The sequence below is a fragment of the Ornithorhynchus anatinus genome, chromosome 10 (genome assembly GCF_004115215.2).
Source record: "Ornithorhynchus anatinus isolate Pmale09 chromosome 10, mOrnAna1.pri.v4, whole genome shotgun sequence".
Taxonomy (NCBI): Eukaryota; Metazoa; Chordata; class Mammalia; order Monotremata; family Ornithorhynchidae; genus Ornithorhynchus; species Ornithorhynchus anatinus.
Genome location: NC_041737.1, coordinates 58,254,171 through 58,323,857, shown reverse-complemented (window position 1 = coordinate 58,323,857; position 69,687 = coordinate 58,254,171). Strand labels below are relative to the sequence as shown.

Genomic DNA, 69,687 nt, shown 5'->3' with positions numbered 1-69,687 from the left:
TAGGGGAGACAAGTGTTTTTTCAGAAATAGTGGGGTAGAAGCCATTGGAGAATCAACAGTTGAAGATGACAGGGAAGGAAGAAGGGAAGGGCAAGAGTTTTGATAAGGTGAGAAGGAATGGATTCAGATGTGCAGGTGGGTGGGTGGATTTTGAAAGAGGTAGAAAATCTTCTCTAGAGATACTGGTGGCAACACTGAGAGAGTTGAAGAAGGGTCAGGAGAGGGGAGGTCCTGGGGAGGAGCAGGGGAGATTTTAGGGAGATCACACCTGAGAGCAAAATAATAGGTGCCAGGTCATTAGGAGCAAGAGATGGGGGAGACAGGGGGACCGAGGGTTTGAGGAGGGAGTTAAACATCTGGACCAACTGGCCAGGGTAATGGACATGGTGTCAATAACGATGAAGATTTACCTGTAAAATTACATATCTGTAATTTATGTATTTGTATTGATGTCTGTTTCCCCCCTCTAGAGTGTAAGCTCATTGTGGGCAGGGAATATGTCTGTTTATTATTGAATTGTACTTTCCCAAGAGCTTAATACAGAGCTCTGCACACAGTAAGAGCTCAATAAATGTCAGTGCATGAATTAATGAATAAATGGAGGAATAATTTTGCCGGACAGAGGAGAGGGCAGAGTTAAAACAGTAAGAAAAAAACAGAGATGTGACACTTTCTTAGTGGAAAAGAACATGGGGCTGTGAGTCAGAGAACCTGGGTTCTAATCCCAGCGCTGCTACTTGCCTGCTATGTGACCTTGGGTAAGTGGCTTAACTTCTCTGTGACTAAATTTCCTCACTTCTAAAATGAGAATTCGGTACCTGCTCTTTTCCTACTTGTGTACTAAGAGAAGCAGCGTGGCTCAGTCGAAAGAGTCCGGGCGTGGGAGTCAGAGGTCATGGGTTCGAATCCTGGCTCCGCCACCTGTCAGCTGTGTGACTGTGGGCAAGTCACTTTACTTCTCTGGGCCTCAGTTACCTCATCTGTAAAATGGGGATTAACTGTGAGCCTCATGTGTCCCACTTAACAAATACCGCTTAACAAATACCAACATTATTATTATTATTAGATTGTGATCTCCATCTGGGGTCAGAGAAAGTAACGGACTTGATTTTCTCGGGGCCACTTATCAGGTGTAGAGAGCTCCTGCTGCCACCAGGTGGCATCGTCTTCCTACGTTGCCGTTTCAAACCAGGGGAGGGTCGCCGGCTGGAATTGGAAGCCGGGCAAAGGGAACAGAGTTTGGGGGAGAGAGAAGCTCTCTAAGCTTCTGACCCCTTACCCCCATACTCCAAGACCGAGCCTTATCTTCTCTTCTTAATAAGCGGTCTTTCCCAGGATGGAAAGACCTCCGTGCTGGACAACGTCATGACCTTGTATCTACCCAAGATGCAGAACTGTGTTTGGCACAGAGTAAGCACTTAACAAGTACCATTATTATTATTCGGTGCTTAAAACAGTGCTTGGCACATAGTAAGAGCTTAAAAATACCATTATTATTATTATTGCTCCGCAGAGAGACTCCCAGAAGCCTCCATGGCCTCAGGGGCTTGGGTCACACCGGCTTTCCCAGCTGTGCCCTTGTTTCTTCCGCGGGTAGAGCAGCATCCGGGGGGGTGTCCCTTGTCAGGGCCGGCGGGGCCGTATAGCCCTCGAGTGTCAGAAGCTGGGCTAAGCCATTGACGCCCGGGCCCCATTCGTGCTTCCTAGTGCTCTGAGCTCTTCTCAGGCCCTCCTGTGCCCTCCTCTTGCTCCCCATAATGCTTTCAGTCTAACCTATACGTGCCCTCCCTCATGCTTCCACTCTCCTCTTCCGTGCTTTTCTTGTGGTTCGTAAATGTCTCCCTCGTGTGACCCCTCGTACTCTCCTTGTGTTCTTCTCGTGGCCCGCACATTCTTGCCTCCTCTCCTCCAAGAGGCCTTCCCAGACTAAGCCCCACTTTTCCTCATCTCCTCCTCCCTTCCGCGTCACCCTGACTCGTTTCCTTTGCTCTTCCCCCCTCCCCGCCCCACCGCACTTATGTATATAACTGTAATTTCATTTATTTATATTGCTTGCCCAAGGTCACACAGCAAAGTGGCCGCTCGGGGATTAGAACCCACGTCCTCTGACTCCCAAACCCGTGCTCTTTCCACTAAGCCACGCTAAGGACATTTCTGGCTGTCTTTGTCTCCTCACCGCTGGCCTCCCTGAGTGGGTGGGATTCAGGCCAGCACCCGAGTCCGAACGGTTGTCATGCTGGGTCCAGCGCCAATAAGGAGCCCGAGTTCGGCCGCAGAGTCCCGCCCCAACTCTGACGACTCCAGCGGTTCTGCAGACGCTGTGATCGGGCCACACTGTCCTCCCTAACCCAGGCCACGCACCCTTCCTGGGCATCCCTCCTCCCCAACCCCCCCCCCCCCCCCAATCCTCCACAAACTGTTGCAGCGGCGAAGCCATCTGTCGCCCCGTCCCCGATCCCCTCCCTTTCCTCCCCGCCGGCGGGGAAAGATCCCCTGCAAGCTGAGCCCTGGGCGGGGGCGGAGCTCTTGCTTTTCGCCGCGCAGCCGGGAAGGGGTGTTTCCCATTCTCCCTTTGCGACCCCCACCTCACCAGGCGCGGGAGGTGGGGTGTGTGCTGCTGAAGGAAATAAAATTTCCCAAGGGTCTTGGGGGGGATGGCTTTAGCGGGAAGGACAGGGGATGGGGGAGTCGGGGGCGGGGGTGTCTCTTCATCCTCGGGAGTCCGAAGCGGGTGGGGGCAGCGGAAGGGAAAAACAGCCGGTCCAGGGCCTGGTGGTCCTCTCCCCACTCGGGGCGAGCGCTCGGCCCCAGGCTCAGGCCCCTCGGACTGGGCGCTGGACTCTGGCCGGAGTCTGCAGAGTCCTCCGGCCGGCCCTGGCCTTCCTTCTCTGCCCCAGGCAGCTCTCTAAACGGTGCTTCTGGAGGCAGATAGCGGGGGATGGGAGGAGAGGGTGGGGCTGCCGGGGGGAGGGGAGACAGCGTCGCCTTCAGGACCCTATTTCCATAGGACACAAGTGTGAGAGGGAGGGGGCAGCTCGAGGGATTCCCTCTCTCGCAAACCCTGCGCTTGGGGAGGACCTGACAGATGGGGGGTGAATGAGAAAATCCTTTCCAGGCCATCCGGGGGTTGGGGGCGGAGGGGCAGGAGGTAGACCTGAGGTTGCCCCGGGAAAGTGGGGCGGTGCTGTGAGCTCCCAGTTGTCCCTCCGAGAACCTTGGTTGGCAGAGAGAGTAGAGGTTTCCAAAGCAGTGGGAGGGACAGAGGCCAGACAGCCTGCAGGCCCACGCTGAGTGCAAAACCTTCCCGAATCGCCATTTCAGGAAAATCTCAGCGGGTCCAGGAAGATGGTGAATGGGTCAGATCCTGGTGGCCCCAAAGCCTGCGGCTTTAGGCTCTAATCCTCGGCTGGGGAAGTAGGAGCTCAACTAGCGTGTAATCCCCACCATGTCGCCCCTGGGTCCAGTCCAGCGCCACAGATGCTCCGGGTAAAACAGAGCTGGGTTGGGGAAAGGGGGCACCACGCCCTCGTTCCCCATACCTTTGACCTTGCCCTTTTACCTCCTGTCTCTGGGAAAGCACGTTTCAGTTCCCAGTCACTTTGCACCCCATCATGGTCGAGTCTTTGACGTCTGGGCTCGAAGAGACCTAAAAAGATCAATCAGTCGATCAGTGTTACTTAATGAGCACTTACTATATGCAGTGCACTGTACTAAGAGCTTGGGAGAGTACAATTCAACAAAATTAGCAGACACGCTCCCTGCCCCTACAGAGCTTACAGTCTAGAGGGGGAGACAGACATTAACATAGATAAACAATTTATAATACATAATTTAAAGATATGTACCTAAGTACTCTGGGGTTGGGATGAATATCAAATGCCCAAAGATCACAGATCCAAGTGCAAAGATGACACAGAAGGGAAAGCGAACAGGGGAAAAGAAGGCTTAATCGAGGAAGGCCTTTTGCAGGAAGTGTGACCTTAAATCACCTAATCCACTTTAGGTCAACTAGTCCATCCCCCTGCATCTCTTCAGGAGGACCTGTAACAAAAAGAGCTCTCCAGCCCTTTCCTCGGCTGACTCTGGAGCGAATCTCTGCATTAGTACCATAACACATTACATAAGGATCCGAGCCAGGCAGGGCATCCCGGTCCCCGCCCTCTAGACCCCGGCTCTAGACCCCCTCTCCAGTCCCCAGCCCAGCCAGAGAGAAGAAAGGGGATGGGGAGGGCAGGACTAGAAAACGTTGGACACCAATCCTCCCTTGTAATGCTCCCCAGGGGCTGGCCAGCCCTAGAGGCCCAGGTGGACCCTTTCAGCGAGACGGCCTGCCAATCCTCTCTAATTGAAGCGTCACTTTCATAGTTCATTAGCGCTCCCTCGTAGATGGGATTAGACTGGAGCGGCGGCTACACCCCACAAGGCCTCTTTCGCAGAGGCGAGAGGACACAGGGACAAGCTAGAAATAGGGTGCAGCTTCCAACTCCAGACCTCCGGCCCTTCCACGGATCTTTGCTCAGGCCCGGCAAACAATGTAGGGAGAGGAGAGAGGGTTTCTGTTTCTGGTTTGAAGTTTGGAGGAAAGATGCTGGGAAAGCCCTTTTCTTGCAGTGGGGTCTGCAGATTAGACCCTGGTATGGAAACTGTTGCTGAGAGGAAGGCTGGGCCGGCTGGAGAAATCTCCTTCCCTCTCCACATCTCCCCCGGCCCTGCCCCCGCCACCGGCTGCCCTCTGTCCAGGGTGGTTTCGAGGCAGACCTGTCTGAAGACCTCTAAGATGGAGGAATGATCTCGAGGCTACAGGTGGCAATGAGTCACTGAGTGCGGGGGCCAAAGAGAGAACGAAGCATTAGGATGAGGAGACTGAGGGGATCTGATGAAACAGAAAGTGCTATTTCAGTTCTTTCTGCTTGGAAGTTCTCAGGTCCGATCTGAGACTGAGAAGGGGAGTGAAATTGAGCCCAGACATCTTGTGGGAGAAAATGACTTCACTTCCACAGCAGATAATACCGGCTCCATTGCCCCCACTGAACTGGCTTCTGTTCTGCAGGGATTTCAATTCTCAATTAATGATTGATTATAGTACTTTTAATGCTTACTATGTGCCCAGCACTGTACTAAGGGCTGGGTAGATACAAGCAAATCGGATTGGGCACAGTCCCCATCCCACATGGGACTCACAGTCTTAATTCCCATTTTACAGAGGAGAGAATGAAGGCACAGAGAAGTGAATTGACTTCCCCAAGGTCACATAGCAGACAAGTGGCAGAGTCAGGATTAGCACCCAGAATCTTCTGACTCCTAGATCCGTGTTCTGTTCAACAGGCTAAACTGCTTCTCTGAGTAGAAACAATATAATCAGGTTGGCCTCAGTCCCTGACCCACCTGGGAGTCACAGTCTAAGTGGGAGGGAGAATGAGTATTGCATTCCCATTTTACAGGTGGAGAAACTGAGATGCAGAGAAGTTGAGTGACGTGCCCAAGGTCACACAGACGATAAGTGAGGGGAAGGGAATTAGAACCCAAGTCCTCTGACTATTTCTACTAGCCCTTGCTGCTTCCCCGAAGAACTCAGGGTCAGCCCTCCGGCCCTCTTAAAAGCCCCTCCCTCTTTCCTCCTCCTTACTCTTTTTTCCCTCAAGCGCCATTGCCCCCACCCTCCGCTTTAGCAATTTTCGGAGGGATTGGACGAGGGACGAGTTTAAAGACCGGATCATTCCTGTACATGCTCTGATTAAAGCGTAGAAGGGATTCGGCCGATAAAACTAAACCACTGCGCCTCTAATCTCGCCGCTGCGCCGGGGCCATCGGCCGCCGCTCGGGGACGGTCTCGAATCCCTACTTCCCCTACCCTCAACCCGACTCTTTTCCTCTGCCAAATTACTTGATCCTTTAAATACTTCAGAGGAGCCTCAGACTCATTTTGTCCCACCTCCTGTCTTCTGACGAGGAGTCTCGGCTTCAACAAGCCTTTAAAGTAGAAGATCTAATGTGTGCTGGGAACGCTCCACTCCATTTAAATCTTAGAATTTACCCTTAAACCCTCCAGCTGCGAACTCAACCCCGACCACAGATACCACATGGAGGCTTTTTTGGAGCGGCGGGCAGAGGGTCCGATCATATAATAATGATGACAGTAGGAATAATAATAATAGTGATAAAGCAATAACAATAATAATAATAATAACCTAGTGGAAATAACATGGGACTAGGAGTCAGGAGACTCAGGTTCGAATTTCAGCTCCTTCACTGAACTGCCAAGTGATCTTGGACAAATCATTTACTCTGTCAGGACTTCAGTTTCTTCATCTGTAAATGGAGGTAAAATACGTTGGAAGCCCTGAGTGGGACTAAACTGTGTCTGATCTCATAACCTTTTATCTACCTCAGTGCTCAACACAGAGTAATCAGTTAATCAATGTCATGACGATAAGCATCATAATCACCGTAATAACGACGCGTGCCGCGGGCTGGATCCCGCCTGATAAGCAGGGGGGAGATGGGGGTCCGCTCGCTAAACAGCGCAGGCTCCCGCGCTCGCTGCCGGCCGAGCCCCGCGGACAATGCTGCAACACGTCCCCTCTCCCGCCCTCCCCGCCCCCTCCTCCCGCCATCTGCTCTGCTAACTGACACCAGCTGACTGGCTCGGAGGGGAACCCCGCCACCCCACCCCCTCCTCAGACTGGTCCAGACGGGGGTGGGGGCGGCACAGAGACGGGGAGGGCGGATCAGGTTCGGGGTCACCGCGTCCCGGGAGTTTCAGCTCCTCGGGGAACAGGACTCCGCGCTCCCCTCTGTCAGGTCGGGGGAGACGATCCCCGGTGGGAGCTCTAAATCCCGGCTCTGCCATTTGTCTGCTGGGCAAGCCACTACATTTCTCTGTGCCTCAGTTACCTCATCTGTAAAATGGGGATTAGACTACGTGCCCCACGTGGGACAACCTGATTGCCTTGTATCTCCCCCAGCGCTTAGAACAGTGCTTGGCACAAAGTAAGTACTTTATAAATCCCATCATCATTATTGTTATAATTAATATTAGGAGGAGACCGAGAGGAGAGTGTGGAAACTGAGCTGGTGGGTTTGACTCGGGGGCCAATCTTCGAAGTGAGAAAGAAATGCCCACTTCCTCCTTTTCTACCCTAAAGTGATCCCAAGGGTTTCTGGGGGCAAAAACATGACTCTCAACTTCTCTTCTCTGCTGATATGGGCTGGGTACCCTCTTCGGGCTGGAAAAGGCCCTAGGTTCGAATTCGGACTCTGCCACTTGTCTGCTGTGTGACCTTGGGCAAATCGCTTAATTTCTCTGTACTTAAGCTACCTCATCTGTAAATGGGGATTGAGACTGTGAACCCCATGTGGGTGATGGACTGTGTCCAACATAATTAGCTTGTATCTACCCCAGCGCTTAGTGCAGTGTCTGGCACATAGTAAGCTCTTAACAAAAGGCTGCCTTGATGGGGCAGGGCAGTTCTCTTATGTCCAGCCTCCTTCCTCCTCTTTCCCATGCCTAGGTGCTCGTGGGACTGGCCGGGAAACTTCACTTTCCAGGGCATTGGCAGGCTAGATACCCAGGAATTAGGGTTTCTGGGGATTCCTTCAAAAGGGAGGGTGAGGGTCACCTGCCAGGGAAACATGGCGGAAGCCCAAAGTGTGGCTGGCCTAGACCCAGAATGGGCACAGTGAGGAGCTGGCGTTGGCGGATTGTTCTCCTGTTCCCAATCCAGTTTCCTGGGAAACCGGCTAGGGAAGTCTCCAGGTGATGGGGAAGGTCCGGGGCGAGGGAGATGACTCCATGAGAGAGCCGGAGGGAGAACTCTGGCTGAGCTGTGTCCAGGCCATGGTGTCCACAAGCAGAGAAAAGGGGCAGATCTTGATCACCCCAGTGGAGACCCCACTCACCTCCATGGCCCTACTCCCAGCCCCATCACCCTCCCTGGCCCCCTCCACACCCTAAGGCCCTCCCCCAGTCCATCCCCGCAGAACTCCCTGGGAAAGGTGACTCAGGAAAATCCCCCAGGCGACAAACGGGTCGCCCTGCCCAGCTAAGGGAGGCAGGGGCAGCGTCCAAGTTCACCAAGCCAGATTTTCTGTAGGGACGGGGTGTCACCTGCAAGAACAAACAGGGGGGCAATGGTGGGGTGGAATGAGCCACGATTGTGTGTGCCCTGCCACATCTTCCCCCCGCCCAATCTCCTTTGCCTACTGACCTCGAGCACTGCTGAACAGGCTGTGACTTCTCACTGCCTCTGGGACATATCGGTCTGGCACCCCCGGCCCCATCCATTCCCTCCAGTCCAGAGGAAGGCCTCCCTCCTCATCCTTTCTCCTCTCTCTATTCCTTTCCCCTTCCCACCTCTGCCCTTCCCTTTCCTCTCCTGTCTTTGCAAACTGCCTCAAGATCTCTAGAGGAAGGAGACGGTGGAGACCCCAGGAAATGGGCTCAGATCTATTAATAGTATTGCTTACTAATTTATTACTGTATTTGTTCAGCACTCACTATGTGCCAGGCCCTGTGATAAACGTTGGGATAGATATGAGATTAACAGGTGGGACATAGTTCTTGTCCCACTAGGAAGTCAATCTAAGAGGGAGAAGTGTCCCCATTTTATAGAGGAGGGAACTGAGGTCCACAAATTTGAAGTGACTTAGCATAATGAAACTATTTAAGTGCTTGCTAGTACCAGGCTCTGCACTAAGCACTGAGGTCAGTGCAAAATGATCAGCAGTGGATGAAAGTGTTGGTAGTCTCTTGCCCCAGAGCCAGAGCCCCCAGACCCTCAGGTATACCAGTTAGTTCTCCCCTCCCTCCCCCTTCTTCCTACACCTTCCTCACTCCATTATTCAGTTCCATTGTTGAACTGTGTTAGCTCACTAGGCTTTTCCAGAGTCCTTCCTCAATCAATCTATCAATGGTATTTAGTAAGGGCTTTCTGTGTGCAGAGTACTGAACTAACCACTTGGGAGAGTACACTATAACAGAGTTGGTAGACACGTTCCTTTCCCATAACAAGCTTACAGTTATGCCCTTGGCCCTTGGTCCCTGGACCTTTCCCTACCCTGCTCGGACAAGATTGGCTCCAGCAGGATCTGATCCTCACAGGCCATTCAATAGCCCAATCAGAAATGGAGCAAGTCCCTCACCCAGGTCACAACCCTGGGCTTCGGGGACTCGAGGGAAAGAATGATAATTGTGATATTTATTAAGCGCTTGCTCTGTGCCAGGCACTGTACTAAATGCTGGAGTGGTTACAAACCAATCGTGTTGGATACAGTCCCTGTCACGCATGGGGCTCAAAGTCTTAATCCCCATATTACAGACGAGGTAACTGAAGCACAGAGAAGTGAAGTGATTGGTCCAAGGCCACACAGCAAACAGGTGGAGGATCCTGGATTAGAACTCATGACCTTCTGACACCCAGGTTCAGGCTCTATCCACTATGGCAGGGAGAGTAGGACTGGAGAAAGCCCTATCTCAAGCAGTTAGTACAGTGTTTTGCATATGGTAAGAGGGGGGAAGAGGATAAAGAACTCTGTCTAGGGTCCTAGAACCCCATCCTGGAAGAGGGGGAGTGGAGGAAGGTGGGGAAGGGAGTGCAAGGGACACTAAAGGTCACTGCAAAAACCAGAAACTCGGCAGTCCCCCAGTGGAGTGCAACAGGTTCATTAGATTCCCCTGCCCCCCAGCCCCAGTGGTCACAGGGTCACTGGACATTGGTGGACGCTGCTGAGAGGAACCCAAAGGAGGAGACTGGCCTCAGGGGACAGCCGGGCTAGATGACCTGAAGCCAGGGGACAGCTGGTGATCCCCACCCCCAACCAGCTTCATTTTTTAAGCAGCTGCCTCCTCCCTGCTATCCGGAGGTTATCCTTTCCATCCTCCTGCCTCCAGCCGAAACAGAGGATTGTGGGGGATTATGGGGCTCTGAATGCCATTGGGGCAGGAACCTCATTCCATCACTCATTTCGTTGAACAAATCCAGATCACCAGGAAGTTCTTCCTGCTGTCTATCTTCTGTTCCTCTTACCGGAACCGAAGCTGATACCCCAGTAGAGATAGAGGAGGCATTTGTCACCAAACTCTTGGCCCATCATTTCTTTTCTTCTTTCTGCCTCTTTTCTTGAAACTAGGCCTTTGAAAACTAGTCCCCACACCTTACTCTCCTCTGTGCCATCACCCAAAAGCGCACCCCCCGGCCAGGACCCTCTCTGAGGCCTCCATGCCTCTAATAGCCTCAAACTCTACTCAGCCATGTGTAAACTTCAATTCTTTCAATCGTGTTTATTGAACACTTACTGTGTGCACAGAACTGCACTAAGTGCTTAGGATAGTACAATAGGGGAAGCAGGGTGGCCCAGTGGAAAGACCCTGAACCTGGGAGTCAGAAGCCCTGGGTTCTAATCCCCAATCTGCCAGTTGCCTGCTGTGTGACCTTGGGCAAGTCACTCATCTTCTCTGTGGCTCGGTTCCCTCCTCCGCAAAATAGGGATTCAGTACCTATTCTCCCTCCTACTTTGTGAACTCCATGTGCACCTGACTATCCTGATACAACCCAGTACTTAGTACAGTGCTTAGCATATCGTAAGTGCTTAACAAATACCACAATTATGATATAACAGAGTTGGTAGGTACATTTGCTGCCCACAAGAGCTTACAGTCTAGCAGGGAAGACAAACATTAATAAATATAAATATAAATAAATTATGGACTTTGTGTCTTTGTGTCTTGTGTCTGCTGCCTGAGATCTGGTAACCTGGGGGGTTTAACCCAGCACTGTGGTCATTGAGGGACAGAGAGGTTATGTGATGGTGCCACGGAAATACAGCAAGCGCTGGGGCCTAGTTGAGTGGACCAACACCTGGACAATGGTTGTCTGCATCCCTGGGGAGTCAGAAGGACTTTCTGGGTCCCCGCTCTGTCCTGGGGCTCCTGATCCTCATTCATCTGTTGCCCTGAGTGCCCAGCCCATCTGACCCAGACAGACTCTGCCGGTTTTGATCCGTCCCTAAGAACTTGGGGAATCCCTCCTATTGTCTAACCTGGAGCCGCTCCTTTTTCTGAAAACTCCCCAAGGTCTCCACCACCCTAAATCCAGCTCTACACCACCTCCTGCACCCTGAGCTGAAGGGGACCGGGTCTGAGGTACTGGGGAGGGGTTCCGTCCCGGAGGAGAGATGCAGAGTTAGGCATCTGCCTGGACAAAGAGCCTGCTCCTCCCCTCTGTGCTGCTGTCTGACCCCGTTACGTCCTCACCGACCGCAGCGGACAAAGCCGGAGCGATGGGGGGCGCGGCCAAGGCCTCCAGCACCTGCCCGGGGCGTCCGGAAGGCGGTGGGGTGGGGGGAACGGGAGGGGGCGGGGAGGGGGGAACAGGAGGGGGCAAAGGAAAGGGAGGGGGCGGGCCCAGCTGCCTCCTACTCTGCAGGGCGAGAGAGGTCGCGGCAGGCCGGGCGAGGGGCCAATGAGATTCCGGCACTGTCGAACAAGACAACAGTTGTGCTGGAGGGCTCGGGTGCTTGGGGGGCGGGGGAGCGGGGGGAGCTGGACGCTGTCAGAACCGGTCGGGCCTGGGTGGGGGTGGGTGGAGGGAGACCCTGTCAGAGCTTCCCATGCGGAGAGCTGCCCAGTGAGCCGGGGCTGACTATTTTGGCTCGAAGACCAAGAGGAACCATCAGGGAGCTGACTGGGGAGGGTGCTCGGGGATGGGAAGAAGAAGGAACGGGGAGGTCTACTATTCCCCAATCCTCCCTGATCCGCCTCTCCCCTCGGCTCTGGTTGCGGGGAAAAGAGTTTGTTCTCTTGTTTAGGAGAAGAGAACGGGCGTCCGGTGTAGTAGGAGGGATTGAGGTTAGGCAGCTGGAAGGCCTTTGGGAGACCCAGACCAACTCGGCCCTGGACTTGGGGGAGGGAGAGGAGAGAGAGGGGCGAGGAAGCCCTGAAGCAAATCCTCCTGAGCTCTGATTCGGAGAATCTCTTTAGCTGAGAGAGGATTTACATCCCTCCAACGAATCCTCTCCCCAGTCGCCGCGCCCAGGCTCCTCTCTGCGGAGGAATCAGACCGATCCAGCGCTGCCCTCTCTCCCCGGGGTTTCCTGGTGCCGAAGCCCGGCTGCTCCCCGCTCCCTGGGAATGTGGGTCCCGGGAACAGCTGCCGCCTTCGTGCCGGCTGCCAGCTGTGCCCAGGGGCGGCTGCCGCAGCTCAAAGGAGCAGGGGCGGCAGAAGTTCCGAGTTTCACGCTCCGATCCAGCGCCCGAGTTTGGGACTTCGCGGGCAGCGAGGAGGGGGCACCGCATCAGCTCCATTCCATCGTCGTCCAACCTAGCACCCCACCTCGTGCCCCTTTGTGGCCTCCATCTCGGCCATGCTGCAAGCTTCGGTTCCCACTGCCTCTTCTCCTATGCTTATCGGGGGTCATAGCCTAGTGGAAAGAGCACGGGCCTGGGAGTCAGAGGTCGTCGGTTCTAATCCCGGCTCTGCCACATGTCTGCTGTGTGACCTTGGACAAATCACTTAACTTCTCTGTGCTTCAGTTGCCTCATATGTAAAATGGGGATCAAGATTTTGAGCCCCAATGATGGATATGGACTGTGTCCAACCTGATTACCTTGTATCTACCCCAGCGCTTAGAACAGTGCTTGGCACATCGTAAACGCTTAACAAATACCACAGTTACTGTTATTATTATTATTATTATCCATCCCCAGGCTCTATGAGACCCTTCTTCTTCCCTCCTCCTGTTGATGGGGTTTCTCTAGGGAAAGAGATAGCACAGTCTTCCCAAGGCAGTTTGTTAGTGCCCTCGCCACTGCCAGTCTACCATTAAACTCTCACACTGCAGCCGCAGCCCCCGGAGTCTGAAGGAACTTGGAGAATCGATGTCGTGGCTAGAGGTCGAGCCAAGCTAGCCTGATCACAGCCAGGTTTCCTGCCCAGAAGGAAAGAGAGGTGTTGTCCCGGGTCGTCTGCCTCCTTCTGCCATCCCTCTCCACTCCTTCCCCGCCCAGCCCTTCTACTAAAGTGGCCCCAACACCTTCGTTGTGGGCAGGGAATGTATCTGTTAATTGTTATTTTGTACTCTCCCAGGTATTTGTACACAGTAAGCGCTCAGTAAATACGATTGACTGACTTTAACTCCCCTTTTCCATTTTTCCTCTCTTCTTGGACCAGTTTACTCGCTAAACTACGCCCAGCATCCCCATCTCCTCTTCCCCCATCTCACCTCTCTTCCCGGTCCCGCCCCCATCTCCCCTCCCCATCCCCCTCGGAGCGATCTGAAGCACGCCCAACATCCCCTAGCCCCTCTTGCAGGGATTTGGGACATCGCCGACCCCTTCGCAGGGCCCTGGAGGGCTAGGCACTAGGGATTCCCTGCAGGCTGGCGACAGACGGGCGAGGGGGCGGAGGGGAACCGGGAGGGGCGGAGGAGGGGGAGGCTCTATGAGCCCAGAGCCACGTGCAGGTGCTTCCGCCGACACGGGACGCCGGGTCAGGGGCTGCCTCGGCCTTATTGTCAGGCCTAGGGAGGGAGGGGGTGGGCTGCTCAGGGCCGACCGGGGTGGCCGATCCTGGGGCGGGTGGGGCCGAGGGTAGAGGAAGCAGGTTCGGACTCCGTCCGGGCAGTCTGGGACTTAAGGGCTTGGACAGACCCCCCCTTCCCTGAGCGCACCCACGAACTCCCACCTCCACCTGGTCACCCCGAAAAAGGACAGAGCCAGTATGGTGTAGTGGCTAGAGCCCTGGCCTGGGAGTCAGAAGGTGGTGAGTTCTAATTCCAGCTCCGCCATTCGTCTGCTGTGTGACCTTGGGCAAGTCCCTTCACTTCTCTGGGCCTCAGTTACCTCATCTGTAAAATGGAAATTGAGACTGTGAGCCCCATATGGGACCAACCGTATTTGTTGTATCCACTCCTACACTTAGTAGAGTGCCTGGCACATAGTAAGCGCTTAACAAATGTCATTGTTATTATTATCATTATTATTATTATCCCCATCTCCGAGCCCAACCCCTTAAACTGAGAAGAACGCTCTAAGAGAACGGGGAAATGGGGGTTGAGTCTGCTCTCTAGAGTACGTGAGCGCTGCAGAGTCGCTGCTCTGACTTGGATCCTGCCACCAGTCCGTCTTTCTGGGCTCAGGACTCGAGCGTGGCTCCACCCCATAGAATAGCAGACCCGAGTTTTCAGTTCCTTCCAGGCTCGAGTCTAAACAAGATCGACACTTTATTCGCTCTCCAAACTTCGTCTCTCCTTTACAACAGGACTAAACCCTTAGTGCGAGAACGAAGCCAGCCTCCTCCGGCTCCTCCTGTCTCCCCACCCCCACACCTTCCCCCTTCCCCACCCCTTTCCCCCCAGAGACTCGGGAAAGTCGTCAAGAGACCCAAGATGTGGCCTCCAACTTAATCCGCGTGAAAAATTCTTCCAAAAGTATCTGGGGGTTCTGCGCGGTAGGAAAACCGACAAGAAACGTTACCTTGCCCTTAAATATAAAATCACTGTGTGAGGTGGTACCTACTGGACTACTAATACGAACAGGAGAGACATATAATAAGATCAATAAATTAAATAAATAACTTTTCAGAAATATCCGGAACACAGACATCACCTACAAATCTTGACGCAAAGAAAATTAGCCGTGCAGATAACTCCTCGCCAGTTCCCCTAAGGCTTGTTTTCTTGAGGGATTCAGCTGTGGAAGTTGTTGGGCTGGGCATTCACCACCAAGGGCGCTTTCAAATGACCAGGGTCAGTTGGAGGAAACCTTCTGAATATGTAGATCCCGACCCCGAGCCCCGGATGACGGGAGGGGATGGGGAGAAGTTGGACTTTCAGAGAAACTGGGAGAAAGAAGGAAAGGCTTCAGGTGAGATGGAGTTAAAGGAGGTTACTTCTGAGAGCTGGCTCGGGGTGCAGAAAGTGAAATAGTCTAATCTTCGTCATGCGTGAAGGGAGCGGGAAGCTCTCCCCACCCCAGTCTCATTTGCCAACCTCCAGCCTGCGGCACTTCAGCTCTGTTGTAGAGGCTGAAACCAGCGAGGGTCTGGACCTTCTCAGGAATAGGGTGAGGTTGGGGATTGGAGTGAGGAAAATGCAAATGTGGTTTTCAGTGGGATCATATGATAATAATACTAAATAGTGTTTGTTAAATGCTTACTATGTGCCAGGCACTCTACTAGGCGCCGGGGTAGACACAAGATAATCAGGGTCGACACAGTCCCTGTCCCACATGGGGCTCACAATCTCATTCTCCATTTTACCGGTGAGGTAACCGAGGCAGAGAGAAATTAAGATATTTGCCGAAGGTCGAACAGCAGACAAATGGCAGAGCTGGGATAAGAACCCAAGCTCTTCTGACTCCCAGGCCCATATACTATCCACTTGGCCACAATGCTTCTCTAAGCTCCTAAATCCTCAGGGCATAGGTGGTGGCTACCATTGTGCCAGAAAATATGGTAACAAGATATATCAGAGTTCGGGATACGGGCTTGATTTTTTTCGGATCGGGGGTGAAGAGAGAGGACGAAAAGGGAATCTCTGGGAAATGACTAGGTGGACTTTGGGTGAACCTCTCCTCCCCACACAGGTCGCGCCCTCGAGACCATCGGGGTTCCCTCCCTGGCGTGGAGATAGGGGCTTGGGCGAGTTGGCCTTGCCGACTCCCCTGGGGCTGGGGGGACGGGGGTTCAGGTGGTTTGTTCCAAAAAGCTGGCTTGTCTCCCGGACTGTAAGTGAGGCGGAGGCTTGCATGCGAATCAATTCCCCAAAGTTAGATTCCAAGTTATTAGGGCGGAAATACCTCCCCACAAACCCAGAACCCCGCTCTGAAATCAGGAATGGGAGTCCGACTCGGGTTCGACTGCCGAAGCTGCTCCGTACCGAAATCTGCTCCGTACCGAAATCCCCGACAGTTCAGCACCTAGAAGAGCTAGGTCGGGGGAAATTTCTTTGGGCCGGTTCGCCCAGATTATTTCCTTCCCGGGTCTCGGTTCCCTAAGTGGCAGCCTGGGCCCGTCAGATTCTTCGAGTAAGCCCCCGGTCCTGGTGCTCTGGAGAGGAGTGAAGACTGGTCGGGGATGGGAAGCGGTGTGGCTTAGTGGAAGGAGCAGGGGCTTGGGAGTCAAAGGTCATGGGTTCTAATCCCACCTCCTCCATTTATCAGATGTGTGACTTTGGGCAAGTCATTTAACTTTTCTGTGCCTCAGTTACCGCATCTGTAAAATGGGGATTAAGACTGTGAGCCCCACTAGGGACAACCTGATATTCTTGAATTTACCCCAGCGCTTAGAACAGTGCTTGGCACAGAGTAAGCGCTTAACAAATACTATTATTATTATTACTAGAATACTCTGGAAGGTCCGATGGTCGCGGCCGCAGCCAATCAGGTCCCTTTGCCCCGGGACTCCGGACCCTTCCCGACCCTCTTGGCTAGTCGCTGAAGATGGCGCTGAGCTGCGCCCCCGCTCCGGGGTGCGAGTAGCGGTCGTAGGGTGCCGACTGGACGGGGATTTCATAGCGCGGGGCGGCCTCCGGGAAGTGGACGGCGGGTCCGTGCGCCCGGTCCAGACTCCCGGCGGGGTAGGGGCCCAGGAAGGCGAAAGCCTTGTCTAGACCGGGAGCTTGGCCCTGCTTCAGGGCGAAGTTGCCGCTGACGCTGAGCGGCGGCGGGAGGGGGCCTTCGAAGGGTGGCGGGGTGCAGGGCGGAGGAACCCCGAAGCAGGCCTCTCCCTGGCCCTTGAAAGCCGGAGCCTTGAGGTGTAGGAGGGGCGCCTCGAGAAGCCCGTAGGGCGGGCTGGGGATCCCGGGCGACTGGTAGCCGAAGCTGGGCACGGGCGGGGCGGAGACGGCCGGCGGGGTCTTCCCGTCCTGCGGGTCTCGGCCGCCGGGCTGCGGGCCCAGCTGGAGGCAGCCAGCCACGAGGTTGCTGGTGGGTTGGGACAGTCCTCTGCAGAGCATTTCGGCGAAGCCCTTGCCCTCCGGCGTCTGGCCCGTCTCCAGAACCTCGGATAAGGCCCAGATGTAATTTCTGGCCAACCTAAGCGTCTCGATCTTGGAGAGCTTCTGCGTTTTGGAGTAGCAGGGCATGACCCTGCGCAAGCTATCCAGCGCGTCGTTCAGTCCGTGCATGCGGGTCCTCTCCCGGGCGTTCGCCTTGACCCTCCGCGCCCGGAAACGCTCCAGCCGCGCCTTGGTCATCCGCTTCTTCTTTGGCCCCCTCCTTTTGGGCCTCGGCCCCTGGTCCTCCCCTCCAACCTCTTCCCCTTCCCCCTCCTCCTCCTCCTCCTCCGCCAATTCCTCCTCCTGATCTTCAAAACTGTGGCGCGCCTCGACTAGGCCTCCCATTGCCCCCAAAGCGTCTGGGGCCCCGTGCTCTTCTTCCTCTTCTTCTTGTGGGCCGAGGGCTCCCCCCAGCCACGGGGGCGGCGGCAGGACCAGCTGGGCCATGGCTCCTCCTTCCCCGAAGACCTGTAGCATCTGTGGACGCTGGGACAGAGAGATCAGCGAGAGTTAATAACCCACCCCGAGAGTGCGGCGGAAGCCGAGGAAGATCACCAGCTTCGACGCCCCGCGGGAAGTAATCAGCCTCCCCAGACTGCGCGGACATCCCGGGTTTGGAGGCCAATCAGCGCGGAAAACACGTCGGTTGGTCTGCTCACTCCACTCCACCTAAACATCTTTATGACCTCTTCGTCCCTGGTCTCCCCTCGACATCTCCCGCGCCTGCAGTTTTGGGAAGAAGATGGGCTCGGGGCCTCCAGAGGGAGGAGGGAAGTGTCCCAATCGCCTCTGGCCTGGGCTGACCCTGAGGCAGTGCAGAGCGGATTTGGTCAGGGTGCTGGACCGGCTTGCACTTTGCAGAATATATCCAACCACTGTCTCGGTTTTAACCAGTTTATCCTGATAAACCCTATCTACCTCAGTGCTCAGTACAGAGTTTGACACATAGTAAGCCCTTAACACAAATTATCATTATTATTATTATTATCATCATCATCACCATCACCATATTGTTATCATTATTTTCGCCACATATCTGAAAGAGAAGGAAAAGCAGAGGTGGTATTTCTCCACGTTTTACAGATGACAAAGCAGAGAGATTAAGTGACTTGCCAAAAGCCACACAGCGAACCAGTGGCAGAGCTGAGGGTGGGAAACTAGAGACTCCCTTTCCTCCTTCCTCTCCCTTCTCTCTTTCCCTCCACCTATCATTTCCCTCCCTCTTCTTCCTCCTCTTCCTTTTTCTTCTCCTCCTCTTTATGTTTCTCCTCCTCCTCCTTCTAGCCTCATCATTTTTCTCTTCCTCCCCCACCTTCACATTCTCCTCTTCTCTTTCACCGACTCCTCCTCACCAGAAAATGTTTACTGACTCCCTACAAGCTATAGGCTAGAGTTTTATCCAGCCTACTTAGCTGTGGTCCCTGCCCTCCCAGAGTGCATAGTCTAAAGAGACCAAGAAGATATATACGTGTTCACTCATGAGAAACACCATGGCCTAGCGGAAAGAGCACAGGTTTGGGAATCAGAGCAGCTGGGTTCTAATCCCAGCTCTGCCAACAGCTCGCTGTGTGATCTTGAGCAAATCACTTAACTTCTCTGTGCCTCCTTTTCCTAAACTGTAAAATAGCAATTAAATACCTGCTCTCCCTCTTACTTAGACTGTGAGGCCCAGGTTGGACAGGGGCCTGATTAATTTGTATCTATTCCAGTACTCAGAACAGTGCTTGGCACATAGAAAGTAGTAGTAATAATAATAACAATTATGGTATTTAAGTGCTTACTATGTGCCAAGCACTATTCTAAGCCCTGGGGGAGATATAAAGTAATCAGGTTGTCCCACGAGGGGCTCACAGTCTCAACCCCAGTTTTACAGATGAGGTAACTGAGGCACAGAAAAGTTAAGTAGCTTGTCCAAAGTCACTCAGCAGAAAAGTGGCGAAGACGGGATTAGAACCCACTTCCTTCGACTTCCAAGCCAGTGCTCTTTCCACTAAGCCACGCTGCAATAAATATAATAATTTCTCTCTTCGCCCAGAGGTTCCTGGTAATTAAACAAATGGACTTGACAGCTGTTCTGCTTTCCTAACAGACTGTTACCATAGGCCAGTTAACCAGTGTCCAAGGTTGACCTATAGGATAATCTGCAGAGCAACTCATTTCCAAAGACCTCTGTTCATTGCAATGGGATAAAATTAAAATGGCCTTCTTGGACCAGCAAACATGTGGTAAGGTGCAAGGGCTCCTAGTTTATTTGCAAAGCTGTCTGCACTGACCCTAGCCAAATGCTCCTGCCTTCTTTCGTAACCCCTCTCCATAAAAACCAATGGAGGCTTCTGGGTCTCCCTCTCTGGGGAAGTCCCCGATTCAGGATCCTGATCCCAGATCCCTAATCCCTCCTACCTCCTCTAAATTTAGAGTTCACCAGATGTTCTCATCCCTGGTTACTGGAACAGCCTATCATTCTCCTTACCTCCTTGGCAATAGGTGAGATGGAAACTAGAAACCAGGAAGAATTTCCCGGATTGTGAGGGCTCAGATACATCATAACAACATAGACATACTCTCACAAATACACACAGACACTCCCATTTTCACACACAACCTCCTCTCTTCAACACACACACACACACATACAAAGTTTGTCCCATTTGGTGCAGGAGAGGAGCTAAATTACCCACAGATTTCCTCTGTTTCCCAAGATCTTAAATAGGATACCTCCCCGAGGAGGGTTTGTGGGGTACGGAGATGCAGAGGATGATCTGGTCAGATTTCAACCCAACAGATCCAGCCTGTCATAGCATATTTACCTGGGAATCAGAGGCTACCCCTGGGTGCCTAGACCAGCCAGCTCTCTGCCTCCGAGTGGGATCTCCACAAACTATTATAGAGTGAACTCCCCCCAACCTCCAGGCAAAGACCAACTTTACCAATAGCTGTTCCGGTTGGCAGAATGGTTCTTCCTGCTGTCTGACTCGAATCTTTCTTGCTGCAACTGAGCAAGAATTCCCCAGATTTCGAGGATGGCAAGCACATAGCATCCGCAAAACCCATAGGAGCCTCTAATGCTCCAAGCAAGCAGCGTCTTTATTCCCTGGATTTACAATGTGCTTGCCTCCCTCCACACCCTGACCCTGCTGCCTACAGATACGCTCAAAGTCACAAATTCTCCCCCAGCTGCCCGATCCTCTCCCATCCTTTCTTGGGGTCGGATCCTGGTTTCTGTTCTGGCTAGCTCCATCTCCCAGGTATGGAAACTAAGGCTCAGAGGACGGTAACTCTGTCGAGGTCACAAAGTATGTTGTCAGTGGGGAATAGAACCCAGAGTCCCCAAACTCCCGTCCCCGTATATGTCTGAGGAGCTGCTGAGAGAGGAGCTGCTGGGAGAGTAGATGGCCAGAAGCCAGGACTGACCCCCACCCCATTCACCCCCACTTCACAACACGGAGGGCTAAAGGTGGACCCGCAGGGTCTTTGCCCCCATCATGATGCCCTGGAGGTCTCTGACAAGGAAAAATTTACTCTCTAGATAATTTGGAGCATCTGGATAGTTATTCTCTTGGCATCGCAGAGGAGATGGTTCCTTTTCTGGTGTCTGCCCCGAAACTCCCAATCCCCCCCCGATCTCCCCCAACGAAAACCTTCCCCACTTCTAGCCAGGGAGGTCCCCGATACGGGCAACGAGGTAAAAGGTGGACTTTTGGGGAATGTGACAAAGTAATCGGACACACGGACCCTCTCTTCCCGGGTGGCCGTGCAGTGTGGCCTTGGACAAGTCGATTAGCCTCTCGGGGTCTCAGTCTTCCCCTCTGCAAAGTAGGGAGAGGGCGGTCCGGGCTGCTAAAACAGGGTCCTTCACTGGCTCCTGCCTGGAGGGCAGAATTGTCTAATTTATCCGCACAACCCACTCCTCGACCGAATCCTGGTGCTGGGGTAGGAGCCGCCCCCAAACCCTCGGCTGATCAGCTGCCTTCAGCCGCTCCTCCCCACTTCATTTCACCCCGGCCGATCCCCCCGCCGTCCCTCTTCTCTTCACCCCGGCCGACCCTCCGCTCTCGTCACTCCGAGCAGCAGGACGCCTGAGCCGGCCGAACGCACCTTTAGTGGCGGCAAAGGCGACCGGTGGCTCTCTCCTGACCCCGCGGCAGGGCTAGAGGGCCGAGCTCCCCAGGACCATCCTGGTTCAGACTCTAGTTGTCTATCGTCCCCGGTCCGGCCATGCCGTGTGCCCTGGCCGCAGTTCCTGGCTCCGTGACCCTTCGGCCGTCCGCCCGCCCGGCTCGCTCCCCTCCGACCACCTCTGCTCCAAAGTCCGTCAGTCCCGAGGCTGAACTTTCAGGACCAGGGCCGCGGCCAGCTCCCCGGCTCTGCTCGCCGTGTCCGCCCGCTGCCCGCTTTTGATTTCTCCCCGCCTCCCTCCCGCCTTGGGGGGGCGTCCTAGACCCCACCCCCTTGGGGGCGGGAGGCCTGAGGGGAGGTGGGAGGCCAGATGGACGGGCCAGTGTCTGAGCAGGGGGAGGGGATGGCGGCGGCAGGAGACAGGGACCAGTCCGCTCCAGCCTCCCCTCCCTCCCCATTGCTTGTCTCCGGTCCCACCCGAGTCCAGACGCATTGGGGTCTGCTCCCCGAAGTTCCCGCGGGGTTCGGAAGGAGTTGAGATTGTCTAGGGGCGAGAAGAGAAGGAGACAGACCACCAGAGGGCAGGTCGGAGGAAAGGGGCTGTTTTGCAGCAGAAAGGATTAAGGTTAGACAGGAAAAACAACCCTTCCAGAGGTGGGGAAGGGCGATTGCCAAACACTGGACCCGCCTACAAGGAAAGTGTTAATAGTTTTTTCTGGCTCCCCCGTTAAACTCCTTGAGGACAAGGAAAATGCGCCTGGCTACTATTTACTCTCCCTAACACTCAGTAGTGGGTCAGTCAATGTGGCCAGTGGAAATATGCCCGAAAACCAAGGACGAGAGGGGATGACCTCTCGAGGGCCTTTCCAGCCCGAAGAGTTTGCATGAAAAATCTTCCTGCTCAGTGCTGTGTGATTTTGAGAAAGTTGGCTAACCCCTCCGGGACTCCGGTCCCCAGGGGTTGTGATGGGTTGCGTGCCGCGGGCAGGGTGGCGAGGAGAAGTTATTCCTTAGCGGGAGAAAAGAGGAAACGCACCAACAGTTCCTGCGGGTGTGTCCTCTTTTGAGGGGCCAAGGTGCAGAAGAGTGGTGTAGCCGGAAGTATTGTAGAACAGGTGTGTGTGTGTGTGTGTGTGTTTGTGTGTGTGAGTTTGGCCGGTACGCGGAACCGAGGTCCCGCACCAACATTATAGGCGGTGAATTTATTCCCCGGAGGGGGATTCCGCTCTCCTCCGCGACAGATTGGGACTCATAAATCTGCCTGCATCCCTCCCCCTTCTCTTCTTTCCTTCCCCCTTCTTTCTCCCCATTCCCCTCCCCCGGCATCGCCGAGTGGCCCCGACCGGTCTCCTCCCCTCCCCCGGCAGATGGCTCCGCAGGCCCGACCACCCCGTCAGCCCAGCCCCGCGGAGGGGGAAGGGAGGAGAGAGGAGCAGGAAAGATCAGGGGGAAGAGGGGCAGGGCGAAGGGGTGGAAGGGACTGGGGAGGAGAGAAGGTCTAACGGATTGATCAAAACAAAATATAGAAACCTTTCTCTGCCCTCGGTTATTCACCTACCAGAGACCTAAAGGGGAAGGAGGCGGGACAAGGTTAAGGAATCCAGCGCTTCCTTCGTCGGAATCTGTTTCGCCTCACGCCCATTTCCCAATGGAGAAAAAGGGCCCAGAGAAGTTGAGTGACTTGCCCGAGGTATCAAAGCGTGCGCTTTGCAGACCAGGGTCTCTAATCGGGACTCCCGGCTTCCAGAATGCGGGGGGAAAGAAATTCGGTGGGTAGAGGGGCTCTAGGTCTGAGCAGAGGGAAGGGAGAGGAGGAGAAAAGAGGAGAGGGATTGAGATGGCCCTCCCCCACTAGGCGAGCTACGTCCCGCTCCCGTCTTCAAAGCCTTACTAAAATCCAAGAGCCCTTCGCCGACTAAGCCCTCATTTATCCTACTCTTTCTTCCTTCTACATCGCCCTAGTACTTGGATTTTTACCCTTGATTCTCCTCACCCTCAGTACAATAGAATTCACGAATTTACCCATAATTTTAATATCTGTCTCCCTCTAGACTGTGAATTCCTTTATAATTAATGATAACTGTGGTACTTGTTAAGCGCTTGCTATGTGGCAAACACTGTGGCAAAGAGCTGGGGAAGATATGTTAATCAGTCTGGACACAGTTCTTGACCCACATAAGGCTCATAGCTAAATAGGAGGGAGAAGGATTTAATCCCCATTTTACAGATGAGGTAATTGAGGTTCAGAGAAGTTAAGTGACTTGCCCAAGGACACTCAGCAGACGCATAGACAAAGCTGAGAATGTAGGCAGGAAACACGTCTACCAGCTTTGTTGTACTGTACTCTCCCAAAATCTTAATACAGTGCTCTGCACACAATTCCATTCATTGATACATTGAGGGAAGGAGAGGGGAGTGTAGGGGATGCTGGGATGTGGCATACTCTAGTGCAGTATGGCAAGGGTGACCAGTGTCCTCCAGAAATCATCCAGTCCCTCTCCTTGCTTCTGGATGCGGCAGAAGTGGCGGCTCCATCATCATCCGTGACCGCCCGAAGGGTCAGAGCTCGGGGTGCGGGACTCTCAGCACCTTCTCGGAGCCCAGACCAGAAAAGGGCCTCCTTCCATTTTTCAAGCATGGAGATTGTTCCCGCCCTGGCGAAGGCCTTTTAGGGACTCCTAGGCATGCGTCTATCTAGAGGCGGGGGACGGGCGTGACGGCCTCTTGGAAGTTCGACATCCCCCACCTCAGATTCTTAAATTGAGATCGAGGTTAAACCAACAGGAAGATTTGGAGTTGGAGAGCTGAGGGATGGGGAGGGAAGAGAGAGGCGGGATTGATGGCTTCTCTAGCCACCCTTTGCCACCTGTCTCAGCCGGTCGAGGTGTATCCCTTCAAAGGTGGGGGACGGGGATAGGATGACGTAGAGAACGGGGTAGGAAGCGCGAGAGGCTCTTCCAATGTACCCTCCAGCCCGTCGCTCTCCCTCTGTCCCTCGATCAAACAAACCTAATCAGATTTGGGGGCAGTCGGAGGAGAGAGAGAACAATGGGGGCGGAGGGGCGGGACCCTGAGCAAACACTGGCAGAGAATTCCCCGCCGCCTGGGAGCCTGGGGGAGTGGGGAGGGGGCTCCGACCCGGCCCCAGAGGGACCCAGAAAACGCAATTAGGCCGGGCTGTTCCTCGGGACCTGATTGATTGAATCCGGACAGCTGGCCTGGGGGACTGTGGGGGATGGGGAGAGGGGGTGGCCGGAGGAGGGATGGCCGGAGTGGGGGCGGGCTGGCCATACGAGGGTCTGAGGGCGATTAGTCAGGGGCAAGGGAGCCCAGGAAAGACCGGAGAGATGGGAGGGATGAGCGGGAGAGAGAGAGAGTTGGATTCCCCAGGAGGCTGCTTGAGGCCTAGAGTTACCGGCAGGGTGTGGGTCGGGGTATGGACCTAGGTGGCCCATTTCTCGGAACGCCCCTCCACACCGTCTTTCCTCGCCCAGCTCCCAGAGAGACCCTCAAATGATCTGGGAGGGGGGGACGATAGGGAGGAGGGAGAGAGTTATACTCCGACCCTTCCCTCCACATGAAGCTGGTGGAGCAAACTGGGCAACTATGGCACCCACCTCCCTGGCTGGGCTCTTCCCTCCAGCTCCCAGTATCCTGTTCCAGTCTCCGCTAGCCCAGCCCAGGGGACTGAGAATCTGGGGAGGGAGACCGGAGAGACTTCTTTTTAGACAGTATTTCTCAAGAGTTTACTATGTGTCAAACACTGGGATAGAATCAAGTGAATTAGATTGGAAACAGTCTCTGTCCTGCATGGGGCTCTTAGTTAAAGTAGGAGGGAGAACAGGAGGACTAAGAGAACAATAATAATTGTGGTAGTTGTTAAACACTTACTGTGTGCCAGACACTACACTAAGCTCTGGGGTGGGTACAAGCAAATGGAGTTGGACACGGTCCCTGTCCCATGTGGAGCTCACAGTCTCAACCCCCATTTTACAGATGAGGTAACTGAGGCCCAGAGAAGATAAGTGACTTGCCCAAGTTCACACAGCAGAAAAGTGGCCGACCTGGGATAAGAACGATTTACCTTCTGACACCCAGGTCCGTGCTCTATCCACTATGCCATGATGCTTCTCCAAAATTAAGTGACCTGCCCAAGATCACCCAGCAGGAATGTCGCGGAGCTGGGATCAGAACTCAAATCATCTGACTACCAAATCCTTCATTTTACCACTAGACCTCGCTGCTTGCCAGTTGTGTGACATTGGGCAAATCACTTAACTTCTCAGTGCCTCTATTCCTTCATCTGCAAAATGGGGATTAAGTCGGTGAGCCCAATTTGGGACAGGGTCTGTGTCCAACCCAATTATCTTGTACCTACCCTAGCGCCTGGCACATAGTAAGGGTTTAACAAATACCATTATTATTATTATTGTTATTATCTTCTCTGTGCTGCAGTTTTCTCTTCAATAAAATGGGATTCCAATACCCATTCTCCCTCCTACTGAGTCCGACTTCTCGACACCCCCTCCAATGAAGGGCCGGACGCTCAGATTCTTTCATTCGTTCATTCATTCAACCGTATTTACTGTGTGCAGAGCACTGTCCTAAGAGCTTGGAAATGACAATTCGGCAACCAATAGAGACAATCCCTACCCAACAACGGGCTCACAGTCTAGAAGGGGAATCCTTCTGGGTCAGAGCCAGGTTCAGAAGTTCCAGCTCGGGTCCCAGAGCTCTGTTCCGGGTGCTTTAGACCTTGGATATGGAGATGGACTCAGGGAGCTGGCTGTTCGGTGGCTCGGGTTCTTTTTAGTTTTTCCCCGGGTCCCTTTTTCCCTCCTCTGTGGGTGTATGTCGCCACCTAATGGGCGACTGTCGTAACGGCAACCTGGTGCCTGGACCAAAACCATCTGCCTCCTCTTTGGGGCCCAGGCGGATTTCGCGGGGCGAAGAGGGGACCCTCGAAAGGGCACCCATAAAAATTACCCTTGACTTCTCTGGGGGCCCGCATCCGAAGCATATTCTCCCTCTCGCTGCTGGCAATCGTCTCCACAGAGGTACCCAGAGAGAAGCGATGTGTCCTAGTAGACAAGAACGGGCCTGGGAGTCACAAGACCTGGATTCTAATTCTGGCTCTGCCACTTTTTTCAATGGTTTATTTTAATAATCAGAAAATGTCAATCACTGCTCCAAGCGCTGGGATAAGATACAAATTAATCAGGTAGGATGCAGTTCCTGTTCCACATTGGGCTCACAGTCTAATGAGGGAGGGAGAAAGGGTATTCAATTCCGACTTTACACTTGAGGAAACTGAGGTATAAATAATAATAGTAATAATAATATTGGTAGTTTTAAGCCTTACTATGTGCCGAGCACTGTTCTAAGAGCTGGAGGAGATACAAGGCAATCAGGTTGTCCCACACGGGGCTCACAGTCTACATCCCCATTTGACAGTTGAGGTCACTGAGGCACAGAGAAGTTAGGTGACTTGCCCAAGGCCACACAGCTGACAAGTGGCGGAGCCGGGATTAGAACCCACAACCTCTGACTCCCAAGCCTGGGCTCTTGCCACTGAGCCATGCTGTTTCTCATAAGAAGTGAAACAGCAAGAGTTTGGCAGAACCAGAATTAGAACGCAGGTCCTCTGACTTAATAATGTTGGTATTTGTTAAGCACTTACTATGTGCCGAGCACTGTTCTAAACGCTGGGGGAGACACAGGGGAATCAGGTTGTCCCACGTGGGGCTCACAGTCTTAATCCCCATTTTCCAGATGAGGTAACTGAGGCACCTAGAAGTTAAGTGACTTGCCCAAAGTCACACAGCTGACAAGTGGCCGAGCCTGGATTCGAACCCCTGACCTCTGACTCCAAAGCCCATGCTCTTTCCACTGAGCCACGCTGCCGGGGCTCAATTCCTCCTCCTATTCTCCCCAGGGACGCGCCAGCTTCCTTGATTCGGTTTCTCACTTTCTTGTCAATCGGTGCATCGTTTTTCAGACCTGAACTAAGTGGAAGGAATTCAGTTTTGTGATGCTGGTGAGGTTTCCGTGATGTAGTACTGCGCTCCGCCCACAGCGGGCGCTCAATAAATACCGTGGATTGATTGGTCGATTAATTGACTAGTTCAGGTGGTCCATTAGCTCGGTTCCCTTCAGAGTTTGCAGAGCTCAGAGAAGAGGGGAGAGAATGTGACTTCCTCCTCTAAACATTCTCCCATTCTGCAGCCCCCTCTTCCCCTGGTTGAGTCCTCCTCCTTCCAATCCTCCAAGCCACAAGTCTGTCCTTATTTAAAGCCTCCTGAAATTCCACCACCTTCCAGAGGCCTTCCCGGACTAATTTCCAATACCCCAGACCAAGCCCCATCTTTGACATTTTCATACTTGAATCCTACTGGAAGCTCTTATCAACAGTGATATTTAATGAGCACTTACCATGTTCAGAACACTAAACTAAGTGCCTTGGAGTACACAATGGAATAAGTAGACACAATCCCTGCCCTCAAAGGATCTACAATCTAGCAGGGCAGTCAGACACTAAAATAAATTAAAGGTAGGGGAAGGGTAAGTACATAAGTGCTGAGGGACAATAGGTGCATACTGAGTAGGTGAAACAGTAGGGAAGGAAAATAGCGAACGGGAGATGAGAGATTAATCAGGGAAGGCTTCCTGGAGGAAATGTGATTTACTATTTTTTAGTAGGGTTTTGAAGGTGGGGAAAGCAGTGGCCTATGGGTTAAAGAGAAGGGAGTGCTCATATGGATATTTTAACTAATTGCATACATAGACAATAATATATTATCTTTATATTTATCTATACATCAAGAATTTGTTCAGCTATTCTGTCCTGATGGGGTAGAAAGGCCTCCTGCTTATCCCTGATCTTCTTCTGACTCTCACTGACAGTAAATAATTTTTTGTCGGTCCCTTCCATTTGCCTGTAGATTCGTTGAGGACAGAGAACTTGGGTCTTATTACTATACACCCCCAAAGGCTTAGTGAAGAGCCAGGCCCATGGAACAAATAGTTTGTGTCTCCAAGAGGCAGGGCCTAGCTCAGGTCAGAGGCTCCCAGCAAGCACGGGAATTTACCTTCCTCAATCCTTTCCCACCCCCGCCCCAGCCAGGATGAGCCCCTATCTAGCTATGGCTACAATCAGTCAATCAGTTAGTCAATCATGTTTATTGAGCACTTACTCTGTGCAAAGCACTGAACTAAGCACCTGGGAGAGTACAATACAACATTAGACAGTTACTTGCCCACAAGGAGGGAGCCAAGAACAATCCAGAATCACAGGGTTATCCTGAGGAAAGGACAGGATCTCAGAGGGTCCTAGGGTCCAGCCCCCTGTCTCCGCTTCAAGTCCAGCCCACATTTCACCTGGCTGAAGTGGAAGGGCCAGACATAGAGCTCTTGGACGTCCTGGAGGGTGCTCTATATTATTGTCTTCTCGGTCCAATTACACGGGAAGGAGGGAGGGCAGTGAGGCTGGAAGCCTGGGCTCTGGCTTCATGGATGACACACCCCGAGGTAAGGGTCTTTCACTGCAGCAAGAAGGACTCAGGTCAGACTGAAGGCAGAATTTCCTGGCAGAAACCCTAGGGAGATTGCAGCCCTTCCTGCCTTCAGGGGGCTGATGGCCCCTGGGCGAGGCTTCAGAGAAGGTGGGGAACAGAGGGGCATAGGTCACGGAGGTCATAGCTGGAAACACAGGGAGTAGGTGAAGGTGCTTGAGTCTGAAGGCCACCGGAAGGCATAAAATTCCTGGTGAGTGGGGAGTGGAAAGAAAGGGCAGTAGAGCTGCTACTGCTGCTGCTCTTGCCGCCGCTCTAACCAAGTTTCATAGCCTTCTCTAACCTCTCACTCTGCCTCCCACTCTGCTCTTGTCTCTAATAGAGAAGCAGCGTGGCTCAGTGGAAAGAGCACGGGCCCTGGAATCAGGACTCATGAGTTCGAATCCCCGCTCTGCCACTTGTCGGCTGTGTGACTGTGGGCAAGTCACTTAACTTCTCTGTGCCTCAGTTCCCTCATCTGTAAAATGGGGATTAAGACTGTGAGCCCCACGTGGGACAACCTGCTTCCCCTATGTCTACCCAGCGCTTAGAACAGTGCTTGGCACATAGTAAGCGCTTAACAAATACCAACATTAACATTATTATTAATCCCCGCCCTCTCCCACCCCCTCGCTCTCTGTTTCTTTCCATCTCTCTCCTGGTTCCTGCCTTTGCCTATCCATCTTGTCTCTCTTTCTCTGGTTCTCTACATCTCTCTCTGTGTGATTATTTCTCTGCCTTCAGCAGTGAACTTGCCCACAGCAGGAGGAATTAGGGCTAGACAAAAGGAAGAACTTCTTGTAATAATAATAATAATAATGTTGGTATTTGTTAAGCGCTTACTATGTGCAGAGCACTGTTCTAAGGGATGGGGGAGATACAGGGTAATCAGGTTGTCCCACGTGAGGCTGTTTTCATCCCCATTTTACAGATGAGGGAACTGAGGCATGGAGAAGTGAAGTGACTCGTCCACAGTCACACAACTGACAAGTGGCAGATCCGGGATTCAAACCCATGACCTCTGACTCCCAAGCCCACGCTCTTTCCACTGAGCCACGCTGCTTCTTATATTTGGAGACCTAAGGCTATGCTTCCCTGGAAAGCTGTAGGTTGTCTTTCTTGGGGGACGGAGGTGGGAGAGCAGTACTGTCTGCAGGCAGGGGGATGGACTAATTGACCTATCCAGCCCCGGGATCCTGTAAACCGCTGTCACAATGGAAGCAACCGGCCTGCCTCAGAAGGGGATCATCTCTTTCTTTGGATAACTGGCCCGGCCTGAAGGCAGGGGAGGGACAAGAAGATCCCAGAGAAAGATCCCTCTCTACCCCCTGCCCCCTGGGGGTGGACCTCTTCTGGGCATGGAGATGGCTAAGGGGTGAGGCGGTGCGAGCTGAGCAACAGTGGTGACCCCTCTCTGGACCACAGCCTCAGCACCCAGCTGGGGAGCCCGGGGCGAGCAGGGACCTTGGCAGTGCCAGCCGTGTTCCCAGGCAACCTCGGTGGGCAGCTGCACTGGCACTGCCCCAGTGCATAGCGAGAGCAGAGAAACACTTCTGCTTCCCAGTCACTCCCCACCCCCTGCTGCCCCTCCTGCATGCAAACCCTCTCCTTCGTAGTGCCCAACTCAGTGAGTTTCATCGGGAAGGGGGTTTTGGGAAGCAGAACTCACACACCCAGTGGTACTTAATCAATCGATCAATCAATCAATGATATTTACTGAGTGTTTCCTGTGTGCAGAGCGCTGTACTAAAAACTTGGGAAAGTACAATACTATTGAGTTGGTAGATGTGATCCCTGTTCACAAGAAGCTTGCAGTATAAATGGGGAGAGAGACATTAAAATAAATTGCTGATAAGGAAATGACAGAGTGTAAAGTTGGGTACATAAGTGGTGTGGGACTGGGGGTTGAGGCTGGGGGAGGTCTCACCCTCATTGGCACTAGCAGTCTCCTTGGCACTCAAACCCTCAGAGTTTGTGTGTTGGTGACTGTGAACATGTCTGTGTATCTCTGGGCATCTATGACTCTTTGTGTGTGTCTCTGGATGTTTGTTTTTGTGTGTCTTTGTGTGTGTGTCTGGGTGCCTGGGTCTGGTTTGTGTCATATGTGTGTGAGTGTGTGTTTCTGAATGTATGTGTCTGCATGTATCTGTGGGGTGTGTGTGTGTGTGGTGTGTGTGTGTATGTTTATCTTTTCTCATTTCCGCTCCCCCAGGCACTTCCTCTTCTCATGCTGACGCCAGCAGCTCTGGGACAACGGTTGCCCGCGCGCCTTCCCTGGTCCCGCCCTCCCTCGCTCCCTCGGCTTGGACACACCATGCCCTGGGCTTGGAGCTGGGGGCCGGGGACCCTTTGCTGGTCCAGAGCCGGCCGCAGCCCGTGGACGCCCATGGCCAAGGCGGCATCCTACAGGGGAACAGGTGGGTCCAGCCAGGCCGGGCCTGGGGTCGCGGGGGCTGGGGGTGATCTGAGAGCTGCCAGGGGGTGGGAGGGTTGATGGAAGGGAGAGTCCTCCCACCCAAAAAAAGCTCCATTCCTCTCCAAGGGGGACCCGAGAGGGCTTCCCACCCATCCCCCTGCCTTACCGCTCCTTTACCACTAATGTTCTCCCCACGGTATTCATGATGTGTGGGGGAAACTGTCCCGGTGCTGTGGGGAAATGGAGGCCCAGAGTGGGTAAACGACTTTCCTGAGGTGACATAAGTCAGTGGAGCAGAGCCAACGAAGTCCAGGTCCCTTGACTCCCCACCCCAACTCTTTCTCCATCAGAATCCTCTCTTCCTTTCCCAAAGCCACTCAGGTTAGAGGGTCCCCAAACCCTCTCCCCAAGACATGTAGTCAGCTCCAGTCAGGGCAGTTGGAAAGTTTTCTACTGCATCTGGCATCTTAACTCCCCTGCCACTTCTATCCACAACCTCCCTGGAACCTAACAGCTCCTCCTGTAGAGTGGGGGCACAGCGGATGGAGGAGAGTGAATGCATGCTGACCACATTTTCAGAATGACTAAACTAGAGTTAGAACACAGGAAGAACTTCCCAGCATGCAAGGTTGAGGCAGCCAGGGACAGGGCCCGGGGGAGACGTGGGAGAAGTGGTGCATAGGTGTCGAGTTGGAGCAGGCCGAGGGCAGCCTTAATCGGGGGCAGGGGGATGACAGCGATGACCTGGGGGTTCAATATTCCAAACATCAGCAGTATGGCATTGTGGATAGAGCACAGGCCTGGGAGTCAGAAGGACATGGGTTCTAAACCTGGCTCTGCCCCTTGTCTGCTGTGTGACCTTGGACAAGTCCCTTCACTTCTCTGGGCCTCAGTTACCTCATCTGTAAAATGGGGATTGAGACTGTGAGCCCCATGTGGGACATGGACTGTATCCAACCAGATTTGCTTGTATTTGCCTGAGTGTTTAGTACAATGTCTGGCACATAATAAGCGCTTAACAAATACTATCATAATAATAATAATTATTATCACAAGACCCGGTGGGAGTTGGAAAGACCCACCTTGGGTTCCTCCTACTCCCCTGACAGCAGACTGTATCTGGTCCTGGCTCCATTCCCTCCCTCGCTCTGAACAGAAAGGCCTCAGACTAGGGGAGCAGTGGCTAGTGGGGACAGGGGTGGCTCAGGGATGAAGAAGGAGCCCAAGGGCTGAGTAAAATTGCCTTCAAGAACCACATAGGCAGTTCCTGAGGAGGGGACAGGTCTGCCATCTCTTCCCAACCTTCCTCAGGGTTCAGCTTAGGTAGTGAAGCCTGGGGCCTCTAAGGAGACTTTCTGAAGGGGAGGGGAAGGACCAGGGCTTTGCCAACATACAGCCCAGGTGGTTCACAGCATTCTCGAGACCTCCATGCCTCAAACCCCTCAGCAAGGATCACTTCCCTCTGACATGACCCCCTTTAGCCTCCTCCTGTCCTCTTCCAGGCCCCCCAACCTTCCCTCAGGCAGCCCTGGTTAAGGCCCCTTGGCCAACCTGAGGCTCTGTTTCTTCTGAATTGTCCCTCCTCGATGCCTCTTAATCAGCCGATCCATCAATCATAATTATTGAAAATGTAACTGATGCAGAACACTGTACTAAGTGTTTGAGAGAATACAATATAGCCGAGTTGATGGTTTCATTCCCTGCTCACAATAAGATTGCAATCAATCCATGAAAGAACACTTACTTAGCTCTTGGAAGAGTCCAATCATCATCATCACCATAGAGAATACTATGAGCAGAGGACTGTACTAAGATCTTGGGAGAGGACAATACAACAGAATTAGCAGACATGTTCCTTGCCCAAAATGAGCTTACAGTGCAATGAAGTTGGCAGACACTATCCTTGCCCTCTTGGAGTTCAGAAACTAGCTGGGGAGACCGAAGTCAAGATAAATTGCAGATGGGGAAGCAGCAGAGTTGTAAGGACATGTGAAATAAATGCTGTTGGGCTGGATGTGGGCTGAATGTCAAAGTGCTTAAGGGGTACAGGACCAAGTGCTTAGGTGATGTAGAGGGGAGGATAAATAGAATGAAGAAATGAAAGATTAGTCAGGGAAGGCTTCTTGGAGGAGTGTGATGTTGGGAAGACTTTGAAGATGGGGAGAGTGATGGCTTGTTGGATAAGAAAGGGGAGGGAGTTCCTGGCCAGAAGGAGGATGTGGGTGAGGGGCTGGCGGTGAGCTAGATAAAGTGGAAGTAGAGTGGGTAGGTTGGAGTTAGAGGAGCTGAGTGTGTGGGCGGGGTTAGAGTAGATTAAGTGGGAAGGGCGGGCCTGATTGAGTTTTCCCAACCTGTTCACTTTGGGTGGGCAGGGCAAGAGAGGGGAAATAGAGGTGACCCCTCTCATCTGAGCTTCAGCCGGATCCCCGGGGCAACTGGCCCCGACTTCCACCCCTCCTGCAGACACGGAGCCTGCCGACTGCTGATTAGACCCCGATGGCTGCCAGCCCAGAGGGAACAGATTATTTATCTGTAGTGGCTTCCTCCTGGGTAGCCTCGATTGGCTCAGTTTCTGGCCACGGGCCATCTGGGTTATTCCCCTGCCTCCAGGCAAAGAGGAGGCTGGGCGGGTCCCGGGATCATAGGCCCAAGGATGCGATTAGGTCATCTCCAGGAGACTCATCCCCCTGAAACTGGCCTCCTTCCCCACCCACCAGGCACACCCCCATTTTCCATATCCCAGATATGACCCCTATCTACCAAGTCCAGCCCCCTTTTCCACACCCTATACCTTTTCCCCTTCTCACCAGTCCTGCCCCCACCCCCTCACACACACCAGGTCTGTCCCCCTTGCCCACATCCCAGGTCAGTCCTCCTTCCCAAGAGGCCTGTCCCGCTCCCCGGGAGCCCCGTCCTCTTTTCCCACACTCCCAGGCCTGTCCCCATCCCAACACCCCAGACCCATCCCCCTTCCCACCAGGGTAGTTCCTGGGGGAAGCAGCAAGGCACAGAGGATAGAGCACAGGCCTGGGAGTTGGAAGGTCATGGGTTCTAATACCGGCTCTGCTACTTGTCTGCTGTGTGACCTGGGGCAAGTCACTTCACTTCTCTAGGCCTCAGTTTCCTCATCTGTAAAATGGGGATTGAGAATGTGAGCCCCATGGGGGACAGGGACTGTGTCCAACCTGATTTGGTTGTATCCACCCCGGCGCTAAGTACAGTGCCTGGCACATAGTAAATGCTTAACAAATACCACAATTATTATTATTATTCCTCCTCCCCACTCCCCAGGTAGCTCACTGGGGTAGGTGCAGCTCTGAGACCCAAATGGGAGGATGGAAACATAGCTGCAAACAGATCCCCCTCATCCCCCTCATCTGGGTAAAGTAGTTCTTCCCGCAGAGGTATTTGGGGGAAAGGAGCCGCTGGGAGGGAAGGCTGAGCGGTTCATGGCCTCCAGCGGTCCATGTTCAGGAGTCTTTTAGCCAGAGCGACCCCAGACCCCACCCACCAGGTCCTTGCGCAGTGCCTGGATCTGCCCTTATCGGCCGCAACAGCCGGGTCACCAGCTCCCACAGCCAAGCCGCAAGTTTCCGGTCAGGACCGGGCTGGGCTTGGGGAGTGGGGGTGGGGGATGGGGGATATACCCGCCCTCTCCTCCCTCTGCACCATTGAAGGGAGGGACTGAGGGCTGAGTCTGCAGTGGTGGTGGTGGACTTGGGGTGGCAGGTGGGGGCATTCCAAGGAATCACTGGGAGAAACCCGTTCAAGTGAGCACAGAAGGTGGGGGCTCCTTTGCCCACACTGGTCTATCCACTCAGCGGGGGGTGATCTGGACACACGGAAGAAACCCCCCTCCATAATACATTTAGGTTAGGGGGTGGGTGTTGCACTAGGGAACAAAAGTCTTGAATTCAAATAATGATAATAATAATCGAATTTGTTTTTTATCAAGTGCTTACTATATGCCAGGCACTGTTCTAAGCACTGGGGTAGATACAAGATAGTCGTGTTGGACACAGTCCCTGTCCCACATAGGGCTCAAAGTATTAATCCCCATTTTACAGAGGAGGGAACTCGGGCCCAGATAAGTGAAGTGACTTGCCCGAGGTCTCACGCAGAGAAGTGGCAGAACCAGGATTAGAACACATGACCTTCTGACTCCCAAGCCTGAGCTCTATCCACTAAGCCATGCTGCTTCCTGGAAGGTCATAGCAATAATAATAAAAATAGTGGTATTTGTTAAGTGCTTACTATGTGCAAAGCACTGTTCTAAGCGCTGGGGGGATACAAGGTGAATAGGTTGTCCCACGGGGGCTCACAGTTTTTAATCCCCATTTTACAGCTGAGGTAACTGAGGCACAGAGAAATGGAGTGACTTGCCCAAAGTCACCCAGCTGGCAAGCGGCGGAACCGGGATTAGAACCCATGACCTCCGACTCTCAAGCCCGGGCTCTTTCCACTGAACCACGCTGCTTCTCTAATAATTGCACTTGCCACTGGCTTTTAGAAAGGAGGACAGCAAGAGAGCGAGAGGGAGGGTAGACAGCCGGGAGGACTTCCTGGAGCCATGGCTGGGCTCCGCATCAGAACGAGGGAGGAAGCGGAGGACACCCCTTCTTCGGAGACATTCCAGGGAAAGCCCAGAGACAGGGCAGGGGCATCCTGACCCCTGTTCTGTTTTCTTCCATTGTTCCCCATCCAGGACGCCAGGGCATCTGGATCAGGCTCTGAGCCCCAGGGGCCCGGTCAGGACCATGGACGGTCCTTCGACGCTGAGTCCCGCATCTTGGGAGCGGCGTCGGGCTTGGCTGAGGCAGAGCCGACGCCGGCGGCCCCGGGGGCTGGAGGAGGAGGAGGAGGAGGAGGAAGAGGAAGAGGTGAGGGCAGCGGCAACTGCAGCGCTGCCCGGGGAGCCCGAAGAGGAACCCCCGCCCCTGGATGATGTCTTCGAGGAAGGTGATGGTGGCAACGAGGGGAGAAGTCGGGAGTGGTGTGGGGGGGAAGGTACGCGAGTGTAAAGGAGGGGACCAGTTTGCGGAGACAGGTCCTGGAGAGTAGAGGGCTGACAGCATCTTCCAGTTTGGGAGTGGGGAGACTGGCTGGGTGACCTTCAGGGGTCGCACCTGCCCTCCCGCCCCCTCAGAACCAGAGCTCGGTTGAAACGAGCGCCCCCTAGCGGGATCCTGTAAAAACTCGAATGCCATAACCTGGTTTCTGTTCCCCAGGGAGCCCCGCCCTCCAGATTGAGCACTGGCTGCGGGACTGCGGGTGAGACTCCAGCCCCACGGTCTAACCTCCATCCCCTCTGCTGCCGTTCTCGCGGTTTTGCCCCGGGTGGGGAGGAGAAGGAGAATTGCTGTTGTTGGGGCGGGCGGGGGGTCAGATATCTCGTCTGACCTGGAGTGTAGGAGGTTCTGTGGGATGGGAAGGAGGTGCTCTGAAACACACACACACCTCTGAAACACACACACACACCACACACTGCTTGTCCATGTGCCTCAGCCATTGCCTCTATGAGTCTCTGAGTCTCTGTCTCTCCGAGCCTTTGTCATTGTCTCTGTGTCTCTTTCTCTGCACTTCTGTCACTATGCCTCTAAGTCTCTGGGTTTTCTGGATCTCTGCATGTCTGGGCCTCTGTGTTTCTGCTACTGTGTCTCTGTCTCTCTGCGTCTCTGTCTCCCTCCCCCTCCTCCCCGCCCCCGGAACCTCTCTGTTCCCTCCCGCAACGCTGCAGAGCTGATGCAGCGGGAGTATCTCAATGACTCCCCCCCCCCCCCCGCCCCGGGGGCTGGGCAGAGGGGCTGAGCCTCCAGTCTGGGAAGGGAAATCCAGGGCTCTGATTGCCATCTGGGCACTCGCTCGCTGAGGGAGCTGGAGGCGGGCTATTGGCCTCTCTGGGCCTAAGCTTCCCCCCTCTTCTGGGGGCCGTTGGGCCAGGGGCGGCTTTCTAGGGCTGCGGAGGGAGGGCAGGGACAACGGGTCAGTGTTGTCGCTGTGACAGGTGCTCGGAGGAAGGGCCGGAGGAGGAGCCCAGCCTGTCAATCACCGACGGTGAGTTCTGAATCCGACCATGTCAACTCCGAAGAGGGTAGTGAGGGGAGAGCAGGAGTGTTTATTGTGAGTTAATGTGGAGGCACGTAAGCCTCTAGATATGGGTGGCTTGGGGAATGTGCACATATGGGTGTTTGGGAGATATGCATATTTACAGGCATGGATGTGTGCACGTGTTCATTTTTACAGAAGTGTGTCTATGTAGAAGATGGGTGTACTTCTGAGTATTCGTGCAATAGCAGTGTGTATCTTTGTGTTCGGTGTGTGTTTATATGCGCAGGATGATGAACACAAAGGTTTGTGTGTGTAAGATTGTGTGAGCGTGTTTTGTGTGGTTGCGATTGTGGGGTACGTCCTGTGTCTGTGCATTTGAATGTATTTGTGCGGGGGGGAGGTTTGTGTGTGAGATTAGTTTATATAGATAATAGTAATTTTGGTATTTGTTAAGTGCTTACTATATGCCATGCAATATGCTAAACTCTGGGGTAGGAACAGGATAATCAGATTGAATTTAATCCTGTAGCTAAGAGGTATCTACCTGTTCTTTGGCCCCTCTCTCAATGCTCCTGCGGCTGCACCCCTCAATCCCTCCCCTCATTTCACCCCTCACAACTTTAACCCCTCCACCTCTCTCTCCATCTATCCCTCTCTTTACCCTCATCCCTCCCTCTATCGTCCCTCTACCTATCCTTTCATTCCTTCCATCCCTCCCTCCATCCCCCTCTCTGTCTCCGGCATCACCTGCACCCTCCTTCCCGGCCTGAAGGGTTCTACAGCGGCGCGACCAGTTTGGACGATGACCTGACTCTGGGAGCTGAAGGTAAAGAGCAGGTCGGGCGCGAGGTTCGGGGGCAGAGTGTGGGGAGGGGGGAGAGATCCAAGGGGCAAGACTGGGAAGGGGGGGTACGATCGGAAAGGGGGGGTGAATGGGCAAAGCCGGGGAGTGAGACCCTGGCAGTGGTGGGAGGCAGCTTCTTCCAAGTCAACCTCTTCCCGCCCTCACTTCCCGGGAGGGGGGACGGGGCGAGAGCAGAAGGTCAGCCGCACCAGACCCCTCCTACCACAGCTTTTCTGGCCACTGGAGCTGTGGGAGCCAGTGGGCCGGCCTTATTGGAAGAGTGGAGAGTCAGATCTCCAAGGATCGGAGATTGGCAGAAAGTGTAATTTGCCTCTTGGGTTGCTGGGCATTGCCAACTGTGCCCTGGATGATCCAGTCATAGGCGAGGAGCGAAGGCGTGACCGTGGTAGCAATAGAACGTGAGGCGAGGGGATGAGGGAGGGGGGAAGAACATGAGAAGGGGAGTGGAAAGCGGAGAGCGGAGAGCGGGAGAGAGGGGGAAGAACAGGAGAAGAAGGATGGAGAAGTGGGGAGAGGGAGGCAAGGGGCTAGCGAAAGGAGATGGGAAAGGGGAAAACAGTAGGAAAGGGAATGGAGGGAGGGAAGGGGAGAGCAGGAGGGAAAGGAGTGGGAGAGAGAGTGGAAGGGAGTGAGAGGAGAAAACAGGAGAAGTAATGGGGCAGGAGAGTGGGGAGAGAGGCAGGAAGAAAGGGGAGGGAGGAGGGGGGAGCGATGGGAGAGCAGGTAGAGAGAGAATGTGGGAAGACAGCAGAAAAAGAGCTGGGAGCAAAACTTTGATTTGGGGAGATTGACAGACAAATCTTCCCTCCTCCTTCACTTTCTCTCTCCTTGGCTCCCAACGCCCCCGCCACCTCTGCGCCTCTGTAGCGATGCTGTTAGCAGCCAACGGGAAACTTTTCCCCAGGTGAGAAGCCGGCGTCCCCCTCGGGAGACGTGGTGGGTTTTGTCTTCCCCATGGCACGGACTTGGCAGGAGTTACGCTGCCCACCAGGCAACGTGCCACATTTCACGGAGGCGGGTGCCATTGTTGCTAGAGCCCTCTCTCAACCTTGCCAGAGCCCGAGGATGTGGGTGCAGGACCTGATATCTGGTATCGACCCCAGGGCTTAGCATGGTGCTTGGCATATAGTAAGCACAATTATTATTATTGGGCAGATAAAAGAGCTAAATGGCCAGTTGATTGCTTTCTGTGCCCACGGATTTGATTTCCCCCTTCCACCACCCCGCAGAAGTTTCCTGGGGTTGGCCCGGCCGGGCCAGGGCCTGCACCTCGGCTGCAGCCTGTCCAGTGCTATGACCAGTTTCACCAGTAAGACCAGCTCCAGGTAAGCCCAGTAAGGGGTTAAGGAGAGTAGGAGATGGCTCTAAACCGGTCTCCTGAGTGCTTGTGGGGATGGAGGGGGCGCTGCAACAGGAAATAATAAAGATGGTATTTATCAAGCGCTTACAGTGTGTCAAGCACTGTTCTAAGCGCTGGAAAGATGATGGAACTAGAGGAAGTAGCTTAAAACTGCAGTGAGAGGGAATCAAGTTAGACTCAAGATTTCTTGGTTCACGGGGGATTTAAACCCAGGGAAAGTGACCTGAGAGGGTGCAGAATTGCCCCTGCTCCTCTCCACCCCTCACTTTTAAATCCACACACTCTGCAAGCTACAAGGATCGATGAATATGCAGGCAGAGGGCTGGACCAGGTGACCTCTCCAGGTCTCTTGGTTCCGGAACTCCAAGGCACTTTGATGGGCTGGTAAGGGTTCGCCCATACCTTCAAGCCTGCTTTAACCGTGGAGTCATTCCGGCTCCGCTCTGTCCGCCGGTTGGCTCGGACGTGTCTCCAGCATCTCAGAAATCCTGGACAAGTGCCAGGAGGACGCGGAGGACGTTCTGTTCTGCCTCGGCTTCGCCCAGGATGAGCGCAAGGACACGACCCGGATCCCCGCCCGTTTCTTCGCCGCTCCGTCGCAGGCCAAAGGCATCGACTTTCGCCTGTTTCTGAAGGCGCAGGTGCGGCGCATCGAGATGGAGGACCCCTGCCTGATGCTGGCGAGTGAGTGACTGGGCTGGAGACCCCTCCCCCCGCCCAGGTCTGCCCCTCCGTCCCCGCTGACCCCGACCCGGCGCTATTCCCTCTCCTGCCTTGCTCCACAGAGGTCTCGCCTGGTCCAACCTCAACTACTCCCTGCAGTCTATCCTTCCTCACTCTGAGTGCTGTCAGCCCGTTCCCTCTAGTTCCGGCCTCGGTGGCCTCCTGGGGAATGACCCTTCCGAAGCTCTATAATAATAATTATTATTATGGTATTTGTTAAGCGCTTACTATGTGCCAAGCACTGTTCTCAGCGCTAGGGGAATTACAGGATAATCAGGTTGTCCCACGTAAAGATGAAAGTTTTAATCCCCATTTTACAGATGAGGTAAAAGTTACTGAGGCACAGGGAAGTTAAATGCCGTGCCCAAGGTCACAGAGCAGGCAAGTGGCGGGGCCGGGATTAGAACCCACGTCCTCTGACTTCCAAGCCCGTGTTCTTTCCACTAAGCCACACTGCTCTAGCCCTTCCCAGGCCCTCTGCCTTCTGTTCTCCAGGCGAATCATCCCAGCGCCCTCCCGTCGCGCCCTAAATCTTGGCTCCCCGCGAACAATTCCTTCCTCCCCCCGACAGGCCGCTTTAAGCAAGTCCAGACTCTGGCCGTCACCGCCGACGCCTTCTTCTGCCTCTACTCCTACGTGTCCAAGACGCCCGTGCAAAAGTTCACGCCGTCGCCGTCCATCTGGGCCTGCTCCTCGGGCCCTCCCCCGCGCATCTTGGCCCCGGAGCCTGAGGCCCGCTCACCCGTGGAGCGGCTGCAGAGGGCCGTTTCCCGGATGTGTTTGTACACGACTCCCCGGGGGGGACCCACGCCTCGCGTGGAATCCCGGGACGGTTCCCCCGGCGCCGCCCCAACCAGGGGTCGCCTGGCCCGCGTGGTGCGGGAGGTGATGGGCCGGGCTCGGGTGGAAGAGCTCTGTCCAGGGGTCGAGGTCAGGAACGACCCCGCGGAGGAGAGGGAGACAGCGAGCCCCCCTGCGTCGCCCCGGACCCCTGCGCTCCCGGACCCCTGCGCTCCGGGGTCCTCAATGCAACCCTGAGCGGCGTCCACTCCTTGCGGGTGGAAGGAGAGGCATGGGAACGGCTGGGTGTGGAGGGGCTGCGGGGATCTCCTAAGGCATGAGCTGCAGCAGCCTCAGTGACGCTCGTCCACTCACCCACGACGAGTCCCAAATTAACCCCGGGCGGGGGCGGAGACCACCAAGACCGGGCTGTCAGCCCTGGTGCCTGGGAAGTGGGGAAGGGGGAGGGCGGTTTTGCGCCCGTGGGAAAGGCGTGAAGATTGAATCCCACCCAGCACTGGATACGGAGAGGCTGAATAAGGCTGTATGCTGCGGAGGCGGGAACTAAGCTGGTCAACTGTCCGAGTCTCCTGTCTCTTCCCTGAGCTCTGCCGGGGCGTTTGCCTGCGGGAACTGGAACTCTGCGCTGCTGTTGGCAGGTCCAGATCGGTCGCCGCCGCGCGGTTGTGCTAGACATTCTGCGGCCTTTCCCTTGAGCTCTCTGGGCTTCTCCGCCCCAACACGGAATCCCGAGGCCAGGGAGGCCCGCGATTTACGCATCTCCACCCTCCTCTCTGCGTCCTTATTTATCCTAATCTCCGCCTCTGCTGCTCTCGGTCTCCGCAACTCTCCGGTATTCTCCCCCTCCGTTTAGGGCAGCGAAAAGTTTGAAATATGCCTTGAGATCCCTGGAGAACACCTGGATCGGAGGGGCTGCGGAAAGGGGACCGGGTCGTTATAAGGAGGATGGGGGCTGGGGGAGACAGGTGGGGAGTAACCCAATTGTAGACAAGGAAAGGTCCGGGCGAGGAATTGGTGCATGTTTCCCCTCCATTCCCGAGCCCTTCGCCCTACCTTCAGCACCATCTTTCATTCATTCATACATTCATTCATTCAGTTGTATTTATTGAGCTCTTACTGTGTTCAGAGCACTGTACTAAGCGCTTGGGAAAGTACAATACAACAATAAACAGTGACATTCCCTGCCCACAACGTGCTTAAAGTCTAGATGGGTGGAGAAAGACATCAATACAAACAAATAAAATTTCAGGTATGTACAGAAGTGTTGTGGGGCTGAGAGGGGGGAAGAGCAAAAGGAGCACGTTAGGGCGATACAGAAGGGAATGGGAGATAAGAAAAAGTGTAACTTAGTCTGGGAAGGCCTCTTGGAGGCGATGTGCCTTAATAAGGCTTTGAAGGTGCACGGGGAGAGAGTAATTGTCAGATTTGAGGAGAGGGGGTCTTCCAGGCCAGAGGCAGGACATGGGCTAGGGGTCAGCAGCGAGACAGGCGAGATGGAGACATAGTGAGAAGGTTAGCACTAGAGGTGAGAAGGTTAGCACTAGAGGAGCGAAGTGGGCTGCCTGGGTTGTAGGAGGAGAGGAGCGAGGTGAGGTAGGAGGGGGCAAGTCAATGGTGAGAAGTTTTTGATACAGAGGTGGACGGACAGCCACTGGAGTTTTTTGAGGAGGGGGTGACAATGTCCTAAACGTTTTATAGAAAAATGATCCCAGCAGTGGAGTAAAGTATGGACTGGAATGGGGAAAGACAGGTTGGGAGGTCAGCAAGGAGGTCAATGCAGTAATCTAGGAAGGATAGGATGAATGATTAAATTAGCATGGTAGCAGTTTGGATTGAGAGGAAAGGGTGGATTTTAGTGATTTTGTGAAGGTCGAACCAACAGGATTTAGTAATGGATTGAATATGTGGGTTGAGTGACAGAGAAGAGTCAAGGATAATATCAAGATTATGGGCCTGAGAGACTAAAAGGACGGTGATGCCGTCTACAGTGATGGGAAAGTCGGGGGGGTGGGGACAGGGTTTAGGTGGGAAGATAAGGAGCTCTATTTTGGAAATGCTAAATTTGAGGTGATGGGAGAGCATCCAAGTGGAGATGTTTTGAAGGCAGAAGGAGATGCGAGATTGTAGAGAGGGAGAGAGATGAGGGCTGGAGATGTAGATTTAGGTATCATCTGCATAGAGGTGGTAATTGAAGCCATGGGAGCGAGTGAGTGTAGATGGAGACTAGAAGGGGACCCAGAACCAAACCTTGAGGGACCCACAGAGTTAGAGGCTGAGAGGCAGAGGAGGAGCCTGAGAAGGAGACCGAGAATGAATGGACAGAGAGATAAAAGAACAAGAGAGGACAGAGTCAGTGAAGCCAAGGTTAGACAACGTTTTCAGGAGAAGGGGGTGGTCCACAGTGTTGAAGGCAGTTGAGAGTTCGTGGAGGATTAGGATCGAGTAGAGGCCATTGCATCTGGCAAGAAGGAGATCGATGGTGACCTTTGAGAGGGAGGTTTCTTTAGAGTGAAGGGGATGGAAGCCAGATTGGAGTGGGTCAAGGAGAGAATGGAGGAGAGGAATTTGAGATGGTGGGTGTAGATAACTCCCTCAAAGAGTTTAGAGAGGAATGGTAGGAGGGAGATGGGGAGATGACTGAGGGAGCCGTGGGGTCAGGGAGGGGTGTTTTTAGGATATGGGAGACCTGGGCATGTTCGAAAGCAGTGGGGAAGAAGCCATTTGAGAGCGAACGGTTGAAGATGGCTGTTAGGGAAGGAAGAACGGAGGGAGTGAGAGTTTTGATAAGGTGGGAAGGAATGCAGTCTGATGCTCAAGTGGAGGGGGTGACTTTTGAGAGGAGGCAGGAGATCTCTACAGATACTGCTGAGAAGAATGGGAGAGATGAAGAGGGGGCTGGAAGGGGGAAGGATTGAGGAGGTACAGGGCGATTTTAGGGAGCTCACACCTGATGGTGTCAATTTTCTTAATAAAGTAGGTGGACAGGTCAATGGGGGCAAGGGAGGGGGAAGGTGGAGGGGCAGGGGGTCTGAGGAGGAAGTTAAATGTCCGCTGCCCCATTGTTCCTCGCACCGACTTGTGGGCCGGCTGGAAGGGGTGGCCTGGTGTGGAGTGCCAGCTCTGCCCACTGCTCAGGTACCTGTGCCCTAGGTCTCCTGGATGACACCACACAGCAGCGCAGGACAGGACAAAGGAACATGAGGGAGGGAGACAGGTGGACCTCTGGGGTTTCTGGAGGTTATTGAAGGCCAGGAGGGGACAGAAGAAAAGTCTGACCCAGAGGCAGGAGGATGGAAGAGATGACCTCGGCCGCAGGGGCGGAGGGAAGACGAGGAAAAAACGGGCCGAGGGCGTCAGCCGGAGTGGGAGGTTCCCACCACAGTTCTATTTTTAGCTGCGAACAAAACCTCCGCCCCCACAACACCGCCTCCCCCTCTTCCCGCCAAACCGGAGCCGCTGCCGAATGCTCCCCGCCACCTTCACTCCTTAAATGATGAAATTTTTCCCCTTGCTCTGTGCTGCTGTCTGGTGCCGGGAGGTTTCGCGGTCCAGCGAAACGTTTGCAGTGTGCTTTGACATAACAATTATGGTACTGTTAAGCAGTTACTATTTGCCAGGCACTGTACTAAGCCCTGGAAACACCAGTGGGACGGAAGGGCTTAGCTTTGGTAACAGGAGGCCACGGGAGGGGAACCAGGTCGTCACGCAGCAACTTTCTCTCCGCCTGGGATTTTGCACAGGAAGCCTAAATCCTCTCACCTAGCTTCCTCTTCGACCTGTCAAGGGGTCCGAGGCCGGAGGATTCCCTTAGAGTGTGAGCCCCACGTGGGACAAGTACTGAGAAGCAGTGTGGCTTAGTGGAAAGAGCACGGGCTTGGGAGTCAAAGGACGGAGGTTCTAATCCCGGCTCTGCCACTTGTCTGCTGTGTGACTTTCGGCACGTTACTTAACTTCTCTGTGTCTCACTTATCTGTAAAATGGGGATTAAGACTGTGAGCCCCACATGGGACAACCTGATTACCTTGTATCTACCCCAGCGCTTAGAACAGTGTTTGGCACATGGTAAGCGCTTAACAAATAGCATTATTATTATTACTACACCTCACCTGATTGTCGTGAATCTACCCCAGGTTTTAGTACTGTGCTTGGCACACAATAAATGCATAATAATGATAATAATAATGGTATTTGATAAACGCTGACTATGTGCCAGGCACTCTACTAAGAACTGGAGGTGGATACAAGCAAATCAGGTTGGACACAATCCCTGTCCTGCAGAGGGCTCACAGGCTTGCATAGGTTTTAGGCCCCATTTTACAGATGAGGTAAATAAGGCACAGAGAATAATAAGCTCTTACTATGTGCCAAACACTGTTCTAAGCAGTGGGGTAGATACAAGGTAATCATATTGTCCCACGTGGGGCTCACAGTCTCAATCTCCATTTTACAGATGAGGTAACTGAGGCACAGAGAAATGAAGTGACTTCCCCCAGGCCACACAGCAGACAAGTGACAGAAACGGGATTAGAACCCACAACTTTCTTACTCTCAGGCTCGTGTACTAACCACTAGGCCATGCTGCTTCCCCAACAAATACCATAATTATCATTGTAACCCCGTTTGACCCTGATGGTGGTAGAAAAGATGGACCGCGCAGGCGGAATCAGTTCAGTTTTGAAGGACTAAAGAGCAGAGGCGGGAAGAAAGTGATGGAGACAAGAAGGAACTTGGGGTGGAGATGAACTCAAGGGAGAAGATTTTCTCTCTCACCCCTAAATGGAAGGTGCCCTGGGAGCTGCATGGTGATAGGAGGCTGCAGGGCCCACCAGGCCACTAGAGAGAGCCAAGGGGCTGGCGAAGCTCCCTCTGCTTTAATAATAGTAACAATTATTGTTATTATGATATTTGTTAAGCACTTACTATGTGCCAAGCACTGTACTAAGCGATAGGGTGGAAACATGCAAATCGGGTTAGACACAGTCCCTGTCCCACATGGGGGGGGTCAAAGTCTTAATCCCATTTTACAGATTATGTAACTGGGGCCCAGAGAAGTGAAGTGACTTGCCCAAGGTCACACAGCAGACAAGTGGCAGAGCTGGGATTAAAATCCATGACCCTCTGACTCCTTTCTGTGGGCGGTTGCTTTGGGAGAAAAGGGTGGGAGGACTTGGCAGGACCACTATTCGGCGGGAGCAGGGGTTGTTCTTTGATAGGAGAAGCAGTGAGGAGAACCCAGGCCCCACCTTGCCCCTTCCGCATGGCGGCAGTAGGTTGGGGTTAGGGAGCCCTGGGGGTGTCCAGGTGGGCGGATGGTTTGATTGGTTGGGTCGGCCGGAAAGTTTCGGACCATGGAACAGGACAACCCCGACCTTCTCTCCCACGGATCCCTGAGCCCATGTGCTGCGCGGAACAAGCTGAGACACTGACTGCGGGGGAGTTGCTGTCTGCTTTATTGAGCGACGGGACAGGGCGTCTCCATGGGCGTCTCCATGGGCGTCTCCATGGGCTTCTCGGCGGAAGACTCCAGCTTCAGGGTCTTTTGGGTAAGGAGTCCCGGTGTAACAATTTATCGAGTTTCTCCTTGACCTTGTCCCTCAAGGAATCTGCCCGGGAGAGGAGGTTGGTTGGATGGGAGTGGGACTGTGCTTGGAGATGGACTGGACTGATACTTCCCTCCCCAAACCCCTTGATTTTTCTCGTTCCCCAACAGGGACGTTTGCTCTTTGGATGTTTGAGCCATTCGATCCTGGAACCCGGTCCCTATCCCCAAAAACTGCTCAGGTGCTCCCGCAAATGAGGATCAAGGAGAAGGGTGGCGGGGGCGAGGGGGAGATTTTGACCTGAATCCCTGGCACCGCACATATCCTGGGGGTGGACAGGTGAGACAGTCACGCACACAAACACACGCACACTCACACGCACACACAGGTATGTACACCCATTGGTACACACACTTAGAGGCACACATACCCTTTGAGACAGGACTGATGGGTTCCCAGGTGACTCTATGTCTCAGGTCAGCCATGGGCTCGGTCACCGTCACGGGGACCCTCTCCTCGGAGACTGCAGATACCAGAAAAAGTTTAACCCGGTCGCCTCCTCCCTCCCTCCCTCTTCCTAGTTCCCCCCTTCCCCTTGACCACCACTAGTCTACAGCTGAGGAGGAGTCGGGTGGTCAATGAGTCCAGGTGTTGACACTACCACAGTTTCTAGTTGGACTGTTGGGTGGCGTGAGAGGGGAGGGGTGGGGAAAGCAGGACAGACACTGCTCCCAAGGGGCGCCCGCTGTGGCCACTCGAAGCCCCGGGACCTCCAGCTCCTGACGCGGCCCCCTTCACAGGGGAGGTCCCCAGGGTGGGTGAGAGCAGAGGTGTCTGTCAGTCAGTCCATCATATTTATTGAGCGCTTACTATGTGCAGAGCACTATATTAAGCGCTTGGGAAAGTACAATATAACAATAAACAGATACTTTCCCTGCCCACAACGAGTTTACAATCTAGAGTGGGAGACAGACACTAATATAAATAAATACATTACTGATATAATTTAAAAAATAGTGTCTGGGTGGTCGTCGGGTACAGACAGAACGGACTGTGAGGGGGCTGGGGGAGAGGAATAGGGAGAGGAGCAGGGCAGATACATACCTACTTCGGGCAACTCGCTGGTTTCCTCAGGGCCCGAGATTTTGGCTGTGGAGGAGGCAGGGAGAGCGTGAGGAGGCAGAGCTGGATGGGTCCTGGCCACGCCCCGTTCCCCGATCCCACCCTTTTCGGAGACCTCGAGGGGGAATGAGATGAAGATGCCAGCCGGAGGGAGGGTGAACGGAATCAGACCAGAGCGGAAAACCACAACGACACTTGTACCGTCCCCACAAACCTTCATCTTCGGCGTCCAGTTTACTTGGAGCGTGTCCCCATCTTCTAGGGTTCCCCTGAAGCTGGGGCCGAATCCCAGGGATGGAAAGGCTGAACTAGTCTCCCCACCGCCCCAGGGCGGGCCGCTTCAAACTGGATCCCCTTGGACATCAGCCCCAGGGCACCCCGACCGGGACCTGGAAGAAGCTGAGCCCTCCCGACCCTTCACCCCTCGCTGAACGAGGACCCCTTCTCACCACCCGAGGCCAGCAAGCAGGCGACTCCGGCCAGGACCAGGAAAGCGAAGAGTTTCATGGTGGTAGAGTTGGTGGAGGCGGCACAGGGCAGAGGCACGGTCCACGCTGGATGAGTCAAGGGATCACCTCCTGGACCTTTATAGGGGTAGGGGGCAAGGGGGCAGAGGCATGTGACTCTGGATTCTAGGAAGGGAATGGGGGGGGGGGCGCTGCCTGCGGGCAAGAGTAGAACGGGAACTAGGGGCAGTGCCAGCTGGACGGATCGGATGCCCTTCAGGGCGAAGGCGGGAACAGAAGAAGAAGAAGACCAAGTCTTTGCCTGCGGGGGGCTGCTAGTGACTACGTGGCGTTCATCTCAGCCCCTTCAAGCCAAGATTCCCTGCTCCTGGAGGTTCCCATTCCCTTGCCCATTCTAGGACCCTGCGGGATGGTGAGGTCTATGGAATTGTGGTCGGAATTCAGTACTCCATCTCTTTCCTGTTGTGTGACCATGGGCAAGTCACTTAACTCCATTATGCCTCAGTTTCCTCATCTGTAAACTTGGGAATTCCATACCCGTTTTACCTCCCCTTTAGACTGTGAACCTCCATGTGGGACAGGTATGACCTATTAACCATGTATTTACCCCAGTTCTTAGTACAGTATTTGGCATATTAGTAATCACTTAACACATATCACAGTTATATTTTTACTGTTACGTCCATGACCAGTTGTTCTTCGGCCATATCTTGAAATTACCCTCTCCACTTGAGCATCTGGCTGCATTCCTTTGCAAATTATTGAAACAATTGCCCCTTTCCTACTTCGTCTGACAGCCATTCAACTGCTCATTCTCCATGGCTCCTTCCCCTCTGCTTTCAAACATGCTCATGTTTCCCCTACCCTAAAACAACCTTCCCTTGACCCCAACGGCTCCTTCCAGTTATCACTCCATCTCTCTCCTATCATTTCTTTCCAAACTCCTTGAGTGAATTGTTTACACCGGCTGCCTCCACTTCCTCTCTTCCAAATCTCTCTTTGACCCCCTGCAATCTGGTTTCCGCCCCCTTCACTTCAAATAAACTGCCCTCTCTAAGGACATCAATGACTTCGCCAAATTCAACAGCCAAATTCCAACCCAATCTTCCTTGACATTTCAGCTCTCTTCGACACTGTGGACCGCCTCTTGTCCTAGAAACATGATCTTAGTTTCACTGACCCTGCTCTCTTCTGGTTCTCCTATCTCTGGCCTTTTCTTCTCAATCTCTTACGTGGCCTCCTCCTCTCCCTCTCACCTCCTAACTGTGGAAGTCCCTCAAGACTAAGTTCTGTATCCCCTTATATCTCCATCTAAACCCACTCCCTTGGATAACTCATTTTTCAAGCTTCAACTACCATCTCTGAGCAGATGATGCCTAAATCTACCACTCCAGCCTTTTTCCCTCTTCTTCTCTGTAGTCTCACATTTCTTCACGCCTTCAGGACATCTCGATGTCCCACCTGACACCTCTAACTTTAACATGTCCAAAATAGAACCCCTAATCTTCCCACCCAAATCCTGTCCTTGCGGCACTTTCCAGGCACTGTAAACATCACTCTCTTCTCTGTCTCACAAGCCTGTGACCTTAGCATTATTTTCTACTCATATCTTTCATTTGGCCTTCATATTCAGTTTCTTACCAGATCCTGTCACTTCTAATTTTATTAAATCTCTAGAATCCACCCCTTTCTCTCCGTCTAAACTGCTTCCATGCTGATTCAAGCATTTATCATACCCCACCACGAGTATTGTATCAGCCTCCTCTCTGACCTCCCTGCCGCCAATTTCTCCCCACTCCAGTCCACACTTTACTCTGTTGCCCGGATCATTTTTATACAAAAAGTTCAATCAATCAATCGTATTTATTCCCTGTAAACTGTAAGCTTGCTGTGGGCTGGGAACATGTCTATCAACTCTGTTATAATGTAGTCTTCCAAGTGCTCAGTACAGTGCTCTGCACACAGTAAGCACTCAAATTCGTTTGACTGGTCAATTGACTGAGCACTTACTGTGTGCAGAACACTGTACTAAGCACTTGGGAGAAAACAATAACAGAGTTGGTAGTCAGGTTCCCTGCCCACAGTGATCTTACAGTCTAGAGGGGGAGACAAATTTTAGTACAAATGAATAGATTAAATTATGGACATGTGCATTGGCTTTAAGGCACTCAACCCCTAATCAATCAATCAATCAATGGCATTTATTGAGCGCTTACAATGTGCAGAGCACTGTACCCAGCGCTTGCAATAGCTTAGTGGAAAGAGCACGGGCTTGGGAGTCAGAGGACGTGGGTTCTAATCCCAACTCTGTCACTTGTCTGCTGTGTGACCTCGGGCTAGTCACTTCACTTCTCTGGGCCTCAGTTACCTCTTGTGTAAAATGGGGATTAAAACTGTGAGCCCCACGTGGGACAACTTGATTACCTTGTATCTACCCCAGCGCTTAGAACAGTGTTTGGCACACAGTAAGCACTTAACTAATACCATAATTATTATTATTATTACAATATGACAGAATTAGCATACGTGCTCCCTGCCCATAACTAGCTTACAGTATAGAAGGGGAGACAGACACTACTATGAATAAATACATAATTAATGATGTATAATTTAAAGATATGTACATAAGTGATGTGAGGTTGGGAATGCGGATGGGGCGAATATCAAGTGACCAAAGGTCATAAATTGAAGTGCATAGGCTTCACAGAAGGGACAGAGTGGGGGGAAAGAGGGCTTAATCAGAGAAGACCGCTTGGAAGAGTTGTGACCTTATTGATACCGATTAGACTGTAAGCCCGTCAAACGGCAGGGACTGTCTCTATCTGTTGCCGACTTGTTCATCCCAAGCGCTTAGTACAGTGCTCTGCACATAGTAAGCGCTCAATAAATACTATTGAATGAATGAATGATACTTTGAAGGTGGAGAGAGTGGTGGTCTGGCGTAAAAGGGCAGAGAGGGAGTTCTAGGCTAGGGGGACGACATGGAAAAGGGGTCGGCCTGAAATAAACGAGATCGGGGCACAGTGAGTAAGATAGTACTATCTTCTCTTGCTGATTACCTATTACAAAGCAGCTCATACCCTTCTCTCCTCTAACCCCAACCTAGTCACTGGACTTTGATTTCATCTTTCCCACAGCCGACCCCTTACTCTGTCCACCCTCTATCCTGGAACTCTGTTTCACTTTATAACTGACAGACCATCACTCTCCCCATCTTCAAAACCTTACTAAAATTTTATCTCCAGTAAGCACCCTTCCCTGACTAGCCCCTCTTTTCCTCTTTCTGTTTCCCCTCCCTTCTATGTAACCTATGTACTTGGGACTGTACACCTGAAGCACTTTGAATTCATGACCCCATGGCACTTTTGTGCTTATCTTTATACACTTTGGTTTCCCCTGTCTGGAATTTATTTTATTGTCTGTCTCCCCCACTAGCCTGTAAGCTCCTTGAGGGCAGGGATTGTGTCTTCTAACTCTATTGTATTATACTCTCCTAAACGCTTAGTACAGAGCTCTACACCTACTAAGCGCGAGCATGGCTCAGTGGAAAGAGTCCGGGCTTGGGAGTCAGAGGTCATGGGTTCTAATTCCAGCTCCGCCGCTTGTCAGCTGTGTGACCCTGGGCAAGTCACTTCAGTTCTCTGTCCCTCAGTTCCCTCATCTGTAAAACGGGGATGAAGACTGTGAGCCCTACGTGGGACAACCTGATTACCTTGTATCTACCCCAGCGCTTAGAACAGTGCTTGGCACATAGTAAGCGCTTAACAATACCAACATTATTATTATTATTATTATAAATGCCATTGATTGATTGATTCACTGTTTTTCTAGGTTTCTCATCGCCTGTCATGGCAGAGGTGTCACAATGCGTCTGCCAGAGGGCGAAGGCCGGTACTCAAGGGGGAGCCCAATCCACTCGGACACCGCCTTGCAAAAAGGGAGCCGGGGTCGCTCACAGGCCGCCCCTGGATGGGGCATTGGCCGGAGGAAGATCGTGGCTCTGGGAGCCTGGAGACCCGGGCTCCTGTTCGGGCTCTGCCACCGGCCTGCTGGATGACCTCAGACCAGTCTTTTAACCAATCTCTTTCCCCTGGCTAGAAAATGGATTCAATTCAGGCGGCCTTTCCCTCCTTCCCTGTCAGGGCAGATGGAACGATGAAAGAGAAAGTGCCTGGACCCGGAATAACAATAGCAGTATCCCGCCCCGGGATCTGGACGGGACGAGGAGGCGGAAACACCCGGGGCGGGCCCCAGTGGCTCCCAGGAAGAGGAAACCCGCACAATGGCCATCTGTGAGGAGGGAGCCCCTCGGGGGAACGGGAAGGAATTTGTTGGGGGGGAGGCAGGAAGAATTGGCAGGGGGGGTAGGGAAGAGGGACAGGAATCCGGGTTGGGAAAAAGGTCGAGGCGAGTGTCCCGTGGCCTTGGACAACCCCCGCACCTCCTCCTCCAGAGCTAGGATGGGCTTTCCCACTCCCTCGGCCCCCAAGCTGCAGTCTGGCTGAGGTTCGATTTAAAGTCATCCAGTTGTGAGGGTGAGGGGAGAGACCCTCGGCTCCTCCTCAGTTCTCCCTGCTCAGGATTCATAGTCCCTGAACCAAGACTACTGGCATAGGGGTGTGGCCCTGTCTTTGCCCCCCCTCCGGAGCTCCTGACCCTTCCAGCTGGCACTGACCGTCCCACAAGCCCAACCCCTGCTTCCCGTTCCACTCCTGCCCACAGGCGGCACCCCGACCTCACGCCCTTCCTAGAATCCAGAGTCACATGCGGCTGCCCCCTCTCCCCCCACCCCTATAAAGGTCCAGTCGGCAATCCTTTGGGTCATCCAGCGTGAACCGTGCCCCAGTCCCGTGCCGCCTCCATCACCTCTGACACCATGAAACTCTTCACCTTCCTGGTTCTGGTTGGAGTCGCCTGCTTCCTGGCCTCGGGCGGTGAGAGAGGGCTCTCTTTTATTGAAGGGTGTGGCAGGGGGAGAGGGGGAAGAGGGAAGGCTTTGCTCCTTCCAGGTCCCCATCGGGGTCCCCAGGGGCCAATGTCCGAGGGGATCCGATCTGGGGCAGCCCGGCGGCTAGTGCAGTTTTCCCGCCCCTGGGACTCGGCCCCAGCTTCAGGGTAACCCTGGGAGGTGGGAACACGCTCCAAGTAAAGTGGACGCCGAGGTCGAAGGTTTGCGGGGACAGTGTAAGTGTCATGGTGGTTCTTCGTTCTGGTCTGATCCCGTTCACTCACCCTCCCCCAGGGGCATCTTCCTCTCCTTCCCTCTCGAGATCTCCGAAAAGGGTGGGGTAGGGGCGCCTGACGCTCTCTCTGGCCTCCTTCACAGCCAAAATCTCCGGCCCTGAAGAGACGAGCCAGTTGCCCGAAGAGGGTACGTGTCTGCCCTGCTCCTCGTGCTACTCCACTCCTCCGGCCCCCTCACAGTCCGTTTTGTCCCTCCCCAAAGTCTTCCCAGACACCCCTGCTCTCACCCACTGGTGGTCCTTGGGGTCATCCTAGGGGACTGGGCGCTGGAGCTCCTGGGGCTTCCAGCTGCCGCAGAGGGCCCCTTCTGGAGATAGTGTACATCCTGCCTCTTCCACCTCTTCCCTTCCAGCCAACGGCCCTCCCGCCCTGGTTTTGGTCCAGTTTGACATGTGTTGTGGAGGCAGGGGCCTGGACACGTTGACCTCCCGGTGTTCTATCCAGACTAGAATCCCCCTAACCCTAACCCTTGGTCACCCTTTGTGTCCTCTCCGACGCTCTTACCTAGGGAACAGTCTCCCTCCTTCGGCCCCCAGTGGCGTTCGGTGGCTGCTTGTCGGGGCAGGGCGCCTGAATAATTGGAAGGGGTCGGGGGGCGTTGGTGTTGCGTTTCAGAGAAAAGGATCCTCGAAGTTCCGAAGGAGCCTGTGACTGAGCCCGAGCTTGAGCCCGAGACCGAGCCTTGGATTGAAGCCAAGGACCGCACGAAAACGGAGGGTGAGTGTGGTCCCGCCTGCTCCCCTGCTGGCTGGACGCGTGTGCGCGGCACCATCTCTCCCTCCCGGTTCCTCCGCCCTCCCTCCGGGCCCTTAGTATTTCTTAAAACTCAGTATTTCCACCCGGGTGGCCTAACAGGGCCCGAGGACTGAGGGTGGAGAAAGGAGGACCAACCGCCCTGATTTAAAGGATTAATGCATCAGTGTTCAATCGTTCAGATATAGAAACCCTTCTGGACTGTGAACCTGTTGGGCAGAGATTGTCTCTGTTGCCGAATTGTACTTTCCAAGGGCTTAGTACAGTGCTCTGTACTAAGAAGCAGCGTGGTGCAGTGGAAAGAGCACGGGCTTTGGAGTCAGGGCTCATGAGTTCGAATCCCAGCTCTGCCACTTGTCAGCTGTGTGACTGTGGGCAAGTCACTTAACTTCTCTCTGCCTCAGTTCCCTCATCTGTAAAATGGGGATTAAGACTGTGAGCCCCATGTGGGACAGCCTGATTCCCCTGTGTTTACCCCAGCGCTTAGAACAGTGCTCTGCACATAGTAAGCGCTTAACAAATACCAACATTAAATGCTCTGCACACAGTAAGCGCTCAATAAATATGATTGAATGAATGAATGAGTGAAACGCCCCAGGCTGGGGAGAAGGGCAGGGAGGAGGAGGGGGAGAAGGGGGAAGAGGGCAGGGGGTAGGGAAAGGTCACTGTCCAGCCCCGACTCAGAGCGCCCAGCCCCCTCCCAAGCCATCCCTTCTCCACCTCCGGCCAGAGCCCCTCTGGGACGAGGACAAAGAGAGGGACGAGAAGATTCGCCGTCCCCTGGAAGTCATCTCCCCTCCTAGCCGAAGCTGAAGTCGGAGTCGCCCCGCGGACTCGCCCGTGGAGACAGGGCTACCGTCCGGCCCCTTCTGGACTCGTCCCGCCCCGCCAGGCCCCCCTCCGCCCCACTCGTCCCCGATCCGCTCCTCCTAATCCCGCTCCGCCGCTCAATAAAGCAGGAACTTCTGGCAATCAACGTCTCTGTTCTCTTCGCACAACCCGCGCTGCTGGGGAGAGGGGCGGCCAACCCGCCACCACCCCGACACCCCTGTTCCCCACGAACTGTCTTCCCCACCTCTCCTACCCCCATGACCGTGTCTCACCCCGGCGTGGACAGAGCCCCACGGATTCCTCAGCCCGTTCCCCGTTCCCTTCGGCTCTCCCCTCCATTTCTATCTCCTCCCACCACTAGCCTCCCCGCTCATTGCCTCCTACTGCCGCTGAGTGTTGGGGGCCCAACTCCGTTCCCCTGCTGAGCAAGCCACCGCCTGGCCTTTGATCTGATTAGCGGCCCCACCTCCCCCTTCCTCACTGATTGCTCCCATCACCAAACGCGGCCAAACCCACAACTCTCTCTGCAGCCCACAGGGCTCCCGCTCCCTCCTTTACTGACTCCCTTGTCCATCGCCCCACAGAGCAGCTAGACCTGCCTTTCCCCTTGCAGCCTCCAGGACTTCCTCCCTCACTGACTCCCTCGCCCACCACCCTACCACCCGGCCAGCTCTGCTACTCAAACGATCTATCGTTATAACGATCTATCGTTATATGAGGGCGTCCGAAGTTGGTAGGCACACTCCTTGCTCACAAGGAATTTACAGTCTAAAAAATAAATAAATAAATGTTGGTATTTGTTAAGCGCTTACTATGTGCAGACCACTGTTCTAAGCGCTGGGGTATACAGGGTAATCAGGTTGTCCCACATGAGGCTCACAGTCCTAATCCCCATTTTACAGATGAGGTAACTGAGGCTCAGAGAAGTTGTGACTTGCCCACAGTTACGCAGCTGACAAGTGGCAGAGCCGGGATTCGAACCCATGACCTCTGACTCCCAAGCCCATCCTCTTTCCACTGAGCCACGCTGCTTCTGAGTCTAGACGGGCTGCACATTGCCCGCTGCACATTGCCCGCTGACTGCTTCACCCATTAGACAGACATTCAAATAAATCACCGATCTGTACATAACTACTGTGGATCTGATAGTGGGACAAATAAAGGGTTCAAATCCAAGCATAAGGCAATGCAGAGGAAAAAACCCCAGGACCACTCCTCTCCTTTCTAACTGACTCCAAGAGGCCTAGTTTTGACTTCGCTAGGCAGATGGACGGCATCAAGGTGAACTCTTCTCAGAGCCACCCTCGCCACGTCCAGGACCACCCTCACTTTCCTTCTCTCCTCTCGCCCACCTGCACCAGTCCATAGTGTCCTATGAGGAGGAGTTCTCGGCTCTTCTCAAACTCGATCCACTCTCCCTACCCAGATCTTCTCCTTCTCCAGACTCTGAGAACTGTCACTGAGTCCTCCCTTCCTTCTCTGCCTCCTCCAGCCTCCCCGGCCCTAGCTTCTTCCCCTCGGCCTTCACACACGTCTGACCACCTCCTAGGTCTCTTTCTCCCCCACTCACTGGTCCCGTCATCCTCTGAATGGCGGGATAGGCTGCTGTTTTCAATTCATTCAATAGTACTTATTCAGCGCTTACTATGTGCAGAGCACTGTACTAAGCGCTTGGAATGTACAATTAGGCAACAGAGACAATCCCTGTCTATTGACGGGCTTACAGTCTAATTCCTCCCCAGGAGACGACCCTCCTTTCCTCCCAAGCCTCCGCCCTCAAGGACGCCACCCACTGACTTCCTAGGGTCACGGCCATTGGACTCTGTCTTTTTAGCTACTCTGGCCCTAGATACGCCTCCTTCCCTTCTCCCAGTCTCTGTCCACCCCTGCCCACCCTTCTCTCCTCCTCCTCCCCTTCTCCTCCTTTTCCTACTTCTCTTCCCCCCTTCCTCCTCCTCTTCTTTTTCTAATTCCTCCTCTGCTTTCTCCCCATTGGCACTCAACTTCCTCTCCTTGTTCTAGCTTTGCCCTCCCTCTCTCGGGGTGCTGAGCTGTACACGGAAGGACGGTTTCTGGTTCTACCTCATCAGACGAGACCTCATTATCTTCTCTGTCATTTCCTCTCGCCTCCCAGTCATCTCTCCTTGGATGTACTCCGGGCACTTCAAACCCACCCTGGCTAAAGCAGAACTCCCAAGCTACTCTCCCCTCTTTCTGTTTCCAGTAGCATCTTCGTTGCATTTTCCCTCTCCCTTGGCTGCACATTGCCCGCTGACTGCTTCACCCATTAGACTGTAAACTCCTCAAAGGTTGGGACTACACACTTTTGTTTACTGTTCTCTCGCCTGCTCCAATCCATACTTCACTCTGCTGCCTGGATCATTTTTCTATAAAAACGTACAGTCCATATCTTCCCAAGAACCTCCTCAAGAACTCCTCAAGAACCTCCAGTGGTTGCCCATCCACTTCCACATCAAACAGAATTGCCTTACCATCAGCTTTAAAACACTCAATCACCTTGCCCCCTCCTACCTTATCTGGCTGCTCTCCTACTACATTCCAGCCAGCATACTTCGCTCCTCTAAATGCCAACCAGAGAGCACTGGCAAGACGCGGAGGGCAGTCCCACGTCCTGGCTGGGAGTCGTCCTGGTCAGTCTTAATTGTCGTGCTGGTGAGGACTGACGGGGAGAGGAATCCTCCCTGCCGAGGTCCGGGGTAGGGTGAGGAAAGTAATAATAATAATAATGTTGGTAATAAGCGCTTACTATGTGCAGAGCACTCTTCTAAGCGCTGGGGTAAACACAGGGGAATCAGGTTGTCCCACGTGGGGCTCACAGTCTTAAACCCCATTTTACAGATAAGGTAACTGAAGCACAGAGAATTTAAGTGACTTGCCCACAGTCACACAGCTGACAAGTGGCAGAGCTGGGATTCGAACTCATGACCTCTGACTCCAGAGTCCGTGCTCTTTCCACTGAGCCACGCTGCTGAGTGCTCTGCACAAAATAAGCGCTCAAAATATATCATTGATTGATTGATTGATTAAAAGGAAGCCAGAGTATGGAGCCAGCAAGTGGAGGAGTCTGCTGGTGGCAGGGGAGACTTCATTTCAAAGCACCCTGACTGTACCCCGAGGCAGATCTTCATATGCCAAGCTTCACAACAGATGAAAAATGATGCCCCCCACCTGTCTTTCGGGATAAAATCCCGGTGAGCGATGGGTGAGCCTGTTGTTGGGCAGGGATTGTCTCTATCTGTTGACGAATTGTATATTCCAAGCACTTAGTAGAGTTCTGCATACAGCGCTCAATAAATACGATTGAATGAATGAAAGAGCGAGAAGTGCAGACCTGGCCATGTCCATAACCCCTTGCCCAGGGGTCTTCTTCGTCCTTCCTGTCAGTCAATTAAATAGCAGCAGCATCATATTATGCCCCATCTCTGTACTGTGTCTGGACTCGGGCTGGCATGAGGAGGTGGATGGGGTGGGTGAGAAAGAGGAGTGGGAGGGGATGTACACTGAGGGCAGACACAGTCCCTGGAAACCGGGCTTCCCAACGCCCCTCCCAGTCCCCTCCCAACCCCAAACCACTTATGTTCATATCTGTAATTTTATTTATCCCTTTGCTCTTCCCCCATCCCAGCCCCAAAGCACTTATGTACATATCTATAATTTTACTAATTTGTATTGATGTCTGTCTCCCCCACTCTAGATGGTGAGCTCATTGTGGACAGGGAATGTCCCTGTTTAATGCTATATTGTACTTTCCCAAGCGCTTAGTTCAGAGCACACTATAAGCGCTCAATAAATATGATTGAATGAATGAATGATTGATTTTAAAAAAATCATATGAATTTTACGGCAACAGTGATGGCAGTTTTCCAGCAACCTCCCCTCCCCTGCCACAGCCCTGAGAGCTGCAGTCATGGGTGCGGGTTCAGGAACAGTCGTTCTTTGCGACCAGCTGAGAGTACCGGGCTTCGAGCCTCGCCAGATTGTAAGCTCGTCGTGAACAGGTAATGTGCCTGTTTACTGTTGTACTGTACTCTCCCAAGCGTTTAGTACAGTTCGACTGTTAATCTTCTCACTGTGCCTCAATCTTGTCTATTTCTACCCCGACCACTCGATCACGTCCTGCCTCTGGCTTGGAGCAACCTCCCTCCTCAAATCAGACAGATAATTACTCTGCCCCCCTTCAAAGCCTTATTGAAGGCCCATCTCCTCCTAAAGGCCTTCCCTAAGCCCTCCTTTCCTCTTCTCCCACTCCCTTCTACACTGCCCTGAATTGCTCCCTTTGTTCTTCTCCTCTCCTTGTACATATCCATATTTTATTTATTTATATTAATGTCTGCCTCCCCAATGACTATAAGTTCATTGTGGGCAGGGAATGTATCTGTTTATTGTTATATTGTACTCTCCCAAGCACTTAGTACAGCGCTCTGCACACAGTAAGCTCTCAATAAATACGATTGAATGAATGAATAAAATATCTTCTCCAGGATGCTTTTTTTATTGTGTTCATTGAGTGCTGAGTGTTGAGTGCTTACTATGTGCCAAGCACTAAGTAAAGCACTGGAGTAGATGCAGCTCTGGGGTAATAAGGTTGGACACAGTTCATGCCCCACTTTGGGCTCATGGTCTTAATCTTCACTTTACAGATGAGGCAACTGAGACTCAGAGAAGTTATGTGACTTACCCAAGTTCACACAGCAGACAGGGAATCCAGTTCCTGCTGACTCTTAGGCTGTGCTCCATCCACTAAGCCACGCAGTTTCTACTAAGCCATGCTGCTTTCCCTGATTAGCCTCTCATCTCCCCATTCTATGTCATCTATGCACTTAGGGCTATACTCCCTAAGGACCTTAATACTCATCCCACCCTTACAGACATTTGTGTGCATATCCTTATACGCTGTTGTTTCCCGCAGATAGATTGAAAGCTCCTTAAGGGAAGTGATCCTGGCTAGAGAAGCAGCGTGGCTTGGTGGCTAGAGTACGGGCCTGGGCATCAGAAGGTCATGTGTTCTAATCCCGGCTCTGTCACTTGTCTGCTGTGTGACCTTGGGCAAGTCACTTAACTTCTCTGTGGGGATTAAGAGTGTGAACCCCATGTGGGACAGGGACCTGTTCAATCTGATTGACTTGCATTTACCCCAGTGCTTGGAACAGTGCTTAGCACATAGTAAGCGCTTAACAAGTACCATCATTATTATTATGATTACATTCACTGATTGATTGAGTCTCCTCTCACTCAGACAAGGTGTCATGGGTAGCGGCAGCTGACAGGATCCGAGGACAGACAGTCTGCAGGTCTAGGGGCCCAGAACATGATGCTATTGGCGTTGTTGATTTGGCCCTAGCGAGACAAAGGACAAGGCTCTTTTGGGGTCAAAGCAGTCCGGTGGGGCCGTGGGCTGTGGAGTGGAATCTTCCTGGGGTAGAACAAACCCCTTGGCTCTCTCACGAGTGTATGGGTGTGGGTGTATGTAGGTGTGGGTGTATGTGGGTGTGGGTGTCTGTGGGTGTGGGTGTCTGTGGGTGTGGGTGTGTATGCGTTCAGGCACGCATGCACCAACAAATCCACTGAACTCTGAATGCCGCCCACAAGTCCCGAGCCCACCTCTTCAGGCTCGGTCTTTCCAGGGGCACAAGACGCGGGAAGAACCGAAACTGAGTGTTGATCTCCTGCCGATGGCAGGATGGCAGAGACAGCACACACCCCTGACTGTCCTTCGGGACCAGGTCAAAGCCTCCAGTCTGTGAATCCGTCCAAACCCCCTCGCACTCCGCCGGCTGACCCACCGATGGGGTCGGACCACCCCCTCCCCATTCCCCCTCGATCTCCAGTCTGAGGCCGGAGCCCGATTCAAACTGCACCTTTAGCTCGGTTCTGTCCCTCCACCCTCTCACCAGCCAGAAAGTCAGAGACTCGAGCAGCGGGGTGCCCTCCCCCTCACCCCATACAAGTCCTACGAGCCAGAAAAGGAGAACGGACGAGCAGACAAAGTATGAGCAGATGGGGCTGGTTATGCTGTTGCTATTTTATTGATTGGCAGGGAGGTCGTTAGGGGCAGGTTCTCTGGTTCTCTGGTTTCTTTAGCCAATGATAATTTTCATGGTTGGAAGTGTTCCAAGTGTTGGAAGCGTTAGTAATGCTGAAAAAGAAACGCCGCATGGTCGGTGAACTGTTTCAATTACAGCCAGAAAGTTCCTCCTTATGTCTAATCCGAGTGCCTCCTGCTACAAGGGTGGTTCGTTTTCCCTTTTTCTGAAGAGGGCTCGGGAGTGGGGACTAAAAGGGGCTAATTCCTTTTCCATCCGGACTCAGGGAGCCACCATGGTGGGGGGGATTGGCAGGCGCGAGGCTTTGATGATGATGATGATAACATTTGTTAAGCACTTACTATGTGCCAGGCACTGTACTAAGTGCTGGGTTGGACTCAAGCAAATCTGGTTGGGCACAGTCCCTTGTCCTACTTGGGACTCACAAGCTCAATCCCCAATTTACAGATGAAGTAAATGAGGCACAGAGAAGTTAAGTGACTTGCCCAAGGTCACATAGCAGAGAAGTGGCAGAGTCAGGATTAGAACTCATGGCCTTCTGGCTCCCAGGCCCGGGCTCTGTTTACTACCCCATGTTGTTTCTCTTTGGTGAGAGTGAGGAGGGGAGGAAGAAGAAGAAGAAGCTATATGGCCTACTGGTTAGCACACGGGCTTGGGAGTCAAAGGATCTAGGTTCTAATCCCAGCTTCATCATTTATCTGCTGTGTGACTTGGGCAAGTCTCTGAGCCTCATTTTCCTCAACTGCAAAATGGGGATTCGATACCCGTTCTCCCTCCTACTTAGACTGTGAGCCCCCTGTGGGACAGGGACTGTGTCATACATAATTAATTTGAATCTTCACTTGTGCTTAGTACAGTGCTTGTCACATTGTATTCAATAAATACTATTGAATGAACATTGTAAGCACTTAACAAATACCTTAAGTAATTAATAACAAGGCCAAGTGAAAGGGGCCCGGGGCGAGGGGGTGGGTGAGACCTTGGTGAGGGGGAGGAGATAAGGGACTTCAAGAGAAGGGAGGTGTGGGAAAGGGGGTGTGAGGCCAAGAGCAGCCTCTAGCCCTCATGGGCCTGCGTGGAGGATCAGAGGGGAGAGGGTTTCTCCATCGGACAGTCCCATGGTCTGCCCATCCCACCCTTTTGTCTGTCCACCTGTCCTCTCCCCTGCAGGCAATCTTCTCTCTGTCTCTTTCTCCTCGGAGTCCCCCCTCTGGGCTCTAAGGGATGATCCTCTGGGCTGGGAACATGGTTATTGTTCCCATCACCCACACTTCCACCCAGAAATAGACACCACATTCTCCACCAAAATCCCTTAAAGGTCCAGCTTTCTGGTATACCACACTTTTGGTGTCACCACAGAAGGGCGAGGCCGCGTACTTACTCTTCGTCGTTTTAGCGGTAGTCGAGGTAGGCTCTACAGGGAAGAAAGATCAGGGGTTGGAAATGGGAAATCAGAGTTTCTCCCTCCCCATCTCTTCCTCTTTCTCCTTCTCCCTCCTCCCTCATTTCCCTGCCCCTTCATCCTTCTTCCCTACTTGATTCAGGTTTCAGTCTAGGTTATTTGCGTATTCATTTTCACGGAGTACATAAACGCCATTGGCCGGGCTCCGCTCTCACTTTCCCTGTTGTCCCACTTCACCAGCTTGTTGGCCGGCTCTGTCCCCGGAGGTACTTACTGGTGGTGGTCGTGGTGGTTGTGGTGGTCGTAGGCGTTGTGGTCGTGGTGGGCGTGGTGGTTGTGGTGGTCGTAGGCGTTGTGGTCGTGGTGGGCGTGGTGGTTGTGGTGGTCGTAGGCGTTGTGGTCGTGGTGGTCGTGGTGGTTGTGGTGGTCGTAGGCGTGGTGGGCATAGTGGGCGTTGTGGGTGTGGTGGGCGTTGTGGGCGTGGTGGGCGTGGTGGGCGTTGTGGGCGTTGTGGGCGTTGTGGGCGTTGTGGGCGTAGTTGCTGTCGTAGTGGTGGTTTTGGTAGGTGACGCAAGGGAGAAACCGGAGTTAGAGGGTTTTAGGACATTGATATGGGATTCTTAATCCTTAATCCTCTTCCCTGCAGGGTGCTAGCGTTATTCCCCCCATTTGCGTGCTCATTCGCATTGATTTACATAAAGTCCCTTCAGCTAATTCTCCAGACTCTGTAGTTAACTGCCACCAAGCGGGTGAGAGATGCCCTGGCCCCGCCTTCTCAGACCCGATCCTTCCCCCAACTCTGTCCACCTGCCTCTCTCCCCATGGGGAGTCTCCCTCTCTGTCTTTGCCGGTAAATTGGTCGCTGACTTTGTCCCTGCGCAACTGTAGACTTGCCTGACACTCCCTCTGCTTCCTCAGGCAAACCCTGTTCTCTTTCTTCCCCCACTGCCCTCTGTCCACCCACATCCTTGGAACCCGTCCCTGAGCTCAGACAGCGGATCCGGCTCTTGGGGCTGGGGCAAGACGCCAACCCTCGAAGGCCAGAATTACTGCGAGCCCTGACTGGTATTCCCTTCCAGCCCATGGATTGACTCCATGAGTGGAGATGCCCTGGAGAGGGGTTGCTGCTTAGTCGGTGTGGTGGGCATGGTGGCCGAGGTCATGGTTGGCCCCGTGGGCATAGTCATAGTCCACCACGGAGGAGGAGAAAAGGCAGTTAATCCCCGACAAAGCAACACCAATCTCCCCTGCCTTCTCACCCCCACTCCCTTACATGGAGTCCCTGTCTGTCTCTGTCCTATGGCCCCTTCAGTACCCCGGAGAGAGGGAGAATGAAGGGTCTACTGCTTTGGTGATAGAGGCTCCACCCTCGTGCAACTGGGAGGGGGGAACCCCATCTCGCTCGGGCCCTTCTGCTGGTCGAGCTGCCACGAAGAAACCACAAAGAGGGGCTGCCTACGTACTAGGAGTGGTGGTGGTTGGGGTTGTAGCAGTGGTGGTGTTCTCTGCGAGGGAAGGGGAGAGAAAAGAAATTAGCTGAGAAAGAGCCATCGACCCGGCCGATCCGCCCGGACCCCTTCCTGCCCTCCCTGGGCCTCCCAACTGCTCTCCCCACACAGATAGATGGGTTAACAATCAGCCCCCAGACTCACGGGCCGAGGCGAGGGCACCCAGGAGTCCAACCAAGATGAAGACAGCGAAGACCTTCATGGTGGCGGTAGTGGTAGCGGAGTGGGAGAGAAGTAGGATCAAGCCACGAAGTTCAAGAGCGAGAGGCTCAGAGGCTGGGGTTCTGGGGTGCCCAGTCGTGCTTTATAAAGGTAGAGCAGCCGGGGGAGCCGGGCGGGGCCTAGGGAGACGATCTGGAGGAGGAGGCTGAGGACCGAGGACAGGGCTGGGAGCGACGGTTGGAAACAAACAGCGGCCCCGGTGCCAGCTGGGCAGTGGCACCGTGGCAAGGAGCATCCGGGGTTGAAGCTGTGGTCTGGAGTCCGGAACCGGGGGTCAAGATAGACCTGCCCACTCTCTCAGTTCCCCCAGCCTGGACCACTGCCTTCCCCGCCCTTAATTCCGGTTCTGCCCGAGGTGGTCTCTCCAACCATGGCTCATGGCTTCGGCTTGTTGACACAGTAAGAGAAGCAGCGTGTCCTTGTGGCAAAATCTAGGGCTTAGGAGTCAGAAGAAGTGGGCTTTAATCCTGACTTCTCCACTTTTCTGCTGTGTGACCTTGAGCAAGTCACTTGACATCTCTGTGCCTCAGTTACCTCAGCTGTAAAATGGGGATTAAGACTGTGAGCTCCAAAGGGGACAGGGACTGTGTCCAACTTGATTACCGTGTAACTATCCCAGTGTTTTAGAACAGTGCTTGTCACGTAGTAAGTGCTTTAACAAATACTATTATTATTAGTAGTAGTAATAGTAAGCTGGACCTGGACACTTGTGTCCCTGCACAGTCCTGACTCTCCTGTCAAATCCTACAACCCCCAGAATGGATTAGGGGTCTTGGGCAGCGATGTGGCTATGGGCTGCTTCTGGGAGAGGATCCCCAGGAATCTCTCACTGCCTCCAGGCCACAGTGCCATCAGCAATGGGGATGGAAATGGGTGAAGGGGGAAAGCTTGAGCTACGACCCCCATATTCTGAACTGCAATCCCTGGAGCTGCTTCCTCCCTCCTTCCAACTGGGAGCTGGGTCTAAGGCCGGGCAGTACGAGGGGACAGGGGCTGGGGTGGAGGTGGAGGTGGTAATATATCCTGGAAGAGCTTCCTACTCCAGGCTGGGGTGCACAGGGGTAAACTGAGGTGGATTGGCACAGGGAGGGACAAGCCCAGAATGGAGAGGTGAAGGGGAGAGATTTAGATTCAGGTCCTGGCTCCACCTGGGAAGGAATCAGGTGAAATTGGCTTAGACAACTGCAGGCGTTTTCACTCTTTTGACCTGGTGCTCCTGCAACCGTTTTGTGTGCTGTGACCGTGTCCTCTTTGACTGCTGTGAACCATTCCTCTTGGAACCTGGATCTCCTGTTCTCTCAGTCCCTGGCTCTTCTTTACTCTCCGACCCTGGATCTACCTTCCACTCTCACCCTGGATCTTCTCCTTTGACCCTAGATCCACCTTCTCCTCTCACTGTGGACTCCTTTCCTGTCTCACTCTGGGTCTCCCTTCCACTGGCACCCTGGATTTCCTTTCACCCACAGACCCTGGGAGGGTCTGCAAGTCAGAAGATCTGAGTTCTAATCCTGACTCCGCCACTTAATTAATCAATTGCTGGTATTTATCAAGCACTTACTGTGGGCAGAGCATCATACTAGGCGCTTTGAAGAGTAAAATGTAGCAGGTTTTCTCCCCCACCCCTTTTTTAAAAATTGGTATTGTTCAAGCTCGTATTATGTGCTGGGTTCTGTTCCAAGCATTGGGGAAGATACAAGCTTTTTCAGATTAGACACTGTTCTTGTCTCGCTTGGAGCTCACAGTCTTAATTCCCATTACAGATGTCTTAACTGAGGCCCAGGAAGTCAAGTGACTTGCCCAAGGTCAAACAGCAGATAAGTGGCAGAGCTGGGATTAGAACCTGGTGTCCTGGACTCCTATGCCTGGGCTCTTTCCACTAGACCGCACTACTTCTCCAGGATTGGTAGACATGTTCCCTACCCACCAGGAGCTTACAGGCTAGAGCATAGTAGGCAAGTGCCCAGGTCACTTGCCTGCTATGTGACCTTGGGTAAATCACTTCATTTCTCTGGGCCTCAGTTTCCTCATTTATAAAAAAGGGATTCAGTACTTGTTCTCCTTCACCCTTGAATTGTGAGTCCCATGTGAGTCCCATGGGAGTGAGTGTGAGTCCCATGTGAGTCCCATGAGAAGCAGCGTGGCTCACTGGAAAGAGCACGGGCTTTGGAGTCAGAGGTCATGGGTTCAAACCCCGGCTCTGCCACTTGCCAGCTGTGTGACTTTGGGCAAGTCACTTAACTTCTCGGTGCCTCAGTTCCCTCATCTGTAAAATGGGGATTAAGACTGTGAGCCCCACGTGGGACAACCTGATTCCCCTGTGTCTACCCCAGCGCTTAGAACAGTGCTCGGCACATAGTAAGCGCTTAAGAAATACCAACATTATTATGTGGGGCAGGGACTGTTTCGATCTGATTATCTGGTTTCTACCACAGTGTTTAGTGCAATGGTTGGATTGCTACCTCCTCCAAGAAGCCTTGCTAGATTACTCCTATATTGTCCTGTTCTCTCCAGGTAAGCCCTGCCTTGCAGTCTTGCAGGCTGACTGTGACTTAGTATGCGTGTGTTTGCTGTAAATGATGGTGGGACTCTGGAATGGTCTCTTTCTCTGTCCCTGGTTGTGTGTGTGTGTGTGTGTGTGTGTGTGCGCGCGCGCGCACGTATAAGTATGTGCACTGCATGGCCTAATGGCAAGAGCACGAGCTGGGGAGTCAGAGGATGTGGGTTCTAATCCTGGCTCTGCCACTCATCTGCTATGTCACCTCAAGCTAGTCACTTCACTTCCCTGTGCCTCAGTTACCTCATCTGTAAAATGAGGATTAAGACAGTGAGCCTGTCAAAGGGGGACAGGGACTGTGACCAACCTGATTACCTTGCATCTACCTCTGCAATTAGAATAATGCTTGGCACATAATAAGTGCTTAACAAATACCATTATCATTATTATTACTGCTATTTCCCCAATTAGACTGGTAGCAACTTGAGGACAGGAACAGTTTTTCCCTCTTCCCTCTGTCCCATCTCTAGTGCCCTGCCCAATGCATATATGTATATCCCTTTTTGTCTTGTCTCTCCGTCAGACTGACATCTCCTCAAGGGCAGCAGCATACCTCCTCCCCACACCTCTGCCCCTGCCCTAACACCCAGCATAGTGTATGTGTGTGTGCACATGTATGTAAGTATCCTGGCTTTCTCATCAGACTGACAGCCCAGCAAGGGCACGGTACCTGTCTTCTCCCCCTTCTGCTCCTCCCCCAATACCCAGTGGTGTCTGTGGGGATGGACAGGCCCCTAATAGAGACCCCCGATTTCAGACCATAGGCTCTTCCCTCTCATTCAAAAACCTGTTTCAGCCACCCGGAGAGGCTCCCCTGGCCCCCTGCAGCTCTGTTGTGTTGTGTGCGTCTCCATGGAAGAGGGCAGAGCCAGAGCCCCCAGGCTCATCTGTCCTCCACCGGCTGCTGTGCAAACACTGGGCACATGGGGATGGGGCTGGAGGCCGGGCCAAGGGCTTGGGGGCAGAACGGGAACATGCATCGATGCCAGCAGGACTTTCACCCTTTCCCCACCGCATTCCTGCCCTGCGGTCAGTCAGGCCATTCCGTCCGACGTTATGAGAGGCCACCAGACACTCCTGTGCATCCAACTGCTTGGATGGAAGCAGGGGGAGGGATGGGATGACCCCGGAGATCCCTTCCTGAGGGGCAGAGTCTCCCGAAAGGGCAGTCCGTGGCTGGAGAAAGGTCAGGGGTGATTGGATAGGAATAGTGGAGCCATGTAGCTGAGGACAGTGTTTGTTGTCTGGATCCCTACCCCTGCATCCCCACCGTATCCTCCTGCCCGAGAATTTTGGGGGGCAATCTGGGTCATGCATCCCCTCTGTCCATCCTCAAGGTCTCTGAAACAGGTTGGGTCCAGGACTGAAGCTGGCCATCATCCAGTTTGGAGCCTACAGGTCACGTGCTCTGGGCCACTGAAGCTCTGACAGGTTCCCTCTCTGTCTCTGTCTCTCCTGTCACATTATCACTGTTATCATTATCATTATTATTATTAATAAAATTATACTTATTAACCACTTACTTTATGCTTGGCACTATTCTAAGCACTGAGGGAGTTACAAGTTAATCAGGTTGAATACAGTCCCTGTCCCACATGGGGTTCACAGTCAAAGTTTGCCCTGCCCCTCCATCTTTCCTGTGTTTGGGCCTCTCTGATAATAATAAATAATTACAGTATTTAAGAACTTACTCTATGTCAAACACTGTTCTAAGCCCTGGGATAGATGCAAGTTAATCACGTCAGATACAGTCTTTGCTCTCCATGGGCAGTCTAAGTAGGAGGGAGAACATGTTGAGTCCCCATTACAGTTGAGGGAACTAAGGCACAGAGAAGTTTTTGTTTTTGTTTTAATGGCATTGGTTGTCAGGTATTGTACTAAGTGCTGTGGTAGATGCAAGCTAATCAGATTGGTCAAAGTCCATGTCCACATGGGACTCACAGTCTTAATTCCCATTTTACAGATGCGGTAACTGAGGCACAGAGAAGTGAATTGACTTGTCTAAGATCACACAGCAGATCAGTGATGGAGGCAGGATTAGAACTCGGGGCCTCTGACTCCCAGGCCTGTGCTCCTTCTACTAGGCCACTCTGCTTCTAAGTTAAATGATTTGCCCAGGGTCACACAGCAGGCTCGTGACAGAGGCATAATTAGAACCCAGGTCTTTGGACTCCCAGGTCTGTGCTCTTTCTGCTAGTTTATGTTGCTCCTCCGATCTGTCTCTGGGATGACAGTTTGAATGGGGGTCCTGCTGAGTGGAGAATCAGAGGGCCAGAGACCTTTCTGAGCAGCCCCTTTGGGCAAGTTGGACATCCTAGGCTGGACAGGCCTGTTTCTGCCCTTGCAGGAAGTTCTTGGCCAGAGAAGCATGTGTTTGGAAGCAGAGGGAATGGGAGGGCTGCCATTTGGGTATTATTCAATAGTATTAGATGCTGTCCCACTGGATCAGTCTCTTTCTGTCCATCTCTGGCCTTATGTCTGTCTCTCTCTCTTCTCCTTCCCTCACGCTGATCCAAGCACTTATCACATCCCACCTTAATTACTGCATCGGTCTCCTCACTGACTTCCCTGCTTTCTACCTCTCCCCGTTAGTCCCTATTTCATTCTGCTTCCCGATTCATATTTTCTAAAAAAAACAAAAACGTTCAGTCAAACTCCCCATGCCACAGGAACATCCAGTGGTTGTCCATTCACCTCCATAGCAAACAGAAACTCTTTGCTATTGGCTTTAAAACACACAATCACCTCTCCCCTCTCCTACCATATCTCCCTGATTTCCTACTACAATTTAGGCAACACATCTCTCCTTTAACACCACCTTACACACTATACCTCAATCTTGTTTTCCTTGCCACTGACCCCTTGTCCACATCCTACCTCTGGCCTGGAACTCTCTCTCCCTTTGTATACTACAAACCACCACTTTCTCCACCTTCAAAACCTGACTACAACCACATATCCAAAAGGCTAGCCCCAACTTCCTCTCTCTTCTGATTTGATTATAGACTTGGATCCTTTTAAGCACTTGATACCTCTATGTTGATGACTGGCTGACACCTCAGATTTACCATGTCCAAAACAGAGCTTGTCTTCTCATGCTAACCCTGT

General features: G+C 53.3%; 2 protein-coding genes and 1 long non-coding RNA gene across 3 annotated transcripts; 1 reads left to right on the top strand and 2 right to left on the bottom strand.

The window, feature by feature from the left end:
* Positions 1 to 16,422: 16,422 nt before the first annotated feature.
* On the bottom strand, positions 16,423 to 31,636 carry NEUROD4 (neuronal differentiation 4). The gene is made up of 3 exons (XM_029072936.1): positions 31,571 to 31,636; positions 30,972 to 31,061; positions 16,423 to 17,478 (listed from the first exon to the last, which is right to left on the bottom strand). Exons 1-3 carry the CDS (start codon positions 31,634 to 31,636, stop codon positions 16,423 to 16,425), a joined length of 1,212 nt encoding a protein of 403 aa, XP_028928769.1.
* On the top strand, positions 30,938 to 41,635 carry TESPA1 (thymocyte expressed, positive selection associated 1). Its single transcript, XM_029072812.1, has 9 exons — positions 30,938 to 31,075; positions 35,780 to 36,033; positions 36,303 to 36,345; positions 37,079 to 37,128; positions 37,895 to 37,948; positions 38,855 to 38,891; positions 39,217 to 39,312; positions 39,823 to 40,031; positions 40,642 to 41,635. The coding sequence occupies exons 2-9, from the start codon at positions 35,832 to 35,834 to the stop codon at positions 41,106 to 41,108; spliced, it is 1,158 nt and encodes a 385-aa protein (XP_028928645.1). The 5' UTR covers positions 30,938 to 31,075; positions 35,780 to 35,831; the 3' UTR covers positions 41,109 to 41,635.
* Positions 41,636 to 60,852: 19,217 nt separating this feature from the next.
* Positions 60,853 to 64,267, bottom strand: LOC103170439. The gene is made up of 4 exons (XR_001604347.3): positions 63,948 to 64,267; positions 63,759 to 63,800; positions 62,275 to 62,307; positions 60,853 to 60,985 (listed from the first exon to the last, which is right to left on the bottom strand). It is a non-coding gene; the product is annotated as an uncharacterized LOC103170439 (long non-coding RNA).
* Between the last annotated feature and the right edge of the window lie 5,420 nt (positions 64,268 to 69,687).

Bases quoted from the DNA above. Each gene is read 5' to 3' on its own strand.
- NEUROD4 (XM_029072936.1), bottom strand. From the start codon at position 31,636: ATGCATTCACTCTCCTCCATCCGCTGTGCCCCCACTCTACAGGAGGAG. The intron at 31,062-31,570 runs GTTGTGGATAGA...GTTCCCCTGTAG, and splicing joins AGCTGTTAGGTTCCAGGGAG to GATGCCGCCTTGGCCATGGG. The intron at 17,479-30,971 runs GTGTGTCCAAGC...TCTCTGTCCCAG, and splicing joins AGCTCCAAGCCCAGGGCATG to CGTCCACAGATGCTACAGGT.
- TESPA1 (XM_029072812.1), top strand. From the start codon at position 35,832: ATGGACGGTCCTTCGACGCTGAGTCCCGCATCTTGGGAGCGGCGTCGG. The intron at 37,949-38,854 runs GTAAAGAGCAGG...GCGCCTCTGTAG, and splicing joins CCTGACTCTGGGAGCTGAAG to CGATGCTGTTAGCAGCCAAC. The intron at 40,032-40,641 runs GTGAGTGACTGG...TCCCCCCGACAG, and splicing joins CCCCTGCCTGATGCTGGCGA to GCCGCTTTAAGCAAGTCCAG.